Raw genomic sequence first — 72089 nt, 5'->3', positions numbered from 1 at the left:
GTTTTGTGAGAGTTCTGTTTGTTGTACTTAGAGAGAGTGAACTTTGTATTGTCAGATATGGTTTTGTTGTGCCTAGAACGAGTGAAAGTGAGAGCTGGATTGTTGTTAGAGTTGTTTATTTTTCTATGCTTGAGTAAGAACAGTAAAAAAATGTAAAATCACTTGATGCAATGAGTCTCTCTTGATTTTTTTTACTAGAATCAATTTCTTATCAGAAGGGAGAATCATTATTAAATTTTCAAATAAACAACAAAATCGATTCTTGTTTTAAAGAACCAGAATCGATTTTCCAATTTTTCGAAATGGTGCAAGTTGGTTTTAGAGAATCGATTCTATAGTTTTTAAAACTAAAACGAGAATCGAAATTGATTTTAGTTTTTTTCTAAAAGTACATACATAATCAATTTTGTGAACTTATAATATTTGTTGTTGTGTTTTTTTTCCACATTGGATCTTGGGTGTTGTGGTGGTTGGATAATCTGGTAATTCTTAGCTTGTGTTGATCATATTGTGATCTTCTTCTTCTCTAGTGTCCTTCACGTAATTTCATCATTTTTTCTTTTTTTTAATAAATGTATTACGTGTGTTTATTTTTTAATTTTTAAAAATATAATTTACAATTTTGTGTATATATTTACTGTTTTTATTTTTAATAAATGTATTTATATTTTTTTTACATGTGTTTACTGTTTATTCTATTTTTTTTATATGTTTATTGTTTTTTATTTTTATAAATGTATTTACATTTTTTTATTATTATGTTTTTTTTTATTTTTTACGGTTTAGTTTTCTATTTTATGACTTTGCTGTTTTATATATATTTTTTGTTTGTTATTACGTGTTTAATATTTTTATTTTTATTATTATTATGTATTTATTTTTTGTAATTTTTTTATGTGTTATGTGTTAATGACTTCTCAGCAATACAATCAATCACATATTCCATCCAACCATAACTAAGTGATATAGTAAAAATAAGAAATAAAAATAAAAATATCCGTCTATACAATTGAACAGGTAAATAAATTAAATGTCTAAATCATTTAAACATTATTATTGAACAAAATTTTAATCTTAAAAAGACTAAAATGTCAACTTATAAAAATAATAAACAATTTAAAAGTAATATCAAAATTGTTAATGCAATCCTTTTTACTCTATCATTTATAATTTGAATGACTAAAATATTGGTTGATTGATAAAAAACATTAATGAAATATTTTGTTGAAATCAAAAAATGCAAGCACGAAATTGAAGCAAAGTAGAGGAAACCCATCACTCCCCGCCAACCAAAAGAATGATGTTACAACAGGTTAGGGCGTTTCTAAAACCCCGTCAGAGTTCCGTCCTTTCTCCGCCGTTCCTCCACCGCTTCTGTTCAGCTCCACCGCCACTAAGTGAATCAAACGACGCCGAATTGGTGTCGAATCTCCTCCTGCAGCACCACAACCCCTTCCACGCCGCCGAATCGAGCCTCCAGCTCCACGGCATCACCCTCACCCCCGACCTCCTCTTCCAAACCCTCCTCCGCCTCAAGAACCACTCCAAGATAGCCCTCTCACTCTTCCACTACGCCAAAACCCTACCCAATCCCCCTCTCACCCACGCCTCCTACACGCTCCTCATCGATTCCTTGGCCAAGGTTCGCCAATTCGACGTCGCATGGCAACTCATCGTCGAAATGGCCCAGTGCAACCTCCACCCAACCCCTGCCACCTTCCTAACCCTAATTCGCCGCCTTGTAGCCGCCGGCCTCACGCGCCAGGCGGTACGCGCCTTCCACGACATTGACGCCTTTGCCAAAACCACTCCCGACGACTTCTGCTTCCTGCTCGACACGCTCTGCAAGTACGGCTACGTCAGACTCGCCGTCGAGGTTTTCAACAGAAACAGAACCACCTTCCCTCCCAACGTGAAAATATACACTGTTTTGATCTACGGGTGGTGCAAGCTGGGGAAGGTTAAAATGGCGCAAACGTTTTTGAACGAAATGATTGAGCGAGGGATTGAGCCGAATGTTGTTACTTATAACGTTTTGTTGAATGGGGTTTGTAGGAAGGTGAGTTTGCACCCTGAGGAGAGGTTTGAGAGGACGATAAGGAATGCAGAGGAGGTGTTTGATCAAATGCGTAACAACAAGATTGAGCCGGATGTGACTAGCTTCTCGATTTTGCTTCATGTTTATAGCCGCGCGCATAAGCCGGAGCTGGTGCTTGATAAGCTGAGGTTGATGAAGGAGAAAGGGATATTTCCCAATGTGGTGATGTATACCTCGGTTATTAAGTGCCTTGCTTCGTGTGGGAGGCTTGAGGATGCAGAGAGGTTGCTTGAGGAGATGGTGAAGGATGGAGTGAGTCCGTGTGCCGCAACGTATAATTGCTTCTTTAAGGAGTATAGAGGGAGGAAGGATGCTGAGAGTGCTTTGAGGATGTTTAAGAGGATGAAGGAGGATGGGTTGTGTGCGCCGAGCTCGCACACCTATGTGATTTTGATTAGGATGTTTTTGAGGTTGGACATGATCAGATTTGTGAAGGAAATATGGGAAGATATGAAGGTCACTGGAGCGGGGCCGGATTTGGATTTGTACACGGTTTTGATACATGGGTTGTGTGAGAGGCAGAACTGGAGGGAGGCTTGCCATTATTTTGTTGAGATGATAGAGAAAGGGTTTCTTCCTCTGAAAAGTACCTTTGAGACCCTTTATAGGGGGCTAATTCAGGCTGATATGTTAAGGACTTGGAGGAGATTGAAGAAGAAGCTTGATGAAGAATCAATAACTTTTGGTTCAGAGTTTCAGAATTATCATTTGAAACCTTATAGGAGATAACTTATTACACACTTGAGACTTTTATAGCTTCTTTGGCCCAATTTAACTTTATGCCTCTACAAGATTTCCGCAAGAATCAGATTACACGAGATATAGTTATGCACCTCATCATAGAGGTAAGGCTAGTGAAAAGGAAAATTCTCTCATGGAAGAGAGAGGCATTGCAAATTACAATTCTAGAGAAAACCAAACATGGTGGCTGGATGATAGAGCATCCTTGAGTTCTCTCCTTCAATGCCCAAAAGGAACACAGTTGGATCCTTGGAGGTGTTGGGTAACACCATCTACTGAAATTGGAAGTACTAAACCCATTCTTTTACTTGTGAAAAAACGTAAGTTGTCCAAAAGGAATAGTTGGAGTGTTAGGTCTTCGGTAACATCTTCTATTGAAATTTGAAATTGCTTAGTTCATTCTTTTACGGGTGGATGTCATAAAGCTCCAAGGCAATGAAGGTTCATAATTAAACCCATAATTCAGGAGGATTACCCAAGGCTTTTCCATCAGTAGGTTCACGGCTTCCAGATTTGACGACTCTGGTAGGAAGGAATGGACTGAGGGAAGTTACAACTGGAGGTAGCTTTCTTGATTATACACTATTTGTAACCAATAAAATCACCTTCATTTTGAAGTTTTTAAATTTGTATTCATTTCTTTTCTTTTCTTTTCTTTTGTTCTTTTCTCACATTGTAGTGACAATTTTGTGGGCCCGTTCTTTGAATTTGCTGAAGTGGGTAGGCAACTCCACCCTGAATTTCTTTTCTTGTTCGTCTTTCTTTTCTGCAATTTATTAAAAATTAAATAAGCCAATAGTTAAAATCTTTCTTGGTAAAACAAAGTAACAACTTTAGGTTGTAAAGTTATTTCAATGATTAAAATCAACAAAGTTGCATTTCAAAGTATTCTTTACATGAATTCTTAACAATGTAATAGATAACATTCTTTTGTAGTTAACTACATGAGTTTTGTCCTTTAAGAAGAAAAGTAACCAACACTAATCTAACCAACTACAACATGGATTAATAGATTACAATGTCATTTCTTAACTTTTGTAAGAGAAAACTCTTTTATATAACCAATTACATAAGTTGTAACAAACTACATAAAACCACTTTAATCAAATTGGTTCACATGCATTATGAATTAACTAGTTACAAAATATTGTACAATGTTACAGTCGAAATGTTGGCATGTTAATCAATTACATAAGTTTCCTTAATCAATTACAAAAGGTTGTATAGCTAAGTCATTCTGTTAACCTTAGGAATTAATAAATTATGTAAGTTTCATATCAATTACATAAAGTTGTAATACGTAACTTATATCATTAGGCTTGCAAAATAATCAATTACAATGGAACGTAATCAATAACATAATATTAAAGTAAGTTATAAAAAATCCATTATGAACACGGAGAACAAAATTGTTAGATCTAAGTGATCTAATTGCTAGACGATTTGATCATTACACAATTTTAACTAAATAGTTTGATTAACAAGTCTAGTTTTCACTACCAGAATAATTAAGATGTTGATGATTTTGATCATAATAAATAATATCAAGTTTTAATGAACTAACACTATAAAAAAATCAATATTATCTATGAATTTTTACCTACAAATATGAATCCATAGGTAAATTCAACATTTTCTACGGATACTACTCATGGACAACATTACTTACGGATATTATCCACAGATTCTAAATCAGTAGGTAAATTCAGAATTACCAATTATCACTCACGGGTTTTATTATCTATCAACTTTTACCTACGGATCTCTATTACCTACCAATTATACCACGAATATCTATCACCCACGGATCTTTATTACCTACCAACTATTATTGTAATAATTATATACATAATATTAAAAATATTTAATAATATTAAAATATTTAATAATATTATTAATAATATTTAAGAATATTAATAATATTTAATAATATTTGATAATATTTAATAATATTTAATAATATTAATAATATTAATAATATTTAATAATATTAATGGTATTTAATAATATTTAATAATATTAATAGTATTTAATAATATTTAATAATATTAAATACAAGAACAAAGTAAGATAACAGTAAAAAATATTAATAACAAGAACTCAATTAAAAAATATTAAAATTTTAAATATTCAATAGATCATCAATAAAAAAAAAGTTAAATAGATAATACTGACAATACTCAAATTATGAGAGATTTAAAACTTATCTAAATCTTTCTATTAAAAAATATTATCAATTATCATCTTTAATACAATAAATAAAAATATATTTTCATATATTTAATAATTTAATTTTTTAATTAATTTTGAAGGGTGTCAAGATATAGCATCCTATATATTATTCGATTATTAATCTTATATAATATATGAGTAAGTAAAAATATTATAATTAAGTAAATATGATACTTTCATTATGTAGACGCGTGTATTTTAAATTATAATAAAATTTACTACCTTATATACATTTGGTAAAGTACTATTAGGAAAGTAAAAAAATAAATAAATGTAGAGAGTTAAAAACTTACACTTGTGGTGTAGTGTTAAAAAAAAATGCTATAAACTATTATATTTACAATTTACAAGGTGAAAGAAACTTTCCATGTATTAAGATGTGAGACATTTGGCATTAAAAATAAATAAATAGATATATATATTATTTGATTTCTTAACGCTGAGGGAAATAAATGAAATGGTGTTTGATTGGTTGGAACACGTAAAAACAAACCCACAGCGTCCACGGTGTCCGAATTTGACACTGGAATTTTCTTACGAACACTGTTTTGCAGCAAAAATCGAAACCAACAACCGCCCATTTATTTCCCTCCGACGACCTTGACTGCTACCAAGAACAAAAACTGCCCCCAACCCCAACTCACTACCTTCCTCAACGCCTCCATTTTCCCCCTTCAAATCTACGCTACTGGGATCCGTTCACCAACGCCAAAAATCTCGGTGCTTTGTTTCGGAAGCACCGGCATTGGGAACTGTGATGGTGAAAACCGAGGCTAAGAAGAAGGGTTCCGGAGCACCGTGGCTTTGGGTTCTCATGGCTCTCGTGGCTGTCTTCGTTGCTATGGCTGTGTCCTCTAAAACTTCTCCCACAATTTCTCTGTCTGGAGCCATTGATAGAGCTTGCCAGTGTGCCCGGGTAATTTCTATCAACTCTTTTCGTCGATAAACCACATTCGAAGTTTCTTTTCTTGTTTTTAGGTTGTGGGGTTTTGAATCTTGGACAAAGTGTGTGTCTTTTTGTGATTTTCGTTTTTGTTTTTTTTTCTCCCTTTGTCTTGTTTGTGCAATTCTCTCTTTGTCGGTTGCAGGGTACACCGAAGTACAGTGGCATGGTTGAGGACTGTTGTTGTGATTATGAAACTGTGGACCATCTCAATGAGGAAGTTTTGAACCCTTCCCTCCAAGAACTCGTGAAGACCCCTTTCTTTCGATACTTTAAGGTTTTCTTCGTTGACTAAGATCATCTTGTTTTCTGTTGATACTTATGGTTAGGTTACCTTGAGTTTGATGAGAGCCTGATAAGTGTTTTTGTGTTCCACTTTTTATCCCTTGTATTGTAAAGATTACTGGCATCCTGTTCACACCAGCAGCGCAATTTAGGATTGAGAGGCCTATCTAAAGGAACTTTGTGATGGATCCAAATTTGTTTTTTTATTGATGATTTTAAAAGGCTTTCTTAATCAATGAAATGTTTGAATTTTGATGTGATCAACGGTGTGAGAAATTAGAGAAAACCACTTATGTTGTTGATATGCATTAGGGCTTTAGAATGAATCAAGTCTATGAATGCTCATTTGCATTGTCTACTGAACTTAGTGGCCTTCATCTTCATAATATTAAATTTTTTTATAGGTGAAGTTGTGGTGTGACTGTCCTTTCTGGCCTGATGATGGCATGTGCCGGTTGCGGGACTGTAGTGTATGTGAATGCCCAGAAAGTGAGTTCCCCGAATCATTTAAGAAGCCTCATCGCTTCTCAATGAATGATCTTGTTTGTCAAGAAGGTAAACCTCAGGCAGCTGTTGACCGTACTTTAGACAGTAAAGTTTTCAGAGGATGGTCAGAAACAGACAATCCATGGACGATTGACGATGAGACTGACAATGGTGTGTTATTACTCTATATTGTAATTCATATCTAAATTATTTGTGTTAATAGTTGTTGTTTATCCAATTAGTTTTGTGAAAGTGAAATAGTAGATATTAACAGTGAAGTATAAAATTTAGGATTCTTAAATATATAGAGTGACATCAGATTTATACTCCTCAAATGAGTATATCTTTGTGGAATAGTTTTGGTTGATATCTTGATCTGCTAAGATATTTTTATGATTAAATTTCAATTTGACCAGCCCTTGGTTTTCAGTATCAGAAAGCAAACAGTGTAGTTAGCATTCACTTCTAGTAAAAGTTCCTTTAGCTTTTTAATAGGTGACAGCATGTGATTCAAATTATTAAATCTTTTTATGATATACTCAACCTTTTTCCAAGAAAAATAAGCATGTCAATTAAAACCTGTGTTTGTATTTGCAGATGAGATGACATACGTGAATCTTCAACTGAATCCTGAAAGGTATACTGGTTACACTGGTTCATCTGCAAGAAGGATATGGGATGCTGTCTACTCTGAGAACTGCCCCAAATGTAAGTTTTCTCTGAAAAGCTTATTCACTTAAATAATTTGAATAAACTTTAATATTTTGTAAAGGCCTTGGATTTTAGGTTGTTTGATGGTACCTTTCATGTTGTAAAACATTGACAGACCAGTAACCTTGAATATAAATAATTACCCTCTATTTTTCTGTCTTTATGCATTATATAATATCTTGCTTTCCATAGGGTGGATATTAGTCGTGTTCTTATCACTTTTTTTACTGAAAAGATGTATTTGAAATGTTGTTTGATGGTACCTTTCATGTTGTAAAACATTGACAGACCAGTAACCTTGAATATAAATAATTACCCTTTATTTTTCTGTCTTTATGCATTATATAATGTCTTGCTTTCCATAGGGTTGATATTAGTCGTGTTCTTATCTCTTTTTTTACTGAAAAGATGTATTTGAAATGTTGTTTGATGGTACCTTTCATGTTGTAAAACATTGACAGACCAGTAACCTTGAATATAAATAATTACCCTCTATTTTTCTGTCTTTATGCATTATATAATGTCTTGCTTTCCATAGGGTGGATATTAGTCGTGTTCTTATCACTTTTTTTACTGAAAAGATGTATTTGAAATGTTAGTAAAAGGGGACTTTTTTTTTTCTCTGGTTTCTATGGTTCATTAATTTGATTTTTTTTTGTCTTTTGTAGATCCGTCTCAAGAATTATGTCAAGAGAAAAAGATTTTGTATAAATTGATATCCGGTCTTCACTCCTCCATATCAATACATATAGCTGCTGAGTATCTACTTGATGAAACTACAAATTTGGTAAATTCTCTGTTTGAAAAGAATATTTGCATCGCTTTTGAGGAATTAATACAACTATTGCATATTCGAGCCTAAAAGTTATGGATCTTTCTATGCTCTAAAGTAATTTGGATGTAGCTCATTTTGAAGCCTCCTGCATTTTTTGAGTGGCATACCCATGTTATTCTAATATTTTTCACTGTGAACATAAGAAAAATATATTTCAATATCTAACTTCTTTCTTTCTTTTTTATCATTCCAGTGGGGCCAAAATCTTACTTTGATTTATGATCGAGTCCTAAAATACCCTGATCGTGTCAGCAATTTGTATTTCACTTTTCTCTTTGTGCTGCGAGCAGTAACCAAGGTGAGTATAAAATGTGTTGGTTTAACGTCAGAAACTGTGCATCTATTAATGGATCAATCTTGCTATTTTATTCTTCATTTAAAAATACTTGTTAATTATATTCTTGATGCTATCTACATTCTTCTTTAGGCTGCAAATTATCTGGAACAGGCAGAGTATGATACAGGCAACCATAATGAGGACCTTAAGACACATTCCTTGATAAAACAGCTACTTTCTGACCCCAAGCTTCAAACTGCTTGTCCAATTCCATTTGATGAAGCGAATTTGTGGAAAGGCCAAAGTGGACCTGAGCTAAAACAGAAAATTCAACAACAGTTTAGAAACATCAGGTATTACTAGAAACCAGTGGGCTTGGCTCCAGCCTAGCTAAATATTATTAATGTATAACTTGCAGGGCTTAGTCTCTTGTAAGCATGCTTCATACTACTAACAAATATGCAGAAAAGACAATTGATTCTTATGATTCATAGTAATGCTCACAAAACCATAGTTGTGGAAGGAACAAAATTGCATAAGTTTGATTTTATCCAAAATCCTGTAATTGATGAGTATGATTTTTCTTTTCATCTTCCATGCTTTGGAATTTTAGTCTCTTTTGAGTTTCCACATACTGATGCGTGTTAAGTGGGTTTATCTGGACATTTTTAGTGCTGATCACATCTGATTATGAACTTTTTGACTGTATGAACCCAACTAAGTGACATCCTTTTACTTGTTATACTAATTCATTTTACACTCTTCTTTTGATTTATTTGTCTCATTGGAATACTTTTTGTATGGAAACAGTGCATTGATGGATTGTATAGGATGTGAGAAGTGTCGATTATGGGGTAAGCTGCAGGTTCTCGGTCTTGGAACTGCATTAAAGATTCTCTTCTCTGTTGATGGTCAAGAAAACTCAGTAAGTACATTTTACCTCAGAATTTTTTTTCCTCCTCTCTTTAAACTAAGGTTCAGTGACCAAGACCTTATAATTTGCACTTGACGATCTTGCAGCTGCAGCTGCAAAGGAATGAGGTAATTGCACTGATGAACCTTCTGAATCGACTTTCGGAATCTGTCAAATTTGTCCATGAAGTGGGACCTGCAGCTGATAGTGTGATGGAAGGACATGTTTCTGCTCATACAACATTTATTAACGCATGGAAAAAAATTTGGTCCTTTGTATCTAAAACTTAGGTAACATGCTACCTTCTTTGTATTTGTTGTATCATTCTTTGATGTACCAAACTGAGTATTAGATGTTTGCATCATCTGCAGGGCGAGTGAGTGGTGACAGTTATGTTCTCTATGATTCAAATTACTCCAGAGGTTACACATAGAACAACACTGTTATTGTTTGGAAACTAATGTACTTAGAGAGTCTCAAAATTGAAAATAAATGGTTAAACATATATAGGGGGAAAAAATTAACTGAAAGGAATAGAAAATATATTACTTGGGAATATGGGATTTAATCCCCTTCTCCCCACCGATTTTGTAATTCAATATTTCTTACAATATCTCTCTACCATTTCTCCTTGTGTCTTGGGAAAAGGAAACCACAAACACACACCTTCACACTTTTCGGAGTTCTAGAAGAGAAAGGTTGTTAAAATTATGAATAAAATACATTGGACACTGTCTATAAATAATATAATAATAATTTTAAATTAAAAAATAAAATGAAATGAATAAAATATTAATTTATTAAGATGTGAAGTGTATGTTTTCTTGTTGAGGGTGTTAAGATATCAGCTTCCTTCAAAGGTAGGTTATCAGTTGAGTGAATCATAAATAAGTAACGCTAAAAAATCTGCAATTTTTATAACTGCAAAAACAGTTTTTAAAGGTGGATAAGTTATGTAACCCTGATATGATGAATTAAAATGTAGGATTTGAGTATATTATATAATTATGAATTATATAAATTAATAATAAAAATTTATATGTTTTGGAGTAAAAAAATGTTTTTTTATGATAAGTTCAAAATATTTGTTTCTTATTTTTATAATTATAATAAATTTTTATATAAGTTTGAGTTTTTAAAAAATTAATATATTTTTTATTTTTAAAATTGTGTTAGAATATGTTAGAATTAATAGAAATTCAACAGATATTTTTTTGAATCGGAAACTTCACCGATATGTATCGTGTCAGTGTCTAATATATGTGTTTGACACAGACACGTCATTTAAGAGGAGTGTTCGAGCCAAAGTGGATAAGCTTAAATCCAACTTTTAATTTTATGTAGTTAACTTATATTAATAATTGTATATTAAAAAATTAAAGGTGACACTATTTTATTAAAATATGTTTTAATTTGTATATCAAATTATTATATTGATTTTATTAATGGGAAATATTTTTTAATATGTTTATGTGTATATTTTTAATTTTTTTATTCAAGTTATCTTTTCTAAGAGAGGAAAAAATAGTTTATTAATCCAGCAAAAGACCTTGTGTCAACCTAAATATTACAATCTATTTAATATATAAATTAGATAATCAATTACTTTTTACTCTTTAATCCATTGATCAAGCCGAATTGTCAAAATTTGATACCCAATCTCTTTAGTTCTCAAGTTAATTAATTGGACCTACTAATTCAATTTAATTTTTCTCAGTACAATATTTATTTTAAATATAATTTTAAAGCCATTATTCATTTAATTTTAAATTTAGTATATATATATGCAGTTTTTAAATTTTCTTAGATCATATTCATATTTTTTTAATTTAAAAAAAATACTTGTTTTCCAAATGTAGGGAGGGCCATGAAAAATAGGTTTAGGGTTATTAGCCCGTCCTATAAGATTTGGTCCACTTTTGCGGTTCAGCCTGTATTTTTTTTAAATTAATAATATATATATATATATATATATATAATATCAAATCTAAAATTTATTATAAAAATATTAAGTCTCACTATTGCATTGATGAGGATTGAAATTTAACAATTTACACATTTAAGAAAGAAAAACTATTAAATATTAAAAAATTATTATCCATTTTTGTAAAGGTATTTCAAATTAGTAACCGAGAGAAGATGCTTTTTTACCTTCATGTATTTCTTATTCCACTTCATACTTAAAAAAAATACTCAAATTACTTTTTTATATTTTATATTTTATATTTTTTTAGAAACTTATTGAGTTATAGAATCTGGAAGTTAAAATTTGTGTTATTGATTGTACAATATTCCTAATTGCTTAATTAAAAATACAAATTTATATTTCATATTGTATAATCTGGAATGAATAATTTTTAAAAAATTAGAATATGAGACTGCAAGAAGAAATTAAGGAAATACTGGAATTTTTTTCTAAATTTTTAAGATATGCGAGTTATGCAAGTCAGTCTGCCTCATCCCGCATTATCCTGTGTTGGTTGCGGGTTAAGTAGGATGTGCATAAGCAATCCAATGAGTTGAAATAGACGACCCATCCTGTGATTTTCTTAGCAGGCCACGGGCAAACTCACATGACCCTCCTTGCATTAACATCCCTATCTAACGACAAATTCTCCATACATTCCATTCCCTTGCACCTCCATATAAATTATGAAAATTTAGTTTTAAACTTTTTAAGAAATTTAAATACCGTTGAACGAAGCATAACCTCACATTTTTAAATAACTTCAGTTGCACCTTTTACTCCATACCTCCTTTCTAGCCGCATATCCCCTTCTAGCGTAACACTTCCATTTTTTTTTTCAACCGCAACATTTGAGATATCAGTTTCATCATTTGACATCTTTTAATTTACTTCATATTAAATTCACACTTAAATAAGAGTTTGAGTCTCTTATATAAGTTTTTTCTCACATCGTAAAAATTCTATGAAGAAAATAATTATTGCATTTGCAATGGTTCCATGAAGTGGATTATTATTGCAATTTGTGAACTTTCAGAACCAAAAGTTTTTTTACCATGTGAAGATAATTTTTTTTTGAGTTTTGTACTCCATTTTTTGCACCTTGTTGATTTTTTTTTTTTGTGGCTTCAAGATTTTACAATAAGTGACTAAAAATACAACCATCACTAGTAAAAATACCATAAAACTTATTCAACCACCAAGTTCACCACAAACAATCACCACCACTTAATAAAAAAAAAAGAATACATCACATTTTTCACTATAGTTAGAAGTATATTGTTAAAATTAAAAAACAATATGGAGGTGGAGAGAGAATTAACTCTATCTAAATGTAATTTGCTTCTATTTTAAATATAATGTAAGTTTTTTGTACATTATATAATAAATATAAGAAAATTTCCTGTTTTACGTAAATATTCAATTTACTCTGCAATAAAATGCAAATTAGTTGCTTTATGAAAATAGATTAGTTATTTAATATTTTATTTAATTAATAAAAAAATATTATTTTAAATTTTAAAGGCGGTAATTTTGGTCCTTATATTTTATAGAAGTCATTATCCATAATTTTGAGTACCTTAGTTTTTAATTATTATTTTAAAAGTATTGATTGTTATGTTTAATGTTTACTAATAATGTGTGGTTAATAACTTGAAAATTAAAATTAGAAGGTAAAATATTGGACGACGTATTTTGTTTGTGGTGACAATAATTTTAGAAAATTATTGAATTTTAATTTTTATGATTTCTTGACATCTTTTTTGTTTTATACTCATCTTACAATTATATCAATTATTATTTTACTGTAATATAATATTTTATTAAGAAAAGTAGTTGTAAATAGGTGTTTTTAAAAAAGTAGTGGTGTGAAGATATATTTTTGGTACAATAAACCTTAAAATTAAGGAAATTTTGTCCTGCGGTTTATTTATGAGTGTATTAAACTACCAACTGAAAGAAGGTTCATGCCATTTTTTTTTACTTTATTAAATTATAAATGATCTTTGTAAATGTTTTAACATATGAATTTGAGATTAATTACTTTCCTTTGAATTTTAAGTATAATTGTATTCAAATTGAATAAAAAGGTAAAAATTACGGTTAAGTTGTTCAAGAGAAAAATATAAATTTCAAGTATAATTGTTTATATTTTAATGATATATATATATATATATATATATATATAAATTAAACAAAATTACAAATCCATTCTATATGTTTATGTTAAAAATTGCTAAAATATTTTTAATTTATATTATTTTTCATATTGATAAGATAATGACTTTTTTTTGTTGCTTGACAGAAAAAAAAAACTTATTATTTTAAAAATAAAATTTTATAATATTGTTTTTTTTGTTTTTTTTTAAGAAATAATAAATATTCCGCTATAATATCTGTCCGAAAGATGGTACAAATTTCTATTAAAAAAATATTATGAATTTTAATTTAAAAAATGAAAAGAAATATAATCCTATGTTTTTATGAAAATATACTATAATGCTAGTAATCGCCTTCTCCACTATTTAAGCTTCCAAATTCGAATAACATTCGGAGGTGAAACATGAACATTTACTTCAGGTCTCCATGAAGAACCTCAAAGTCATCATCAACTCCACCCAAGCCCAAGCCCAAGCCCTCAACCCGTCTCTGAAGCCCGTGTTCTATGCCTCCCTCCTCCAAGCCTGCATCAAAGCCCACTCCTTCCTCCAGGGCACCCTCATCCACGCCCACGTCCTCAAATCGGGCCTCCTTGCCGACCGCTTCCTCGCCAACAGTCTTCTCTCCCTATACTTCAAACTCTCCCCCCACTTCGCCCAGGCCCGCACGCTCTTCGATGGGCTTTCCTTCAAAGACGTCATCGCCTGGACCTCCATCATCTCCGGCTACGTCCGAAAAGCCCAGCCCACCCACGCCCTCCGCCTCTTCCTCCAAATGCTCCGCCTTGGCCTCCGCCCCAACGCCTTCACCCTCTCCTCCCTCCTCAAAGCCTCATCCCAGCTCCCAAACCTTCCCCTTGGCAAGACCCTCCATGCCATCGTCGCCACGCGTGGCTTCAACTCCAACTGTGTCGTCTCCTGCGCGCTCATTGACATGTACGGGAGGACCAGCTTGGTCGACGACGCGCGCAGGGTGTTCGACGAATTGCCCCACCCGGACCCCGTCTGCTGGACGGCCTTTATCTCCACGTTGGCGCGTAACGACAGGTTTAGGGAGGCCGTACGGTTGTTTTCCGTCATGCACGACGGGGGTTTGGGGTTGGAGGTTGATGGTTTCACTTTCGGGACACTGTTGAACGCGTGTGGGCACTTGGGGTGGCTGAGGATGGGGAAAGAGGTGCATGGGAAGGTTGTGACTTTGGGGATGCGTGGGAATGTGGTTGTGGAGAGTAGTTTGTTGGATATGTATGGGAAGTGCGGCGATGTTGGGTGTGCGAGGGTAGTGTTTGATGGGTTGGAGGGGAGGAATTGGGTGTCTTGGACTGCTATGCTTGGAGTTTATTGTCACAATGGAGAATCTGAGAGTGTGCTTGGGCTTGTTAGGGAGTGGGCTGTGGTGGATGTTTATAGTTTTGGGACGATTATTCGTGCGTGTTCGGCGCTGGCTGCGGTGAGGCAAGGGAAGGAGGTGCATTGTCAGTATGTGAGGAAGGGAGGGTGGAGGGATGTGGTGGTGGAGTCTGCTTTGGTTGATATGTATGCGAAATGTGGGAGTGTGGATTTTGCATATAGGTTGTTTTTGAGGATGGAGGTGAGGAATTTGATCACGTGGAACTCCATGATTGGGGGGTTTGCGCAGAATGGGAGAGGGCAAGAGGGGTTGGAGTTGTTTGAGGAGATGGTGAAGGAGGGGGTGAGACCGGATGGGATCAGTTTTGTGAATGTTCTGTTTGCGTGTAGTCATAACGGTTTGGTTGATCGTGGGAGGAGGTATTTTGATTTGATGAAGAGGGAGTATGGGATTAGGCCTGGAGTGGTGCATTACACTTGCATGATTGATCTTCTTGGAAGGGCTGAGTTGATAGAGGAGGCTGAGCGTTTGTTGGAGGGTGCTGATTGCAGGTTTGATCATTCGGTTTGGTCGGTTCTGCTTGGAGCTTGCACTAAGTGTTCTGATTATATCACAGCTGAACGTGTTGCGAAAAAGATGATTCAGCTGGAGCCTGACTTCCATCTGAGTTATGTTCTGCTTAGTAATGTTTATAGAGCAGTTGGCCGTTGGAATGAGGCCCTGGAGATCAGGAGGTTGATGGAGGAAAGAGGTGTTAAGAAGATGCCTGGCACGAGCTGGATTGAAAGTGAGAAGCAAAAGGGTTCTCCTAGTTTTGATCTGAGCATTGTTCGGAAGAGCATGGGAGAGGCTGCGTGATGATAGATTAGATATAAATTGGCAGGCTGAGTGCTGCTGATATAGTTTGTAGATCTAGCTAATGTTAACCTTTTTGACTGAGCTAACTCCTTAACTAGTGCAAGCATCAGCTTTGTCCAGAGATTCTACGGTGGTGCTGTACATGAAGAGATTTCTTTTGTCATCTGACTTGCATAGTATTAAACAGTCAAAAAACTTTTACTAGGTAACTGACTAGAAAGCATCAAATAAATTTTCTTGTCTGGTTGGAGGGATCAACATGAAATGCTTGCAGACATCATCCGCTGTTGCAGTCAAATGAATAAAGAGTAACACCTTGAGCTATTGTTGGGGTATGGTCTCATTACTAGGATGGCCTCGCTCGCTATTGAAGGGCTGGTTAATAATAATTTCCCTGACTGCATGCATTGGGTGCAAATTTTTTATAATGCAAGCAAACTGATCTTAATTCCTGTTTGCTATGAGGGGTGATCTTTGGACTGCATGATTGATGCAAAAACCCTACATCCAAAACTCGCAGGATCCATCAATCAAAGATAGAGACGGCACATGTAAAGATACTTCTACAGTCTAAGTGAGAGTTTAAGGAGGAAGGAGAGACCCAGGGACTTGAAAGGACCAATCAAGTGCATGCTCTAAAAAAACTGATAAGAAAAAGCTACTGTTAGTTTATTCTACCTATTTTTTATGCAAATCTGAGGCCAGTAGTACATCTATGAAAACTTGGAACTTTCTTTTGTCTAATAACTCCACCTTGTGGATTCTCTTTCAATCATGGTATATTACTTTGGCAAATTGTTCTTGCTTTCCCAATCAAATGAAAACTGAAAGCTTTCTTTCATCAAATACTAATAATAATATGTTGCAGAATTTTAAATTGGATGAGAATTCTAGACAAAAAAGCTATGAGGCTTTGACACATTTTTTAAATGGTATATTTGTGTCGGACTCATGTATCGGACATTGATACTCCTACAACACTTGTAGGACACGTATCAGTGAAGTGTACAATTCAAAAAATATTTGTTAGATTTCTGATAATTTTAACATGGTTCTAATATAGTTTTAAGAAGGAGAAATACATTAATTTTCTAAAAATTCAAACTTATTATATAAAATTTTATTATGAATATAAAAATAAGCAATAAATCATTTTAAATTAACAATGACAAACATCTTTCTGCGATAAGTCATTTTGAACTAACCATGAGAAACATGAAGGATTATGGGCAATAAAGTAAAGGTTCCAATGGAAGCTGTCAGGATTTATCGTTTAATCCTTGACACTAAATTTTATTTAAACTTAATGGATACTTTTTATGTACCTAGTATCTCTATAGGTAATTGAAATAAAATTCATCAGTAATTTAGAATTAAATACAACATAAAGATTATATCACTTTAGTGATTAACAAATCTATCATACAAATAATTTCAAAAATAATATCATTAATTGAAATAAAATTCATCAGTAATTTGGAATTAAATAAAACATAACGATTTGATCACTTTGGTGATTACAAATCTATCATACAAATAATTTCAAAAATAATATCATTAATTGAAATAAAATTCATCACTAATTTGAAATTAAATAAAACATAAAGATTTGATCACTTTGGTGATTACAAATCTATCATACAAATAATTATTTCAAAAATAATATCATTAATTGAAATAAAATTTATCACTAATTTGAAATTAAATAAAACATAAAGATTGATCACTTTGGTGATTACAAATCTATCATACAAATAATTCCATAAATAATATCATTAACTGAAATAAAATTCATCACTAATATGGAATTAAATAAAATACCAAGATTTGATCACGTTGGTGATTACAAATCTATCATACAAATAATTCCAAAAATAAGATCATTCATAAAAAAAAATACTCATATATATATGTATATATTTATGCCCTTACTTTTATTTATCATAATATTTTCATCTTGCATTTAAATAAAACAAAAAAAAATCATGATTTATGATGTAGCGGAAGACTTGAGATTTCATTATTTTAATTCGAAATCAATTTATAATGCAACATAAATAAAGGGATAAATTAAACCTTAAAATTTATCCTCAAAAGATATTATTTTCTTAACAATATTCATAATTTTAAAATTAGGGTTCATAAAATTGGAAAAAACATCATTCACGGAGAATCATAAATTTGAGCAACCATGCTTTGATACCACATGTAAAATCAGAAGGGTGTAAAGTAATAAACAATGTATATATATAACTTCTCACATTAACCAACCAATGGACCTTTTATTTTATTAAATCATTTTCCGGCCAAAAGTCTAACACCTATTCATATGAGTCACATTATAAAATTAATTTACATAATTTTCTAACATATGTATATGACACCTTCTACTTGTTTGATTTGTGGACTCAAGAAGAATCTTAGTTCTCCCATCATACTTATTTTAAATTTATTTTGCATTAACTTAAAGAAGTCCTCACAAAGAGGTTTGTTAGTAGCATCAAATATGATGTCATCAATAAAAAAATTACAATAATAAATTCAGAAAAGTAATCTCTGTGGAACAATGTAATGTTTACTTTCACTCTTGTAAAATCATTTTCAAATAAAAAAGGGAGCTTAAATGCTTATACCAAGATCGAAGAGTTTGTTTAAAAGGTAGCAATCTCAAACCAAGGGGTTATTTTGCATATACTTATTTTTTTATTAGACAATTGATGAATGTACTTTTAACATCCATTTGATACAACTCCATTTTACTGAATATAGCAAATAAAAGTAGAATGTAAATTGCCTCTAGCCTAACAACTAGAGCATAAGTTTTAGATAATTATCTAACTTTGTTTCTTACAAACCTTATGTTGTTCGTCAAACTTGTTCTTGAACAATTATTTTTATCCTACGATATACTTGTTTTGAGGTGACCTTGTTAGTTGAGATATGTTATTTTTCTGAAATAATTTTTCTTGCATGGCTTCCATCTACCTTTCATAATCTAATGCTTTATTAATGTTCTTAGGTTAGATATTTAATGTCAAGGCTAACCGATATTTGAGAGATAATTTAATCCTTACTTCTTCATTTAGATTGCTTATGATAACATTAGTTGGATGGTTCTTTGCCATGAGTTAATTTCCTCCACTATGTTCATGTTTCTCAATCAGACCTTCTATTGTGTCTTCAAAATCGTTTTAAATACTAAAGTAAGACCCCTTCATCACTCCTAGAGTAAAACTTTTGAACACTCTCATTGGAGTTGAGAATAAAACATGGAACTACAAAATAATGGAGATAAAAATTTGTTGGGCTTTCAATCATTCTATAATTCACGATGAATCTTTTTTATCAACTGTAAATTATATTATATAAGTAACATGTTATATTAACTGCTTCTGCCTAAACTTGTTTAGAAGATGAGTTTGCATTAAACATTGTTCTAACCATTTCTTTTAAATATTTATTTCACAACATCATTCTGTTGTTGAAGTGTTCGTGAAGTTAAAAAGTTAATACTAAAAGGCTTGAAATTTTTCATTTTTTAATTTACCTTCATTGTAACTTTTGATGGTGAAAAAAAGATAGACCATTTTCATTTGGAACATTTTTATAAAATTTAAAGAAGACTTTGAAAGAATCAACTTTGTGGGTTAAGAATTTCACCAATATCTATCTAAATTAGTTGTCTAGTGTGATTATATCATATTGTTTTCCACCATTGAGAGACACAATTATGGTACAATAGAATAAATCCAAGTCTAAAGAGACATATAATTAGAAACTTCGTTAATACTTTTGAAAGACATTTTGACTTGCTTTTATTTTATACATTTTCACAAATAAAATTATCTTTGAATGATATTGCTTGCAAACTCCTTACTAGATTATATTTTTCTTTTTCATTTTTGAGATAAACCTAAAGGTCGCATAATCACACCTTTTTGTCTAGATCCTATGATCTTCCTTTATAATCATGAGCATGAGACATGAGACCTTCTAAGTTGACAACTCATTCATATCAATCTTGTACAAATTTCTTTGTCTATTAGCTATAAATAATTTGATCTCACCATAATTTCTTACCATATATTGGTCTTTGTTGAGTACAACATCATATCCATTATCACATAATTTACTTATGATAAGTATATTGTGTTTTATATTGTTAACTAAAATGACATTATTAATAAAAGGTAAAATATTCGTATCTATTTATCCAACTTCAATTATTTTTTTTTATTGTCTTTTAAACGTTATTATTATCATTTCTTTCTTTTTGAGGTCCTAAATTATATACTTTTTCTTATATTATGTGTTATGAATAACCATTATTCATGTGTTTTCTTCTTATTATTAAAAACGTTTCTAAAAATAATTATTTTTTATTTAAGTACTTATACATTATTGGATTCTTTGACATTAGTATTTTTTTTATAGGATATCACTAATTGACATATACTAAATCGTTCGAATCTTAACATGATTAACTTAATTAATAATTAAAAAAATATAATTCTTTAATGAAAGTGAACCAATGTAAATTTTAATTTTTTTAATCTTACACGTTACATATAAATAAAACATCTAATTGTATGTTATACAATTTAAAAAATATTATTTTACATAAAAAAAATTTAGTCAATTAAGTATTTTTGGAATTATACAACTTTTTTTAATTATATTTTTTAGGATTTCAATGATTTTCTTGTAACTTTTTTCCGTAAATATACGAATGCCTACCGTGATACTCAAACAATAAAAAGATCTAGGTTTTCTTTCTTTTTGTGTGTTATGCATAGTTTCTTTTCTCTTACTTTCTTTCCGAAAATTATGTTATGATATTTTTATAAATTAACCAATAGTGAGATAATCTTCTATATACTTGAAAATAAAGATTATAATTTTGAACTTATTGAAACTAAGAAAAATAACCAAATCTTAATAAATAAAAATAAAAATATAGAAAAAATACCAATAACTTGCTTATAAATTAGATATTTGTTTTTAAAGCCCATTAAAAAAAATGATTTTATGAGGTATATTTGAAGGAAGAAGAATGTTAAAAACCCTAGGGTTTAAGGAAGGAGAGCGAAGAGTGTGTGCGTGAACTGCAGAGGAAAAGAATGAGTTTGGTGGCAGGTTCGTACGAGAAATTCATCTGGGGTCTCACCCTAAAGCCCCAATCCCAAACCCTAACCCCTCTCTTCTCCTACCCTTCCCACCTCTCCTCCATCAAAACCGTCGCCGTCTCCGGCTCCGTCGTCGCCTCCGGTGGCGCCGACGACACCATTCAGCTCTACGATCTCTCCACCGCCTCCTCCCTCGGTTCCCTCCACCAACACTCCGCCTCCGTCACCGCCATCTCTTTCTACGCTCCTCCCAACCTCCCCTTCCCCCGCAACCTCATCTCCGCCGACGCCTCTGGCTCCCTCTCCATATTCGATGCCGACGGCTTCGTCCACCTCACCACGCTCTCCGTCCACCGCAACTCCGCCATCAACGACCTCGCCCTGCACCCCTCCGGCGAGCGCGCCCTAACCGTCGCCCGCGACAACTGCCTCGCCGTCGTCAACCTCGTCCGCGGCCGCCGCAACTGCTGCTTGCGCCTCGACAAGGAGGCTACTCTGGTCAAGTTCAATGCCTCCGGCGACCACTTTTTCATGGCCACGAAGGAGAAAGTTTCTGTCCACCAGACCGAAGATGCACGGATATTGTTCGAAATGGAATGCTCCAAGCCCGTTCTCTGCGCTGCTCCTGCTAGGGTTTGTGCATCTTCAAATTCTTTCTGTTTTCTCGAATTATCATCGAACATCAAGTTTGCTTCATTGGTTTTTTTTATTCCCTCTGTTTCTTCTTTGGGTGCTGCTGACTTGTCTTAACTGTTAATGATGCACTGTCTTATATTGTAAGAAGAGGAAGAAATTTTCTCCCTGATAAGGAATTCATCATAACCATTGATTTTGATGAAAAAAGGAGAAAGGAAAATATTGGTACTGGCTTTGCTGATTGATGTTAGTTCTTGTCTTTCGGAGGAGTTCTGGCTACATAGTAATCTATAATAACATGCTTTGTTGTATGTTTTAATGATGAATTAATGGTCTATGTGCTATGTGTATGCGGGAAGTTCTGGATTTTTAATGATGTGCTATGTGTATGTAATTCCTATATAATTTTCTCTCTTACTGCCAATCGAGAGTGGGAAGGTCAGTGTTGTGTAATACATGTGAATGTAATATAAATCTTCTATTAAGAAAATATTTGTATGAAGTTTATGATATTGGTAGTGGGGCTGGTCAAGGTATGTATGGTATGGTATATAACTATCTTTTTTTCCACTGGTATACCACCCTTTTCCCATGTAGCCGGTTTCACTGGTGGAGTGAACTATCTTTGATATTGATGATCAAGTTTAGGGCACTGTAATTTGTGTGGTGTTATCAAGTAACTAACTCTGATATTATTTTAATATTTAAATTTTTTTATTCCTTTTTGCAGAATGGACTTCTTTACACTGGTGGTGAGGACAAAAGTATCACAGCATGGGATATCAAGACTGGAAAAGTTGCATATTGCTTGGAAGATGCACATACTTCCCGTGTCAAAGGTATTGTTGTACTCACGGATACTGATGGTGCTACAGGGGATGATGACCCTTACCTAGTGGCATCTGCATCATCTGATGGCAATATACGTGTTTGGGATGTTCGAATGGCGGTCAGAGAGAAACCACTAGCTGAATATAACACTCGGTCAAGACTGACATGCCTTGCTGGAACAAGTCTGAGATGTAAGTTGTAAATACTAAATCCTCACACATGCTTTTTGTTAGAATAGATTAACTTGTCTTCTGATCAACTCTGGGAAAGCTAAAATTCTTGGTGTATTTTTTTTATATCTTCCATTGCATCTTTATTGTAAGAACTCTCTCTCTCTCACACACACACACACACACATATATATATATATATATATATATATATATTTGAATCAGCTGAAAGATTTACCATCAAGTTGGTATATGAGTAGGCCGATCCTGCTTTGTCTGTCATTGTAGTGAGGAAATCATCACCTGCCACCATCTATTGTTGTTAGCCATCATCCTTATCCTTCGCAAGCACTGGATCTGGTGCAGCTTGTTGAGTGGCAGAGAACCAATCTTGTTTTTCATGAGAGAATCAAAACATTGTTTCCAATCCTGTAATTCATGGTAGTCAAACACTTGGAAATTAATTATTATTTTGTTCAAGAGAAGTTGTTATCCAAGGAAATTCGCTTTGAATTTGTCAGCTTCAATGATTAGCTTGTAGATATTTTGGTCAAATTCTTTAAGAGGTTCTCTTGAATTCAATTCTTTAAGAGGTTCTCTTGGTAATACCATATGAATGCTCTAACTCAAAGGGGAGTGTTAGAATAGTTTAATTTATCTTTTGACCAACTCTAGGAAAGCCCAATAAACTGTATTTTGTTGTATCTATTTGTCATCTAGAGTCTTTGGTGCAGCCTTTTTATATTTTGCCTTTGTATATCTGATGTAAGAACTTATATGTATATATGTATGTAGATATATGTGTGTGTATATATCTATATACATGAATCAGCTAAGAGATTATCATCTTCGAAGCATCGTCTTTTTAAGCTGCTATAGCATCTGTCCTTATTTCTTCTTTATTTACTATTTCCCATCAAAGTGCACTGAACTGCATATTTTGTCTTGAGCTATTGATGAGTTACCATTTTTCAATATTTATGTTAATCTGTTTGTTTCTTATTGTCTGTCACTTGGGTATTTTAGTTTGTATTAGTATTTGCCACTTTAGAAAACCAGGAAAGCATTGATTATTTTTTCAAGTAATACCTTTTTTATTGGTTTCTCACCTAAATTAAATGAATCACAATTATAGCCATTTTATCACAATAATTCATGCAGTTCATAATGTTCTTAACCTTACAAGGAAAATAATGCTCAGTTGGAAAAGAATCTGGTGTTGTCAATCAAATTAGTTTATTACTGTCTAGCAAAAATTTAGGATTACTGGCACGTGTGTATGTATATCGAATATGAATTTGAACATTGTATGAACTCTGAGGTTCCCTTGATCATCCTAAGCTATGAACTTTACTGTTATTATTTATAGTCTTAACCAGTGCTTTTGAATGTCTTCACTCAAGAGCTGCGCTTCCTCAGCTTTGTGGAAGAATGGTTTTGTAACTACCTACGTAGAGTTGGCAAAAGACGATGCCTTTTGAGAGTATCATTCCATCTTACATAAATTAGAAGAATAATGGGAACAGAAGGGAATGCTCTCTAAAGGAAGATACAAACCTTTGAATTCTTTGGGCTATTTTATATATAAAATAGCTTTTATAAGTATAATGTTATATTTAATGAAAATGAAGCATTGTTTAATTTTGGAGTTTGTGTTCAATTTCACAGCATCATCCCAAATCCGATGATGAGATTTTAGTTTCTGTAATAATTTGACCTAGTGGCTCGTTGTAGTTCAAGGTTTACTTGGATCTTATATATATATTTTGAATTTTTGTTTGTGCAGTCCGACGACAAAGAGTGAAACGACAAAGAGTGGAGGATGAAAAGGAAGGAAAGGTGGATGATGAAACGATAGAAGGTTAATTAATAGCTTTGTGGATGGCATAGTTGGGAAAAGGTTTTTGGTTATTGACACCACCCTTTGGAAATTGCATTCAGAAATATATTGCTGCTTGCACCAAGGCGATTCTATCTCAGTTGCAGGATTATGATCCCTTGTTACACCCAAATGCTGATTTAGCTGTGAATGCCTACTCATGTATTCTGAAATTTTATATTATTCTGAATTTTGAAACAGGAAAAAAATCATGTACGTATATTTTTTCTTCGATATAAAATTTATTCTCAGCAAGTCCATTATTATATATACATATGTATGTATGTGTCTATGTTGAAGGATGTACATGTAAATTTTTCCTAGTATAGAAAGGTCCTAAAGTAAAGGAGAGTTTGTCCTTATTTTAGTAGGCCTTTTGACCCACATATAGAGGTGAAGTAAAAATGCACAATTTTCATCAACTACTTTACATTCAATATAGCTTCCTTTTTTGTTGTAAGCGTATAAAAATGGGTAATTTTTTTTATCCAAATCCTAAAAGTTTGGTAATCATACACTGTTAAATTAAGTTTAATAACATTCCTAGTTAATATCAACAGTTAACTTATCATAAAATAATCTCTAATTTTTAAGATAATTATTGCAAAATATAACAACAAATTTATTATTAGTTATATAATAATTTATAATTAAATGATATTATAATTTTTTAACTGTTAGTATAATATTATTTATCTTTCGAATAGTTGAACATATGAGAAATTACTATTAACTGAATATTATTAATGTATTTTAACTAAATCATTATCAAAATAAATACAAATTAATAATAAACTTTTCACTGAATAATCTACTTAATAAAAAATTTCATTAAATATCACTCATAGATATTTATTAACTCACTTATTATTTACAGTGGATGGATGTAAGCAAATGCGTAAGAGATTTGCTATCATACACATTACTCTTAGAATGAGCACGTTAGCAACAAGCAATTATTACAAATTTACAATATTTTAGAATGAAATACTAGGTGTATCGCTAACAGCTTTTAAAAACGAGTGTAAATTGGAAATTTTCCCACATTACAAAATTCTCATTTCACTCATTAATTTTCTTATAATATAATAATTCTAAGAAGTAACTTATATTAATTTAACAGTTTTAATCAATGATTCATATTTAATAACTAAATTATAACAAAAACAAAGGTAAGCACAATTGCAAAAATATGCATTTAACAACACTTTTTTTTTCTTATAGTCTAATAGTTCTCATGTCTAACCCATTTAACAATACTTGTTTTTCATCAATTATTTGAAAATCAATTAAAAACATCACATTTATGTAATTAGTATGCAATATGATACTTTTATATTTTAATTATAGTTACTACAAAAATATTATATTGTAGTCTTTCTCTTACCTTTATTCTATATTTTTATTTAAACGCTCTTTTTTTCAAACTCGATTTATATTAAAATTTGGCCACACTTTGAAGTAGATGGAAAGTGTACTTGGTCAGTAACCGACCAATCATGTCACTTGGTCTTGATGACTGACTGACTGCATTAATATACATTAAAGACGCTCAATAAATGACAATAATGATAATTATGGAAATTTCCTACAAGTTATGATTATGTCTTACCAAATTCAGGGACACCAATATACCTTTCTATAAATGAGGGATTATGCTATAAATCAATTAGCAACTGATATTTGATTGATTCAACCCATCACAATAAGGACTCATGACTAAACATTATAAACAAACCCTTTACAGAGGTGTAAGTTACTCTTTAATCAACTTTACAATATACACTATTTACATAAAGTACTTACTTGAACGTCAGAGTACTTTTTTCAGGTCAACCTCGACCGACCGAGCATCGATAACAGAAGGAGGAGACTTGAAGAAAGAAGCAAGAAGACTACCGCCACATCAACAATTGTATAACCAATTCCAGGTACTATCTAGGTCCCTCTTTGTCCATACAAGTACAATTTTGTTGCACAATGTTAAGATGTGATAGCATTGTCACCTAATAAAATCTTGAATTGCATTTCCTTGAAAGTCGCTAACTAGAAGTTTAATATGGAAAGTCTTGATCTCAATGAGCTTTTGTTCTCTCTTTGAAAGGGAAACAATTAAAACATATAATATATATAAAAATAATCACATTTAAATGTTAATAAACACATATCGCTTTTCAAATAGTTTCTTTTTTGAGATTATAATAAAATCGTTGACAATATATATACTTTTGATATAGAAACTTTTTCAATTTTGTTTTTTCATATACAAGAGTTTATGATTTCCAAATATAATTTTTATTTGATCTTTCAAAACGATTTATAATTACATATGCTTAATGAAAATGAAGTCCGCCAATAAGCACATATGAAAAAAAATGAAAGCATATTTATATGAGCATTGTGCCAAAACATGCTAACATTTTTTAATTTTAAGTAGGCTCCACCACTACCACCATTTACTATTTTACATATATAGATAACAAAAATATGGTTGTGATTGTAATGGTTAACTTATGATGTTAATTGTGTTAGAAAAGAATGTGAGGTTAAACAAACCAAGAGGTAGGTGAATTGGTTTTGAATTTTTTTAAAAAGATTTACCTTTTTTTTAAGTGCTTTGAAAAAATGTTTTTATTTAAAAATGAAACGCAATTAATTTAGAAATCAGGATCGAGAAATATTAGTGATCAATAAAATAAAATGATAAATAAAGAGAAAAATCAGACACAAATTTATATTGATTCAGATCACCACTAATCCTACATTTACTCTCTGTTATTTAAATCTTGAATAACTAGAATTCATTATCTTTATATATTTATACAAACTCTCATCACAAGAAAACATATGTTAGATAACAAATACAACAAGATCAACTATTGAATACAATAAAGTGGATATATCTCCTACCCTTGGATCACTCCAAGATGAAATTAACCAAATCAATTCTTGAACACTTAAGAGGATATAAACTAGAAATGCTACAACAACTCAATAAAAGAAAGAGTTACCAGAAATTAATCATAGTAGAAGCAAACACAAGATTAATTCAACAACACAATCACAAGATTAATTCAACAACACAACACAACTTTTTTAGAGAATTCTTTGACACTCTTGGAAACACTCTTTAACAATTCAGGATAGTTAGGAAAGATTTCAATTGAACCTTGTAAAATTGCTTTATAAAATTATATCAGATGTGTGAATCGAATGTTCTGATTATAGAGTTTAGAAAATGGTTATTAAAAATGGTTTCAAACACATCTAATTGATTGTCTTAAGCTGGTAATCAATTATTCTCAGTAAAATATAAAAAAGAATTATAACAGTATCTAATTTGATCAATTATTATTCTTGTTAAATGATTATTTTAACTTTATTTAATTTTAAAAAATAAAAAATTGAATTTAATTAATTATTAAATAAACTAATTAATTATTTTTTGTGACTAGTTAAAAATCCATTTTTCTATTATCTGTTTTAATCAGTCCGTAAAATAGATAATCGATTATCCTATACTAAAATATAGCAAGAACAATTTAATCAATTATCACAATCATAAATTTTTTTCACATGCTTTTAATTTAAAGCAATTTCCAATTAGTTAATTTTACCAATGTGTTTTAAATTAGAACTCAATCCTTGATTTTTAAAAGTAAAATAATATTATTTATGTTATCCGAATATTGAAAAGTATTACTAGATATCTATCTTAATTAACGTAAAGAAATAATGTGGTTCAGAACTGATTATTAGATTTTAGTAAAAAAATAACAAATAGTATTATATATTTAATATATATATATATATATATATATTTATTCATATATTAATATTGTTACAAGATTGATTGAATTTTTGTATTGATTTGTTAAAAAAAAAAACCAAATGTTATATATAAAAAAATAAAAAATATTGTTATCATATCAGAAAATAACAAATTATTATAATATTAGAAAAAAAATATTGTTATCACATATCTACTGTAATTTTATTCTAATCAAAATTGAGAAACTGAATTTGTGTTTATCCTTGTTCTTTGTTTAATATTCACCAATCACGGTTGTGTGGTGTTGGTGTAGTGATATAAATTGGTAAAATCTTAATCTGTATTGGTTGTAATTGTGTTGGAAGTTAATGCACTAAAACTGTTTGATTAAATGTCCAAAATGAATTATTATAATGTATAGAATTGTGCATTGTTGAAGTTGAAGGTATCTAGAATTGTGCATTGTTGAAGCAATAGCTAGAATTAGTTGCTATTGTTTAAGTGTCTGCAATGGTTACTTGTTATTCATAATTAGTATTAAATGCATTGCATTTTTTATAATTCAAAGTTGATTGATAGGTACTTGTTGTTGAAAGCCATGTATGTTATATGATATATATATGTATATATATATGTATATATATATGTATATATATATATATGTATTAAATAGTATGTTTATTTCTAACAAACCTTTTAAATTCAATTTTTTTAAGAAACTTTATTAGAATATATCCATATAATATAATGAAAATGATAAATTTAAGATAGGAGTGTAGTTGTATAAGATTTTAAATGTCAACAATAAAAATACTTAAATATAATAATTAGACTTTTTAAGTAATAAAATATTGAAAAAGTATAAAAATAAAACCTTATTATAAAAAAATGTGATATTATTAAAATAACTTAAATTAAAATAATAAGATATGATGATAAAATATAAGCATCATTGGAGTAAGTATTAGAAAGTAGTGTCCACAATTATTTACTCAAGATATACTTTTATAATTATAAGTCTATTGTTTCCACTCTTCATAATTTATTAAAATAAGTGATTTTGATATAAATTTATAAAAGTGGGTAAATTTTTTAAAAAACTATGAATACTGAAAAATCTTTCCGTGGTGTTGACTATTTTTAAGTGTTCACATATATTATAGCTTATAATTAATTTTTATTTTTTTATTAGAAAACTTATTTTTTTAAAAAGAGAGGGAAAATATCTAATATCTATGTGAATAAATACTGTTTTTCAATAATATCACCGTTAGACAGTTAACTGTTAGGTATTCTGTTATTTTAACTGTTATATTAACTCTGTTATTTAAACCTAGTCATTGCTTCAATTCAAAGAAAGAAACTTCTCTGTATTCAAAGAAAGAAATTTCTCTGTATTCTCATGGCGGAAAAACCAGTCCAAGAGCATGAAGGCGAAGGCATTCCAGCCTCGTCTTCCACCTCTGCTTCTGTTTCTGTTTCTGTTTCGGTATCTGCATCGTCTTCCATCTCTGCTTCTGTTCCCGTATCTGCATCGACTTCCACCTTTGTTTCTGTTCCGGAAACTGCATCTCCTTCAACCTCTGTTTCTGTTCCGGTAACTGCATCTCCTTCCACCTCTGTTTCTGTTCCGGTAACTGCATCTCCTTCCACCTCTGTTTCTGTTCCGGTAACTGCATCTCCTTCCACCTCTGTTTCTGTTCCGGTAACTGCATCTTCTTCCACCTCGGTTTCTGTTTCGGAAACTGCATCTCCTTCCACCTCTCTTTCTATTCCGGTATCTGCATTGCTTTCCATCTCTCGTTCTGTTCCGGTATCTGCATCCCCTTCCACCTCTGCTGTTTCTGTTCACGTATCTGCTTCGTCTTCCACTCCAGAATCTGCATCGTCTTCCAACTCTGCTTCTGTTGCGGTAGCTTCATCAGCCTCGGCTTATGCTTCAGCTTTGGCATCAGCATCTGCATGCACATCACCATCGTCTTTGGCGGCGCTATCGGAATTAGCTGCAGCAGCATGGGCAACGGAATCAGCATCCGCAACATGCACAACACGGGCAACAGGATCAACATCCACATCCTCTTTGGTGGCATGGACACTCACAGACGAGTTACCCATAAAACTAGAAGGAGTGATCAATTTGGTTGCATGGAAACAGCAAGTTATGCGTGTGTTGATCAACGAAAATTTGCTAGAAATGGTTATAAGCCCTGTGACCCCTATAAAATATGCAAACCAACTTGGTGATGTGGTAAGGGAGGAGTATGAAGAATGGGTTATGCAAGATGAAAAGGTGCGCATTTGGCTGTTATCATCTTTATCTGAATTCATGTGTTCTTTTGTGACGGGATGGGAACATGCCTGGGAGGTTTGGAGTGCAGTGCACGAAATATGCCGCACTGAGTTGATAGACAAGATCAAGATAGCCCTAAGGGCAGAGATCAAGAAGACAAAGAAAGAGAATCAAAGTGTGACAGAATACGTTAGCAGGATCACTTCTCTCATCAGTGCATTAGTTGGTTTGGGAGATGAGGTCTCTGAACATGAACATGTTGAGGCCATCTTGGAAGGCTTGCCCGAGGAGTATGAATCTTTGCGAGCAATCATTCGTGCACGCAGTGAACACGCCACGGTTTCTCATCTTGAATCGTTGATGTTAATTCAAGAAACGTTAGTTAACAATCTTAATAGTAGACTTCCCCTTCATTCTGTACTTCCCCTCGGAAATCTTCATCTTGATGATGGAGCAGGAAGAGGCCGTGGCAGTGGCAGTGCTCAAGGTGGTGGCAGAGGTCGCCGTCAAGGCGGTGGTCGACGTCGCGATGGTGGTCATGGAGGTAGCAACTAGGTCTTGCTTCTTTTTTCTCTGCATAGTTTGACTCATTGTTACTGAATTAGGTTGACTCATGAACTCAGTTATGGAGTTTGCTACTGGAACACTTTGTTGAATGACAAATTATGCAATGATGAATAATGTTCAATGCTTATTTCTTCTGTTACAAACTTGGTGATTGTTAAATTTAACTGTCAATGTTTTTGTTGATCTGAGATAATCATAATCTTCCTTACCCATTCAGAGATCTGAGAAGAACTCAAGTACTTTCATTCACTCTAACACATTTTTCAAATTTAATCAAGTTTTGATAACAGCTCAATTTTCATGTATTTAGTATCAAAATTCTTCATTATCAACTTAATAATACATATATTTTTATTAATACATTCATTCTATTGGGTTTAAGTGAATTTTAATCATAAGTTCCATTTTCATGAATTTAGATTCCTTATTTTAGGATATTTTTGGCAAGTTTGTTTACAAATATTTTAAACAAAACAAAAATAAGACAAAAAAATATTTTCTTCATCAATTATTTATAATTTAACGAAAAATTCTAGTTAAAAAACCATACGAGTACTTTTATAATTATAGTGATTCTATATAAATTAATTTTAGTCAATAAAAAAACTCGTTTTTTCCTCCTATTAGTGATTATTAGAAAGTCTGTCTAAACTTAAAATGATCAATAATATACTTTTGAATTAATAATTTTTTAGAAGAAATTTTACTTTTATCCATTCATTCACTCTAACAAAACTGAAAAAAAGAAATTACTGTAAGGTAAGATTTTAACAGGAAATATAGTGTGAAAAGTTGAATGTCATGGAAATTGTAAAATGCAGTGGGAAAATATTAGAGTGAGGTTACTATAATAGGATGAATGAGAAATAAGGTGGAGAAGTATTTCAATGGAAGAAGAATCTATCATTCCATTTAATTACAGATGTCAAAGGGCGTGGAGAGAAAGTGTAACTTAAATTGAATCATAAAATGAATCACTGGAAAATTATGGCAATGAATTTCTACTTGATTAACTAAGAGGAGTCATAGAAAGGTTCAAAATGAAAAAAATCCTAAGAAGATAATTGACTGCATTATCTCTGTAGCTAATAATTCACCAGTATAGCTAATAGTGAGAGCAATACATGAATTTCATTAGCAGGGTAAATGGTCAAAGGGTTGGAATGTCTCATTCATTAAATTATTCTAAAAGTGAACAATTCATTGGGTTTGAAGGAATATAGGCCTATTTCATGCAGGACTCTATACAAAATTGTCTGTTGGAAATAGAACTTTGGAAATAGAACTTAGAAAGTTCTCCCAAAAATCATTAGTAAAAGTTCAGTCATCATTCTTGGTAGAGAGAAATATAAGAAAAACCGACTCTAAAAGGGTCGGGAGTTGAATGAAACTTGAACTTAATTTGCAAATGAAGACATTACACAAAATGTAGCATCTAACAAGCTTAAGAAATAAAAGAAAAATCGACTCTAAAAGGGTCGGGAGTTGAATGAAACTTGAACTTAATTTGCAAATGAAGACATTACACAAAATGTAGCATCTAACAAGCTTAAGAGAAAAGCAAGACAAAGTTTTATACTAGTTCACCCAAATTCTTGGACTCGTCTAGTTCTTCCTTAAGCAAACTGCTTAAGAGGTTCCACTAATCACAAAAGATTGCAAACAAGTACACCAACCTCTTCAGGATATCCGAGTACACAAACCTCTCCAGGTACAACGAGTACACATACCTCTCCAAGTACAACGAGTACAAATATCTCTTCAGGTACACCATTCTTAATCTTCCCTAAGACTAAGACCTCTTAAGATACAAAGAAAAATCATTCTCAAATAAAGTATCAAGTAAGCTCAGTAGGTATGTGATGAGCATAATTTCATTCACACTTTAAAGATTTATTTACAAATTCTTGGACTATAATCATAAATACATTTATTATTTTAATTGAGATTCATCTAATTGTATTTATTTTGGCCTTAATTGTTATTTATGTAAATCTCATGTTTTAGTCGTAGTGGACAATCTAATATTTCTCTGAGCATACGGTCTGAGTCTGACTAGATGGTCTTTATGCAACGTCTACCATTGTGAGTGGGCCAAATCACGTGAATGTGCAAGTTGTTTCTTTGAAACAAAATAGAAAACAAAATTTGCAATTAGAGAATTAAATCTACAATATCTCATATATTTGGAAGCAAATCTTCTACAGGGATACTCTCTCAAATTTTTTAAATTAAAAATCTTTTGTTAAATGCACCAAAAATAAAGCAAATATTCTTCAAAGATATTTTTTGAGTAAGTCTTCTTCAAATATCTCTCGCAGCAGTGTAGGTTGAGAAACATTTTCTTTGAATATAAAAAAATCGATTAGTTATGTGTTTTCTTCATTAAATAAGTAATTCATATTTTGGTTTCTTGCCTTCAAGGTTGGAGATTATTTAATCATGGTTTATGTTTGATGTTTCATGTTTCATGTTTTTGGAACAAAATTTTCTTCTCTTTGCTATAATACCTTTAATTTTATGCATTTATAATTCTGTTTTTACATTTCAATTTCAACCATGTTTTGTTTTCAATATTTATAGTTATATTGTTTCACGCTTTCAAAAATTCTTTTGCTCTTTTCCAATTTCTCTTACATATTGTTTTATCTACATTTATGCACTTTTACATTCCTATATTTTATATTTTCATTAGACGATTAGTTTTTCACCAGTACAACTATTAGATGATCTAGTAAACGATTATCTATTAGACAGTCTGATGGTTGCATTTAGTCTTTTTAATTCTCATTTCACTAATTATTTTTCTTATATTATAATATTCTAAGAAGTAGCTCATTAATAACTAAATTATAAGAAAAACAAAGGTAAGCATAATTGCAAAAATATGCATTTAACAACACTTTTTTTTCTTCTTAAAGTCTAGTATTTTAATGAATTGGTGTGAATAATGGACTTTCAATCAGGTGATATTGAAATTGTTTATCTATGTTGTTTCTTTTTTCATTGGTAGGAAAGGTAAAGAATGGCTCAAATCACTGGAAGGATGTAAAGGATAAAATATTACAAATATTTTTTCCATCATCTTGTTACATCCAAGCAAAGTCTAATATTTCTATGTTCAGACAAATGATGCTGATAAAGCCTTATATGAGACATGGGAGAGATTCAAAGTGATGCTGATAAAATTCTCAAATCATGGCTTTGAAGACATTGCCCAATTGAATATCTTTTAGAATGGTCTCAGATCTAATACCAAGATGTTTTTAGACGTTGTAGTTAGTGGTACAATGATGACAATTGATGTAGAGAAAACAACAAATATTACTGATGCATTGGCATCAACAAATGATCAAGCTCAAAATGATAGACAAATTGAGCCAAAGAAGGGGATAATGGATCATAATATTCAAATGCACTTTTGGCTCAAAACAAGATTTTGACACAGCAGTTGGAAGCATTGACGAAACAGATATCTAATTTACCACAACAATCCATGAAGTATGATTTTTGTGGAGTTGATCATCCAAATGGTCACTGCTCTTTTCAAAATAATTAATCTAAAAAAGAGGTTCATTATATGGAAAATCAAGGAAGGGGAGGTGGGTTCTCCAATAGTAATAATTCACCTCAAGGTTGGAGAAGAAATCAAAATCAAAGTTTTAAGCAAGACCTCTTTCAACAACAATAACCACTACATCCTTCATCTCAGGAGAGAACAAGCAAATTGGAGGATACCTTGGAGAAATTTACGCAAGCATTAGTGTCCAACCAAAAGAATATTGACACTTTTATTAGAAGTTTTGAGACACAAGTGGGACAAATTTCACAACAGTTAGAGAACCCCCAGAATGAGCAATTTACATCCAATGCGAAAATAAATCACAAGGAGCAATGTAAGTCAATTACCACTAGAAGTGGAATAGTTATAGGAGAGGGGATTGGAAAATATTTGATTGTTTTTTAGAAGAAAAAAGATGAAGAAAGACAAATTGAGTGTGAAGGATAATAAAAAGAGAAAAAGGGAAAAGAGAGTGTACATATAGAAAATAAAAGATAGAGAATGTAAAGAAGAGTGCTTCAATTCTAGACTTACCTTACCCACATGCTCCCTCAAGGAAGAATATAAAGCGATAGTTTATTAGATTTTGTGAAATTGTTAAGCAATTAGATATCAATATCCCTTTTACTGAAGCTTTGGAATAGATGCCCACTTATGCCAGATATATGAAGAATCTGTTGACAAAGAAAAGAAGATTGAAATTAGATTGTGTAATTAGAAGTAGGTGGCGGTGCAATAATTTAGAAATCTTTTCCAGATAAATCAAGAGATCCAGGGAGTTTTACTTTGCCAATCATAATAGGAAATTCTATAGTGGAAAAAGCATTATTAGATCTTAGAGCAAGTATTAACCCCATGCCTTTATCTATGTTGAAGAAAATTGGAGATGTTGAAATACTACCTACAAGGATGACATTGTAGTTAGCTGACAGATCAATAAAATATCCATATGGCATAGTGGAAGATCTTTTGGTAAAGGCAAATAAATTTTAACTTCCAGTTGACTTTGTAATCATGGATATAGAGGAAGATGTTGAAGTGTCTCTCATTCTTGGACATTCATTCATGAAGACTGTTAGAATTATCATTGATGTTGATGAAAGAATGTTGAAAGTGAGAGCTCTAGATGATGAGGTGACTTTCAATATTTTTGAGATTTGGCAACATTATGATAAAGAGAAAGATTGTCTAAAAATAGATGCACCAAAGAAAGTCTTTCCTGAAACCAAAAAGCAGTTGCACCCTTCCAATATGTGAAAAGAAAGTTCTACAGTGTTGTACTCCACAAGCAGTTGAAGAGAAGAAAGAGTTTGTACCTGAATCTATGAAAAAGAAATTCACTACTAATAAGTTATCTGCACCATGCATAAAGGAGGAAGACAAGGTTCATCAGGATGCGAATATAAAACCTCGTCAACCAATTATGCGTAGAAGTGCTAAGTTAAAATTTCAACCTAGATGGTTGAAGACAAAATGGTCAAGATTATGCATTGTCAAAGAAATCAGGATTGATGAAACTATTGAACTTGAAAACCCAAACTCAAGAAGAACTAAAGTTGTAACCATAAAATTGTTACAAAGGGGTCATCCACCTTGAAAGAAACAGACGTCAAGCTATATGACATTAAACAAGCGCTTTCTGAGAGGCAACTCAGTATAACTATTATTCATTTAGAGTTGATTTGCTTTTTTTTTAATTTTTGATTTTAGATAGTTGATAAAAATCCTTGATTTTGCATAAATGTATAACATTTTAGTACAGGGAAACTCGCCTGAGCAGTTATAACTCGCCTAAGCGAGTTAATAAGGGATGCTCTCTGGAGTACTCTCACCTGAGCGAGAAAGCAAGATTCCACATATACAATCTCGCCTGGGCGATATAAAGCTCGCTTAAGTGGTTTTGACGGTTTAAAAGTACAAAAATCAGGACAACTCAACCCCTATATGCCTGCAGATTAATGTTGAGCTTATGTAGCTTAACCTAGGGACATGTTCTATTTTTCAAGGGGAGCAGATCCAACAAATGAAGTAGGGCCATCTACAACTGTAGATGAAGACTTTAACATAGAGCTGATGAATTCCTAGGAAGAGAAGATTGAGCAAAAACATGGTTATATCTTTCTAGTTTTATTTTCTTCTCATTTATTTAAATTTTTTTTATCTTTCTAGTTATTGTATTTCCAGTTGTTTATTTTTTGTTATTTATTTTCTTATTTTGTTACTTTTTTTTTGCTTTCAGTTGTTAATTTGGTTGTATTGTTATTCTTGAATTATTTTCACTTTTAATTTAATGGTTGAGTGGTTTTTTGTTTTTTTTTTAAATAAATAAGAACTACAATATTAAATTTCAATTGTGGAAAAAAGGACTTTGTGTTTAATTATTAAATAGTGAAATGAATTAGACACGTGTTGGAAAAGAAAATATGATTGAATCCATATTCAAATGTGGTTGAAATTAGGATATATGAAAATTTAACAGAATGATTGATTAGAATATAGAATGACAAAACACTAAGAAATAAGACTAATTAAACCAAGTGAGTGTGTGAATATTAAACAGTTTTGAAAAGTTTTACTGATGAATTGACAGTAGTTGTGGTTGCTTAATTTTTATCTTTAGTTTACATAATAAAAGAGCATGAAGATGATTAAGGCATTTGTGTTAATTAAGAACCTAAGGCCAAATAGCCAACCTTTATGTAAATAGAATTCATATTTTTTTATAACCCTTTTGAGCCAAGAATTTTTGTTATTATTGCACCCTAAACCTTTAATGATATATTTTCCTACCCATTGACATGTTTAAGGAAGGAGAACATAGATGCAAAATATATATATATATATATATATAATTATATATATATATATATATATAATGGAATGGTTGGTTCTAGTTGTTTTAGAGCTTAAATAATTCAGTTTTTGGAAATAGAAATAATGTATTCCTATTATTTGGAAAAAAAATCATGTTGAAATCATGAATAAAGTGATTAAGTTTTGTTATTGTTTTTTTTTCTCGTGCATTTCTATTTAGTCATAAATCATTAATAAAGTAGAAAGAAAATGAGGAAAGATGTTGAAGTCAAATAAAATGGTGATTAGATAAGACATATGTGTTGCAATTGGATTGTAGGTATGTTCTTTAAAATGTGTATTTTGTTATCTAAAAAACAATACTTTTTGGAAGCCTAGTCTCATTATAACCTTGTAAAAGACCTTAAGATTCTTGTTTTGATATGATTGTGAAATGAAGATTAAATGAAAAGGAATTGTGATTTGTTAGGATTTAGTGAAAATAGAGAGAAACATTTACTTGTGAGCATATGAGAATAAATTTCTTGATAAATTGTCATTTTATTGTTTTAGTTTGATCTTGGAAGTTGATTGTATGCTCAGGTTCGTTGTGCAAAATACTGAACTGTTCGGGCTCGTTTATGCAGATTACCGAACTGCTCAGGTTCGTTGTGCAAAATACCGAACTGCTCGGGTTTGTTTATGCAGATTACCGAACTACTCAGGTTCGTTTTGTGGGCTACCGAACTGCTCGGGTTCGTTATGCAGATTACCGAACTGCTCAGGTTCGTTGTGCAAAATACCGAACTGCTCGGGTTCGTTTATGCAGATTACCGAACTGCTCAGGTTCGTTGTGCAAAATACCGAACTGCTCGGGTTCGTTATGTGGGCTGCCGAACTGCTCGGGTTCGCTATGCAGATTACCGAACTACTCAGGTTCGTTGTGCAAAATACCGAACTGCTCGGGTTCGTTATTGTAGTGACCAGATTAAAAAATCTGGTTAGTGGCGATCGAACTACTCAGGTTCGTTATTGTAGCGACCAGATTAAAAACTCTGGTTAGTGGCGACCGAACTACTCAGGTTCGTTATTGTAGTGACCAAATTAAAAACTCGTTATTTTTCGATCTGACTACTCAGGTCCGAAGTGACGACAACCAAATTTAAATGATCATAATCATAATAGATCTAAATAACAACAATTATATTTTCTATTTTCAGGATAAAATCCCAATAGACTTAAATAACGATAATTATAATAGATCTAAATAACAACAATTATATTGGGACAACAATAATTTTGATCGCACGGGGTGATAATAATATTCTCTGGTCGTGCAAGGCGATAATGAGTCGGTAGGATTCCTGTTGAACAATATAAATAAGCAAGAATATATAATTGTAAAGTACCCTCCTTAGATTCCACGTGTTGTCAATACTCCAACGTTCAAGTGGGTAAGAGCAAACAATATGTCACTGAAATATATATTACATAAAACAATACTTACCTTGTTTTTGGGATTCATGTTCTATTTATAGAGATTTGTCTAATCTCTTCCAATTCGTCTTTTTTTCTTACAAGAATAATCTCTCAATAGATTTAAATGTTGAAATAAGATTTGCATAATCAATATCAAAATCATGTGTATATCTCACAGTAACTTTCTATAAAATCTGGATATAAAGTATATAAATCGAAAATAGTTAAACAATGTAATCAGGGATACTGGGGATAATATTTATTACGTTATCGGAGATATATAACATTTATATTTATTACGCTATCAAGAATATGATATTTATATTTATTACGCTATTGGGAATATGTGTGTGTAGGAAAAACGTTATACTTTCCTTTAGTGGAATTTGCCCCTTGTTGGCGTTGCGCAATACTGAGCCAAGACCAAAACAGGTTGTGTTTTCGGGCCTGTTAGGTCGGTTCGCAACCCATGCCAAGTTCTCACATCGTCACTTCCCCTAGATGGGCCCTTAGTGAGCTCGGCCAAATACCTACCCGATTCGGGACAGGACAGGAAGCTTTAGGAACAATTCACAAGTAGCTTTACTTATTCATATTCGTAGCAGTATTTACAATACTTTTACATGCAAAAAACAAATGAAAAAAAGAAAGAAAAAAGAACACCTAATCGAAATCAATTGAGTACAATCACATAAATCTTCCAAACACCATAATGTATTTTTGTCAATGAGGTGTTGTTCTAGCCAACTTAAGGTCGGTCGGAATCTCGATGAGCAAGGCCTTCTGGAAATGAGAGGGGCTCCTCCTACGATGACACTCCGACGCTCAAGTCAGTAAGACCATAAATATAATGACCATGATATGAAATAGGAGTTGAGAGTACTCCCTGTGTTATTTATTAGATGATGTCTTTCTGTAGAGCATAATCAGGCTCTTCACCTGATTAAGGATTTTTTGGCACCTTATCAGGCTCTTACCTGATTAAGGATTTTTATTTGGACCAAGCATCTAGCTTGGCACCATGATCACCATGGATTTTATTTGGACCAAGCATATAGCTTGGCACCATGATCAACATGAATTTTATTTGGACAAGCATCTAGCTTGGCACCATGATCAACATGGATTTTCTTTGGACCGATCCTGCTCCTACAAACTTCAAACTTGTCCACCATATAATATATTGAACAAAAACTTATTTTCAATCAACATAAATTTCAAATGAATCAAATTGTACAACATATAAATTAGATAAATTAACAATCGAATTTTACTTATATTTAATTAGTTGTAATTAAAAGAAGTAAACTTGACAAAATTTGTACCTCCATCATTATTTTTCTCTCTTCCACTTACTTTTATACTCTTTCTTTAATAAGAACAGGATTACAATAATGTAATTATATATATATATATATATTCAATACTGTTATAAAATCAAATAATATTTAGAAACAAGTCATAATGTATAACTTTTCTAATGTGTATAATAGCCTAAAAGATAATTCTCTATTTATAGTAAAAGAAATTCACCTTAATAAAAATAAAAATATATTTAAACGTTGATAAACATCCTCTAGAATTCCAAGATACAATATTTTTTTTTTCTTTTCATAAATTGTAACACTCAAAAAAACTCGCAGTGTATGTAGATTATATTAATAGAAAACTATTCAATGAAATTATAAAATTTAGAAAAATTTATAAACACCATATATAATAACAACATAAAAATTATTCTAATTTTCTTTACCCAAATTTTACCAAATATATTATTAATTGTAGTCATAAGTTTCCGCTCATATTCTTAATTAGAAATATGTGATCATATTTCCTTTCCAATTTATAACATAATCTTACTTCTTTCTATATTAGATTACAAAATATTTTTTATTAACATGCAAAATAACATTTCCCTTTCTTTTAATTTCTTTAATTACCCAATTAATACTTAAATTGTTTCAATCAACAATCAAACAACAAATAAAAATGAGACGTTTATAAATCATTATTATAATATTTTATTAACTAATTGTTTTAAAATAGAAAATAAACAAAACATTAATATAATAGAGTCATAGCAATAAATTCGGATATCTTATTACAAAAACATGATTTCTCGTATAGAAATAGACATTCTTTAACATATTTCCATACTAATAAAACACAATATCTTAGAATCAAATAAAAGATAAGTTCTCCGGTATATTAACGTTTATAAGAAATTAACTTCATTACACACAAAAACACCTTATTACATTTTATGATGACACAAAAGACAATATTGCTAATTTATAAAAATAATAATAACTTATCATAGAGTGTTGTGAGTACATGCATCTATTTTAATTTATTTGATACATCCGAAACTATGCATATTACACATTTAATTCGATTTTACTTTCTTTATAATGATATCTCTTTAGAGGTTTGATTATATTTTTATCTATAAAATTTCGAATTATTTTATGTGACAAAGCATGAACACCAAATCAATTTATAGCATAACGATATGACCATTTTACTCCATTCATCTATTCACATGTTTTTCTATTACGATTTGATTGTTGTGTTCAAGGTGATCAATCATAAATTAAAATAACAATGAACAACGTCGGTGTACCTGGCATGGTGGCAGCGAACGAGCCCCAACTATGTTAGGATGACTCTTTCATGAGTAGTGTGTGCTACCTATGTCAATAAGGAAAATTATATATATTCTGGAGGTAGGAAAAGTTTTACCTAGCCCCACGGTGGGCGCCAAATGTTCTAACCAACTTTGGTCGGTCGGAATCTGGACGAGCAAGACCTTCTGGATACGAGAGGGGCTCCTCCTGCGATGACACTCCGATGCTCAAGTCAGTAAGACCATAAATATAATGACTATGATATGAAATAGGAGTTGAGAGTACTCCCTGTGTTATTTATTAGATGTTTTGATGATGTCTTTCTGTAGAGCATAATCAGGTATATATAGACCGAATTGTAACCTCTCCACCTTTAGTCATGATTCTGTCATTAAGGATTATTAAGTCGGATTGATTGAGATCCCTTGACTTGTGCTCCCTCTTAATGTTAGATACACAGGTCGGGAAACGACCCATAAATGACCAAATATCGGGCCATGACCCAACAGGTGTAATTTGGAGAAGGGGTGTTAAATTATCATTGTTATTTTTAAACCACAAGCACTATTCTGAGGCTACCAATAAATAATAATAATAATAATCAAATAAATTCATTAGCACTATTCTCTCTCTCTTTTATTCCTAAATAGAAGGAAAATGCTCCAATAATTTTAATATCATTGGTAGTAACCAGAAAGTTGCATATTATTTTGTAACAAAAACCGAGCAATTCTCTGCAGATAGTATGCGTCTTCACGGTGAGAATGCTTCGGTCGTGACGTCTCAATCTTATTTTCAGTGGAACAGTTTTTACGTGTTCCATGCTGTGCGCCAATTTGTTCTCATTCAAAGATTTTTTTTAATATTGTTCTTTTTACAAATCATTTAGGTCTGAATAAAATTTCAAAAATTTACATATCAATAAAACAATACTATAATTTGGGGGTTAGTTGGAGTTTTCGCTATAATGTTGGTATTAGTGGGTTTCGGTTCAAAGAAAAGAAACTCCACTGTATTCTCATGGCGGAAAAACCAGTCCAAGACCATGAAGGCACTTCAGCCTCGTCTTCCACCTCTGTTTCTGTTCCGGCATCTGCATCACCTTCCAATTCTGTTTCTCTTCCAGTATCGGCATCGTCTTCCACTCCGGTATCTTCATTGTCTTCCACCTCGGCTTCTGTTTCCGTAGCTTCATCAGCCTCGGCTTTTGTTACAGCTTTGGTATCAGCATCTGTAAGCACATCACCATCAGCTTTGTCGGCGCTATCGAAATTAGCATCAGCAGCATGGGCAACGGAATCAGCACCCGCAACATCCACAACACGGGCAACAGAATCAACATCCAGATCCTCTTTGGTGGCATGGACACTCACAGACGAGTTACCCATAAAACTAGAAGGAGTAATCAATTTGGTTGCTTGGAAACAGCAAGTTATGCGTGTGTTGATCAAAGAAAATTTGCTAGGGTTGGTTATAAACCCTGTGACCCCTATAAAATATGCAAACCAAGTCAGTGATGTGGTAAGGGAGGAGTATGAAGAATGGGTTATTCATGATGAAAAGGTGCGCACTTGGCTGTTATCATCTTTATCTGAATTCATGTGTTCTTTTGTGACGGGATGGGAACATGCCTGGGAGGTCTGGAGTGCAGTGCACGAAATATGCCGTACTGAGTTGATAAACAAGCTCAAGATAGCCCTAAGGGCAGAGATCAAGAACACAAAGAAAGAGAATCAAAGTGTGACAGAATATGTTAGCAGGGTCACTTCTCTCATCAGTGCATTAGTTGGTTTGGGAGATGAGGTCTCTGAACATGAACATGTTGAGGCCATCTTGGAAGGCTTGCCCGAGGAGTATGAATCTTTGCGAGCAATCATTCGTGCACGCAGTGAACACGCCACGGTTTCTCATCTTGAATCGTTGATGTTAATTCAAGAAACGTTAGTTAACAATCTTAATAATAGACTTCCCCTTCATTCTGTACTTCCCCTCGGAAATCTTCATCTTGATGATGGAGCAGGAAGAGGCCGTGGCAGTGGCAGTGCTCAAGGTGGTGGCAGAGGTCGCCGTCGAGGCGGTGGTCGACGTCGCGATGGTACCTAGCTAGGTCTTGCTTCTTTTTTCTTTGCATATTTTGACTCATTTTTATTGAATTTGGTTGACTCATGAACTCAGTTATGGAGTTTGCTACTGGAACAGTTTGTTGAATGACAAATTATGCAATGATAAGCTATGAATAATGTTCGATGGTTATTTCTTCTGTTACAAACTTGTTGATTGTTATCTTATCAGTGCCTATTTATTGCTTTCTCCATCAAGTATTTCAATGGAGGAAGAATCTATCATTCCATTTAATTACAGATGTGAAAGGGTGTGGAGAGAAAGTGTAACTGATATTGAATCTTAAAACGAATCAGTGGAAAATTATGGGTCTAATGGGTCATCGGACACAATTATGACAATGAATTTTACTTCATTGGATCTTATGTCCAAGTTGAAGAGTGGTAGAAAGAACAGGTTCAAAATATGCAGCTACGCGACATCTTCCCACGTGCTGGCCTACAAATACAAAGAATTGACTGAATTAATCTCTGTAGCTAATAATTCACCAGAGGGCCCTTAAAACTTCAGTTCAACGCGAAAGCAATGTAAATTAGGGAGAAAGTGAAGATGCCAAAGGGGTAAGAGGAGTTTAAGAGGGAGACTTGTGATACTATTCGCGACTTTGAAGGGAGAAAAGCTCAGAAGCTCAGGTTCTCATGAGGTAGAGCTTGAACTCAATTTGTGAATGGAGAATTACACACAATGTAACATCTAACAAGTTTAAGAGAAGAGAAAAGCAACAAAAAGTTTTATATCGACTCTAGTTCTTGGACAGCTTTAGTTTGGAAATTGCTTAAGAAATTCCACTAATCACAAAGGATTACAAACGAGTACACCAACCTCATAAGGTTTATCTGAATACACAGATATCTCCAAGTACAAAGAGTACACATACCTGAGTACTTCAGTCTTAATCTCCCCCTAAGGCTAAGACCTCTTAAGATACAAACAAAAACACTCTTAGAGAGAGTATCAAGTAAGCTAGTTGGGTATCTGATGAGCCTAATTTCATTCACACTTTAAAGTTGTAATTATATATTTTTGAACTGTAATCATAAATAAATTTATTGTTTTAATTCAGATTCATCTAATTATGTGTTTATTTTGGCCTTAAGTGTTATTTATGTAAATCTTGTATGTGTAATATTTTTTAGAGCAGACTGTCTGACTAGGTTGTCTTATAGATGATCTTAATGAATCTTAATGAAGCATCTACCACGTGAATAGTCGAATCACGTGAGTAGCCGAATCACGTGAGTTAAAGAAATCAAGATCAATTAAATCTGCATTATCTCAAAAACAAAATTAAAAGAAAATTTTTCGTAGGAATATTCTTTCAAATTTCTAAAATTAAAAACCTCATGTTAAACGCATAAAAAACATAGCAAATATCCTTCAAAGATATTGTTAGAGTAAGTCTTCTTCAAATTTTCACAAGAGCGTTGGATTGAGAATTGTTTTCTTTGAATATAAAAGTCGATTGGTTATGTGTTTTCTTTATTAAACAAGTAATCCATATTTGGGTTTCTTGCATTCAAAGTTGAAGATGACTTACTCTAATAATTTTTTCCTCCAATCTGAATTTGTTTAAGGAGAATATGAAGGGTGAAAATATACGAGATGCGTCTTATAGGTTTAACCTAGGTTTTCCTGTATTACATTAGGAAAAACTTATACGCCACGAAATGGTTATTAGTTACCTTAGATGGACTTGTATATAGCTTTTATGGTTATGCTTGGGTTTTAGATGTGTTAGGGTTTGAATGCTACACATTTAACACATGTTAAATGTGAGAAGTTTAAAACCATGTGCACTAGATCCACTTGTGGTGTAATGAATATAGGAGCAAATGAGGAAATTCAATTTTGAATCTCCCTTCATTCGCTCCTCATACAAACTGATCATGAAATCTATAAATAAGACTCATTATTCCATGTAAATTCACTTTTGCGTGAGTATTATATGACGAAAATTTCATGTCTTAACTTGTTCAAGAACTACTCTAGAATAGTCTCCTACTTTAGAGATTCTCACAAGGTAACTTCCTTGTGAGGTTAGCCTCCTTGCTTCTCCAATTGAAGTCTTAGTTTGCCACTCTTCCTCAATAATCTTCTTCCACATTCAAGCTTTTGTCATTCTCTTGCAATTCCACATATTATATTGTCATCTCTTTCAAGATAACTCATAAATGTGTCTACTCCACTATCTTGATGTCCAAGACACTTGAAGGGTCATGTAAAGTAGTTACAACCATCACATGCACTTGAAAGTGACATGTTGAATGAAGTTGCTCTTACACATGTGCCTCATGTCTCTATCCATTCATTATTGTAGTTTTAGGGTACTATAGAATGTGTTCTTAGAATATTCTATAAGCTCTAAAATTTACTAGTTATCTTGCTTCTTTATTTCTTCTTCAATTTCCTTTAGTCTCCCTCTAGTAAATTTCCCTTGAAACTTCTTATTATTCCTTTCTTTCCATGCTTCTTGCTTGTATTATTAATTCTTATTGTAGTTTCATTTTCTCCTTCTTCATTAGATTCTTCTTCAATCCTAATCATATAAAAAAAGCTTAGTTCGAAATTTTTCAAAAGAATTACATCAAATTAGAGTATATTTACAGAATGAGTAAGTTTCTACTCTTAAAAATTGTTATATAGAATACTTCTAAAGTATCAGTAAAGAAATTAATTTAGAATTTAAAATAGTTAGTAGTAAAACCTTGATAGTTAATGTTAGAAACTAGTTTATAAATTTTTATTAATAATAGAAAATATTTTATATATCAATGGTTAGTCAAATAGTAATTAATTATTTTTTGTCTTTAAAATTAATTATTATTTAATTATTTTCTTGTATTATATGTTATATGGTATTTTGTGTACCAAATTACTATCCACTAAAACTACCTTAGTTTCAAATTTAAAGTTAATTTTATAAGTGTTGTAGTAAATACTTTAGAATTTATCTTTAGAATTTATAAATTAGAGTCATTCCTACTAGAGAACAAAATATCATACAAACTATATAAACTATATGAGAAGAAACAATTGAAAGACAAAACCTTTTGTCTTTTAAAAAAAAAAAAACTCCACAAAAAGTGGAAACTTTTATTTGGTGAAATTGCATACGAACTAGAGACCTATCACCTTGGCAATGAGATTCCAATTTTCTTTTTTAGGAATTATTTCATAAATAAAATGAAATTTATTTTGCAATAATGACATATTTAAGACAAAGTAGTGAAATGATAGAAATTTTTTTGCTCTAGCTTTTTAGAATGGGACAAAACATACATACACACACAAAAAGAATTTTGGACTCTAATCAGAAAAAAAATAAATTAGAATGTATATTTTAAACATAAACAAAAGAGACTCGACAATTCTAAAAAAAATAACATTAAGTTCCCAATTAGAAAAGAACGGTGCAATTTGTTTAAAGAAAAATTAAACCTTCATAGATCAAAAGTTGAGTTATTTTTCATAAAAAAAAAATCAACTTTAATCTTTAATTAAAAAGAGATTTGGTTATTTTCTTTGAAAAAAAATTGAAATTTAAACCATAAAAAAATAACTGAACTTTAAGCCTTAAACAGAAAACAATGTAGTAATTTGTTTTAAAAAGGAAAAGTTTTAGCCCTAAAAAGATTAAAAGTCAAATTATTTTCTCCAACAAATAGGCAAACTTTAAGCCCTAAAGAGACTTAGGTAACTTTTTTAAAGAAGCTGAACTTTAATTCTTAAATAGAAAAGTATAACCCAAAACATAGTAAAACAATGCATCCACGTATTAGTCCTATTGTGTAGAATCACAAATATTTTTCATTTTGTTGATCTTAAAAGCCATAAAGAAACTCAATAAAGATGTAGTAGATGGATTTTGTGATTGTTTTGGATTGTTTGGTTTTGACAAAGTGTACACTAGTGGACATGTTTTGACACAAAGATAATCATAGATATAATAAGGGTCGTGATAGGGTGAGATCGTAAACAAGAGAAAACAATTACTTAATAACCCAATAAATTAATATTTTAATTATATTTAATTTATTTTTTATTTTTGAAATATTATTATAATAGATTGTCAAATATATGTTATTTACTTTTTTCAGTTTAAAAGTAATATTTTCCCCATAACAATGATAAGAAGAGGAGTCACTTTAAATACAACATGTCCCTTATGTGAAGTTCATGGGGAATATGTTCAGCATTTGTTCTTTGGATGTAACATTACATAAATGTTGGAACTGATTAGGTGTAAGGGTTGTTCAACATGCTAATCCCATGTGCTATAATGAACAATTTCATATATTTCATGTTAACTATAAGCAAAATCTAGTATGAAAGTATGAAAGGAGTTATAGGTTGTAGTAATTTGGGGTATATAGAATTATAAGAATATTCATTTTTAAACAAGGGAAGGAGGATGTGGAGAAAGTCTTTTATTTGACCCAAGTAAAGATATGAACTTGGTTGATGTACGGGTAGGATCCACACGATCGAGACCATGACTCGGCATCTGATCCAAGCTGACCGACACCTCAGAAACCATTATGCCTAAACAAGATTAATGAAACTAACTGTGATCAAGCACTAGGTAATGGACTCCTAAGCATGACCCAACTCCCTAATCCAGTCCAATTACGAAGGGTCAATCATACAAATAAGCACAAATTTCAAGAATCAAGTACGTCATTATACAGTATTAATAGCACCTAGTGCCGAATACCGAATTCTCACTTGAGCCTCGAAGTGCCCTTTTGCAGGTACCATCTGAGCTTGGAGTTTGCAGAGACCAAGAGGGAGACTAATGACAGAGGGGTGAAAGGTTTATTTTGAGAGGAAGAGAGGAAGTCTAGACCAACCAACCGATGCGTGATTCGAATTGTTCTCTTCCAATCTCGTTCAAGAACAGTTGAGATCTAAAATACTCTCATTTAATTCTTCATATTCTGAATGGATCTTGAATCCTTACATTTGCATGTCAACCTTTAAGTAATTTAGACTGGTTTTGTTGGTCAAGTTAATTGGGACAATTTTGAATGGGACAATTTTGAATGGGTGCTTATTGATATGTTATGTCTTTGACTTGTATTGGAACCACATTAGCATTATTTTCTGTCGTGTTGATGTATACAAAAGTTATTTGATGACTGATATGATTTTGTTAGGATTATGCATGTACATAAACCTTATTTCACTGTAATAGGATTGAAGTTCCTAAAATATCTTTTTTTTTTTTTATTTTATTCTTTCTTTCGCTTGATAGAAAATAGATAATTTTTGGGTTTTACAGTGGAGAATGGTAGGGATTTGGAGAGTAGGGAAAAGTTGGGAGATGATGTTTTGGGTACATGGGTGAGGTTTGGGCAACATTTCATAATCAACACTTTCCATTAAGAATGCCAATGCTAAAGTAACATAAGGGGATACTATCTATTCAAAAATTAAAATGTTCACCATTCTTTTTTTTATGGCAGTGAGTATTTGGATACTAGCTAAATACTTTTTATTTTATTATTTAATTTTATTTAAAATTAATTTTTTTAAATATAAACTCAGATAAAAATTAATTTAAAAATATAATTCAATTAAAATTACATAACAAAATATTAGTAAAAATAAATTTGATCTTTCTAAAAAATAATTTATATATTATTATTTAAAAAACAACTATACCTTCAAAAGTTGAATTAAAATAATATAAATATATAAAGTTAAACTCTAAACAATTATTCAATCATTAATATTTCATAACTTTATTTCGATGACTGCTTTTTTTAAAATATTTAAATTAAATTTGATAATAAATTATTAATGAATATCATGATATTTCTACCCTTCATCAAAATAGGGCTATTAGTGAAAAATTAAAATAAATAAGAATAGTGTATCTACCAAAATATTTTTGTTTTTACTATCCCTAATTGCCATATTTTTGTGTACTATCATTAGCAAAATAAAATTAGTTTAGATGGTATATTTATGATTTTTATTGTAAGATTTTTTAATTGTAATTGGGTATTAAAATTGTGATTCATGTTATTAAAATTTGGCGTAACAGTCCATGAGTTTGGAGGAATGAGATTGGTTTTGGTGGAGGCCATTGAGGAAGAACCTTGCATGGAATTCTTGAAGGTGCTGAGGTTTTGTGCAGAGAGGAAGTGCTAGAAAACCTTGTTTGGAAGATTTTGGGAATGTTAAATAGATGTAACAAATGGTGATGAGAGTCAGCATTTAGTTGAACCTAAAAACATCATAAGTTCGACACAAAACTCAGTGTAGGATTAATTCGTCTGAATACGCTTAGAAATCATAAATTTTGTTCTTACAATTTCTTATGTAACAAGATGATAGATAATTTTATAAGCTCTAAAGAAATCTTTTTTAGGTTATTGTTATGGAACTAGGCTCAAGGTAGTCATTCTCTCTTCCAAATCCAAGTTTAAGACAATGGGAAAGTTTGAAATAAATTCAATTAATGTAATAAAACAAATTTAATTATATATAAATAAATTTTAAAAAATTGATTGTAAAGAAAAAAAAATTGAAAATGTAAATTAAAGTCAAAATAAATTTTAAATTAAAATAAAAATTATTATGAAATTATAATTTAGAATAAAAAATAATCATCTAACACTACTAGAAAAATTAATTTTAATGGAAGTTATTTAACAAAGAAGGTTGAACCTATAAACATCATAAGTTCGGCACAATGATCAGTGTAGGAGTAATTCGTCTAAATACACTTAGAAATCATAAAATTTTATTCTTACAACTTCGTAACATTATTCTTACAACTTCGTAACAAGATGATAGATAATTTTATAAGCTCTAAAGAAATCTTTTTTAGGTTAGTGTTATGAAACTAACTCAAGGTAGTCATTCTCTCTTCCAGTCCAAGTTTAAAGGGAAAGTTTGAAATAAATTCAATTAATATAATAAAATTAAATTAATTATATATAAATAAATTTTAAAAAATTGAATGTAAAGAAAAAAAAATTGAAAATGTAAATTAAAGTCAAAATAAATTTTAAATTAAAATGAAAATTATTATAAAATTATAATTCAGAATAAAAATCACTACAAGAAATATTGAAATTACATACCGATTACATACAGATATTTACATACGAATTCTAATTCGTATATAAGATATTTGAAATTTAAATAAAAAAACAGAAATTATTATATGAATAAAATTTATATGTAATTTATTTTAAATTTAAATTAAAAAAATATTACATACAGATATATTTCGTATTTAATGTATTAAAAATTTAATTAAAAAACTCGTCCATAATTATCATTTCAAAGTTTACCTTATTTTTTAGTACTTTACCGAAATATAGACAGTTAGAAACTCATCCTCATCTTTAATTGTTTCTTTTACAGAAGCAAAATCTAAAAATCTGGGGCTCTTATCTTGACCTCCCTTCAAAAGAGGTCAAGGCACCAAAGCGACAGTGAGTATACAGTGTGGTGCATAACATAAACGGTTAAATCTACTCTATGCAATACGTCGAATAGGTTGATCAAAATAAAACCAACAAATACTCAAAAGAAAATGCAGCTACATGTGATGGCAACATCCATCACTTTACACAATACTAAGATACTTGAACAAGATGTAAGGAAAATATGGGGGGAAATTAATAATAACTTTTGAAGGAAATAGTTGATACATAAGACCAAAGGTTCGGTGAATCAGATCCATGAAAATACTGGTTCCAAGTCAGTACGTAAATGATCCTGTTTCAACCATATAATGCTTGCCATGGCTCTTTGCTTTGAACTGATTTCTTTTTTGGATTCCATACCACTCTGTCTTCTGAAAACTGCAGACCTGTAGTACTAGCCAAAATCTCTCCTATAGCATGAATTATCTAGCACAAACCATCGTAAATTAGCTGTTGAAGACGCAGCAGTTTATTGAAGGACAAAAAAAAGAAGGAAGACACAAATTCTTTTTAGGTTATTGCATGGTGAAAATAGTATAATTAAGCCGACAGTCCCCCTGTTTACAGGACGGTTGCCTCATGATATGCTATCCATTGACACCAACAACCAGTGTCAAAAGTAGAAGACAGTTTTTTTTAGAGATCAATAAACATGGTTTAAAAGTGATGAGTCAAATGAATACCTCATGTTGTTTGGTGGATTGATCGTCCAAATATTAACTAGTTTGTCCAATTAGAAAAAAGGTTGGTAACTGCATTACACGAACAAAGTGAAGAAAAGATGCAAAAATTTCATGTTGAATCCATGACGAAGATGGTAGCTCCTGGGTTTTGTTGAGTAAGGCCTGCATTATGTCTGTATTTTGACCAATCGGTATACCAAATATCAGAGGTTTGCTTTCATCTGATCCTAGGTGTTTAATTTTCCCTTTAACCTTGGAAGATTCCACCAAAAATGGTACCAAAAGTGTAGGCAGGGATGATTTATCTGCAGTAATTTTATTGAGGACTTCATTAAGAGCACAAGCTAGTACTGGTGGCTTATAATGCTCCATAGCCACAATTGAAACCTGGATATGAAGAGTTTAACAGAATCAGATGTATTTCTGAAGCATACGAATAACAAATCATCTCAGAAGATAAATTTGTATGCTTTAAGTTTACCATTTAAATCTAATTTCTCAGAGTATTAACTCCAATTTTACAGAATCAAGCAGCAGCTTGTGAATATTTTCAGAAAGTCAATCTCAGTAGAGAAATTGATCCAATTTAAAGAAAATACAAGAATTCACAGTTGTCTAACTTGAAGAAACATCACATGTAATCATAGAAACACCTTGAACAAAGATCTAAAAAATCATATCCTCTAGCAAAGGAGTACGAAATTAACCACGAGAATCTAGACTGGAGAATAAATCAGTTATGTTATGAGTGATAAATTCTATCTTTAGAAAGGAAAAATCAAAGATGTTGTTCGAGAGAATCCGCTCAATATCCTGTTCTAAGCATTGGAATCCATTCATTAATTTCATTTAACATGGGAATAAGAACAGTCTAGTCCACCCACCACAGAACTCAATTGCAACCTTCAACAGCCAGCAACCTCTATTCACACCCAAATTTCAGAACCAACATTTGAAAATAAAAAACTACCCCTCATTGAAAGAGGCTCAAATTGTTAACAGCCAGAATGACTTCAAGGTTTCAACTACCTTTTTCAGCTTGTATGTATGTATTCACTCTCTTCAATGCCACGCAACAAGAAAGCAAATTTAACGGATATCTCGCAACCACTCACTATCATTTCACAATTTCATCCAAAAGGGCATCTAAGTTTTGTGCTTATATGAATAAATTACCATCATATAACAATATCTGAGAAAACATGAGAAAAAGTGTAAAAGGGTGGCTGAGGAGGGTTACCATATAAGCGCCGTGCTCATCAACGAAGTGCGAAACGCTCCCAGATGCTTTGAGGTGTTTGATTCCATAAGGCTCCAGGGAGTGGTCGAATGTGTCCTCTCTACAACACAAATTCATTAATGAATAATGGTTATGACCTTGAGTTCAGGGAAGAAAAAGTGATGAGAAGAAAAAATTACCGGCGGGTGAAGGAGGATGACGTGTTGGGGTGGAGAGCTTGTAAGATAGCGGCGGCGAAACCCTCTGAGTCTCTGAACAAGAACACCACCACCGGAGCAACCTTCATTTCCACCTCTCTTCTCTGCTCTATGCAAAATCCAAGGGTAGATCACGATTTTCAAACTAGATTGGAAAAATCTCACATATTCAAACACCAAAATAAAACTGGAAATTGTGTTATTTGGTGTGAAAGAAAAAGGTTGTGCTATGGATTATTTCATGTTGTAATGAAATGAAATTATAAGTGATTAAATATCTAAAACTCTTTCTTTTGCTTTTTTTTCATTTATATTATTTTATTTGTTTTTAAACCCATTCCATTTATACATGTTAAATTTATACTTTGTTGTGTTATTTTAATTGTTGTATATTTAATTATTTAATGTAAAAGTTATTTTGATATTAATTTAGTGCCCTTATGGATAATTCGTATTGACTTGGGTTTCAGAAGTTTCTAAAGCTCTTGTTTTTTCTAATGTACATATTTGCTATATTTTGAAAAAGTACAAATTATTTGCTAATTTTGTTTTCCTTTCTCGTTTTCTGATTGAGTTATGGGTTTTTTTTTATATTATATTATATTAGTTCAGGATTTTAAGTTGTTTACATCAATATTTTATATTTATAAGTATTTTATGTTTAAAATTTCAATAAATAAATGGCAAAATGTGCACAACTATCTTCTCTTTTCATTTATGATACTATCAATACCACTTAAAAAATACGCAACGAAGCCATAAAACAAAGCCTAACAAGCCTAACAAGTGAACAGGAATAACCTATACACATTTAAAACAAAGCCTAACAAGCCTAACAAGTGAACAGGAATAACCTATACACATTTATGACCTTTTTGTCAGGTGAAGCATGACTATGATGAGTAAAATTTTGTAATTTATAATCTTCAACTCCAAGGTAAAAAGGGTGGAGCTTAAATGACAAATAAATTACCTTAACTTATAAGGTGTTATGTCTTAGGTTGGGTTGATTCATGGGCAATTCACACCCCTTAATGACAAAAGGGTCAAAGAGTTCAAGATCATCATCTTCCATATCCCCTGCTTCCAACTCCAGTACATTTAATATTGAGTATATATCTTCCCATCTTTGATGAGATTTATCCGCAACACGAAACTCGTGCACTTGTCCATTTAATTCAAGCCAGCTACAACCTGGTGTTTTCTTTAGTCCTCTATCTCTAAGAAAGCTCCTCATTTTAGCAACTTTGTCCCAATTTCCTGCTGCAGCATATATATTGGAGAGCAGTACATAGTTTCCAGCATTTTTAGGTTCCATATTTATAAGCTTCTGAGCAGCAAGTTCTGCTAAACGGGTCTCTGAGTGCATCTTACAGGCACTCAACAAAGGGCCATAAACCCTGGCATCTGACTCCAATGGAATAGTTTTTATTATTTCATTGGCTTCATGGATTTGGCCAGAACGTCCGAGTAGATCAACCATACAAGTATGATGTTCCTTACAAGGTTGGTATCCATATATTTCCACCATTTCCTTGAAAATCTCCTTGCCTTTGCTAACAAGGCCTGAATTAACACAAGCTGTGAGTAGCCCAAGAAATGTCACTTGGTCCGGTACAATGCTCGATAGTTTCATTTGGCTGTACAAATGAAAACATCTAAACCACTCCCCATGTTTAGAATACGCACTGATCATTGAGTTCCACGCAATTATATCTCTATGGATACTTTTCTCTTCATCAAAAAGCTTTCTGGCCATTTCTATGCAACCACATTTTGCATAGCTACTAAGAAAGGATGTCTTAAGGGATTTAAGGGAATCAAGGCTGGTTTTCAACGAGTAACCGTGTAAGTAACTTACATAATGCAATGCCCCTATCTTTGCAAAGGCTGGCAAGATGTTAATGACTATAATGAAGTCAAGTCTAGTACCACTCCGTTTCATTTCCAAGAAAAGAGACAGAGCCTCAAGAGGCCGATCATGCATTGTATATCCTTTGATCATTGCACTCCATGAAACCACAGTCTTGTTCATTATGAAGCCAAAAATCTTCTGTGCCAAATTTAAGTCATCACATGCAGAATACATGTCAATAAGAGAATTGTGAATGGATACCTGATAATCTGAACCATTTCTTATCACATGAGCATGCATTTGCTTTCCCCATTCATTATACTTTAACTGTGTGATAGAAGAAATAGCAGGAATTGCCGTGAACAAGTCAGGTCTAAAACCTGATCTAACCATACAATATACAAGTTCTAAGGATTCCTTGGGGAATCCATTCCCTGAATATGCTGAAATCATTATGTTCCAGACCACAAGGTCCTTGTCAGGCATTTTCTCAAACAGCATTTTTGCATCTTCTAGACTACCCAACTTTGCATACATTGACAACAGTGCAGTATTCACAGTTAGTTTTCCATACAGGCAGCTCACAACAACAAAAGAGTGTAGGGCCTGTCCTGTCTTCAGTGAGTTCAACTCAACAGTGGACCTTAACAATCCAATCACAGTAATTGAATTAGGTTGGATATTCTCCTTTCTCATCCTACAAAAATGTTTAAAGCTTTCCTCCATTTTTCCATTTTCAGATGCCTCTGAAATCAAGTTATTCCAATAATTCAATTCCATTACATATTTTCCTTCAACTGGTTCATCCACATTAAAAAAACCATTCATGTCATACAACTCTACCAAAGTTCTTCCCACCAAGTCAAATGCATCCAAACCCAGCCTCACTATCTGCCCATGAACCATCTTCCCTTGTTCATGAGACAAACAAAAGCAAGATCTCAAAACAAAAGAGCTACTTTCTTCATCTGGGTACATGGACTTCCCAACCATCGCTTTGTACAAAAAGAGGGTATTGTCATATTCACCAAACTGGTACAAGGTTCTTAAGATTGCTCTATAGAGAACGATATCTGGGTTTTGCGTGTAGTAAAAAAGCTTCTGCGACAAGTCCAGGAGTCCAAATTTGGCGTAGCAATCCATGAGTTTGGAGGAAAGAGATTGGTTTTGGTGAAGGCCATGGAGGAAGAACCTTGCATGGAGTTGTTGAAGGTGCTGGGGTTTGGTGCAGAGATCTAACATAGAAGAGGAAGTGCTGGAAAACCTTGTTTGGAAGATTCTGGGAATATGTAACAAACGGTGGTGAGAGTGGAACATTTGGTTGAACCTAAAATCATCATAAGTTCGGCAGAGTAGGATTAATTCATCTGAATACGCTTAGAAATCACAAAATTTTGTTCTTGCACTAAGAAGATGATAGATAACTTGCTCAAAGTAATCATTCTCTCATCCCATTCAAGTTTAAGATGATGGGAAAGTTTGAAATAAATTAATTAATGTAATAAAATAAATTTAGTTATATATATATATATGATATAGTTAGAAATAATTTAAAAAATAATATTTTAAAGAATTGAACGTAAAGAATAAATTTTTGAAAATGTAAATTAAAGTCAAAATAAAATTTAAATTAAAATAAAAGTTATTATAAAGCTTTAATTAAAAATTATAATTCAGAATTAAAATATATTAAATAAATCGTCATAATATATATTATTTTATTTTTTATTTCAATACTATTTGTTTTAATTATTTATTTTTTAATATAAAATATAACAAAATATTAAAATCATTTCATTTTATTTTATTAATTATTCAATATATTTATTTTAATTATTCATTTTATTATAGTATAATAAAATTTACTTATAATTATTTTAATTATTATTTACATTTATATATTTTAATTATTTAATATTTAGAATAAAAAATATTTTATTATATTATTTAACTTTAATCGATTAAATTTTTTTAATTGATTATCATTTATAGAAAAGAATTAATGAAATATTTACAATACGTGACTTTGTTTATAAAAATTATATATATATATATATATATAAATAAGATTTACAATATTGATCTCGTTAAGTATTCTTTATTATTACTCATAATTTAATTAAGTATTTTTTAAATAAGTTATTTTTTACTTAAGATAAATATAATGTCTATTTGAGCGATTAAAATATTATAATTGTGTTCATTAAAAAAGATAGCGTCTTATCAAGAACGTATATGATGATTGAGATTTTTCTACTAATTTGCTAGGATGAACACAACCGGTGTGACCTTTATTCAAAGAATTATGTTTGAATTTTAATTATAATTTTTTTGATCAGCCAAAAAATTTTTGTTACAAATTTTTTATTTGAATCCCAATACCATATATATAACTTTTAACCCATGGCATTTTTTAAATCTAATAGAAATTGTATATTTCCTTTTTGTCTAATTCACCTTAATTAGGGCATTACTATAATCACACTACGTTAAATGATTGAGAATTTGAACTTACCAGAATAGAACCTATTTCAGCTTCAATAGCAAGAATATCAGCACAAGAAACTGTCCCGGGACAAGTATTTTCCACCGCTGTCTTGATATTATTTGACCACATCCAAACCCCTTATTGAATTGTTATTTGGAATTGCATCTTGCTTGCTTTCTAGAATAGCAGTGTTGTTCAGTAAAATTGATGCCTCACAACCCTGTCAAAAATATAAGAATATAGCTTTAGTTGTTGTTAATGAGATTTCTCCTCCACTCCACTGGAACCATAACTCTTGTGTCATGCTACTAAAATACCATGTCTAGAACCATGTGCTGAAGTATTTGATTTCACTTAACCCAGATATCATTTTATTCATTTCCCAAACTAACCCAAACAACTCAGTTTCAATTTCAACAAATCAAAATTGCAACAGAAGCCAAAACTAGCCAATTACCAACATTGCACTTTTATCTCTCTTCTCCTTTTCTTCTCAACTCACATAGATTTTATATATATATATATATATATATATTAAGCCAAAAGATAATGTTAATTTATGAAAAACTTTAATATAATTAAGCCAAAAGATAATTTCTCTTGAAGCTCCATCTTGACGAAATCCTGCACCGTTCCGGGGCCTTCTATGATGCAGAATTTGTAGAAAGAGAAATAAAAAAGTAAATCTAGAAAATAAAAGGAATAAAAACATTCAATACTTTAGATACACTCTCTTGTAGTTTCAAACATAATTTACAATTTAAGAAAACAATTATATTTATTAACTTCTTAAAGCAATGTCCTGATAATAACACTTAAAGTTAACCAATGCATTCAATTCATCTCAAGAGCCTTAAGTTAACCACGCAAACTATAAAATCACACACAAATTTCCATTATCCTATATACCAGTGCCATGTCTTCATAATTATGATTTCGCAAGTTCTATAATGTTCAAATCACACCAAAACACCAAATTTCAAGAGATAAGAACTTCAGCTCCACATGAGAATAATTTATATTTGTTAAACAGATTTTACACTACACTCAACAACATTTATTTAACTGCAAATATTTTCAACACAAAATTTAATTGAATAACTAAATTATGCGATTGATAGAAAAAGGTACTGCTATTGCAACAAAGAAAAAACAATCTGTAATAACATACTCTGTACAACAAAACTGTAATTTATTATAGTTTACAGAGCCTAAAAGAATTAAAAAGTTGAAAGCAATGACCAATTGAAGAGAAAACAGAGAGTCATCCATTGGAAGGGAGAAAAGAAAAAGAAGGAATAGTGAGTTCCTTACCTCTCTTGGCCTGCAGTGTCCCATATTTGAGCTTTGATGAGTTATTCTCCAACCTTGATGTTCCGGTAAGCAAATTCTACCCGTATTGTGGGTTTGAAATCCTACCGGAATACATCTTTTGCAAGAGCAGATTTGATTTCCCAATTTCAGACTCTCCAATTAGAACAACTTTGGAAGAATCGCACACACTGGTGTTCTCGAGAATGGAGGTCCAATTGGAGGCGTACTTGTTAGCATTGTGGAATAGAGCGGCGCAGCGAGAGAGTGTAGTGACGTTGGAGCAGGAGACGGAGGGTGGCGTCTGAAGCGGGAGGCGGAGGATGGCGTTAAGGTTGGAGGAGCGAATGGTTACGACGTGGAAGGATTGGAGGGAGAGGGAAGTGAGGAGGGAAACGAGAGAATTAGGGTTTACATGAAAGAGAAGAGAAAGTGATAAACAAAGGAAAAATAAAATTTAAAATAAATATAAATTATTTTAGTGAGATTTAAAATAAATCTCTGGAATTTAAAAGAGGTTAAAATAACCTCCGGTAATTAAACCCACTTACGAGGTTATAATAACCTTAGTTAAAAAACCTCCACTAAAAATATAATTTTTTGTACTGAGAGTGAGAAAGATTTCAATTCAATCAATAACTTTTTATTTTGTTTTATTTAAAATTTTTGCAACCTTATAATCAACCTCCAACAAACTTTAATTATTATTTTCTATTTAGTGAATATTTTACTTAAAAATTCAATTTATCCTTGTGAATTCAATGTACACTTCCTATAAAATAGTCTGATCCTAACATTTTTTAGTCCATTCCACTACTCACTAGTCAACTGGAGATGAGTTATCTGGAATGTGTTTGAGTCATGCTCGATGGTAATCCCATAATTTTTTTGAAGTCATGCTCACTGATCAATTGGTGGTCTAGGATTTTCGAGTCAAAGAGCAATTAATGCACAAATTTAATCTTATTAGGAAGTATATATGAAAGATAATCAACCTAAATATCATCATAACACTTTATAAAAACAAATTTTAAAATAGATATTCACTAAGGAAAACAGGTTTCATAAATTTTTTAACCGCAACAATTTAGTATTTTAATAAAATATCTTGATACAATTCACAATTCTGATATATTTTGTGCTAAACAAGTAGAATGATATTGTGAAATTTATAATCTTTTACAATAATATAAAAGACACATATATATATATATATATATCTTAACTTTATGTTTGTAAAGTCTAATTTAAACTTATTTAAGTAATTGAATGTAATCTTAAACATAATTCTTTTATTTAATAAAATAAGGAAGCTTTATGAACAATTCACAAGTAGCTTTACTTATTCATATTCGTAGCAGTATTTACAATACTTTACAGCGAAAAACAATTAATGGGAAAAAAAAAATTCCTAATCGAAATCAATTGAATACAATCATATCAATCTTCCAAACACCAGAATGCATTTTTAAACCACTAGCACTATTCTTAGGCTACCAATAAAATAATAATAATAAAATAAATTCATTAGCATTATTCTCTCTTTTATTCCTAAATAGAAGGAAAATGCTCCAATAATTTTAATATCATGGTAGTAACCAGAAAGTTGCGTATTATTTTGTAACAAAAACCGAGCAAAATTCATAGTATGTATACCGGTCGGCACCGGACGATCAAATGGTTTGCGTTAAATGACTTAATTAAATAAAGAACGTGGTTACACGTGGAATGAGCAGTTATAATTGTCGCTGAGTAAGTCAAACACGTTAACACTCCCTGGATTTTTGGGAACACTCCCGGGATCTTAGGAAACCACCAAACACGATCCAGAGACCACTAAGCACGTCTCTAACCGTCAGCTGCTTGACCCACATGGCCAAGGCCCAAGTCAACCTATTAAAGGGACTTCTAAAAGGGAAAAAGGTATGTTTTCATAATATCAGAGAATTCTCACTTGAGCACCATCGCTGACTTGAACATCGGAGTGCAATCATAGGTACCCCCGCCGGCCGACCGAGGCACGCGAAGAAGAAAAAAGACTTCAAGAATAGGACAACCAAGAGTGAAGTAAACACTGTGTATCGACGTGGATCAACATTACTCAGTCCCCAATATCCATACAGGTACAATTGGCACCCACCGTGGGGCCGAGTAATCACTATTCCCAGGCATAAGGATTCCAACGAGTGCAGATGGCTTCAACAGCAAACAACACCAACAACGACAACACCGCTGAAGAGCATAGGATGATGCTCTAAACCCTCCAAGTTCAGATGCAGGATTTACTTCAGAGAGGAGTGACAAACCAGCTACGTCAAGAGGAGGAGAAGAAAAGACAGGAAGAAGAACGCCAACGACATGCAAAGGAAATGGCTCAGTTAAAAGAACAAAACAGAAGATTGATGGAAAGACTCGAGCAATCTGAGCGTGAGGGACATTCACGTGCACCTACTCCACCACCACACCAATCCGGGACGAAGACAATAGCCCAAACTGTACCTCACACATCACTCGTCCAGCAAACCCATCAGAGTGTGAGGCAGGAAATCCCAAACAGAGTAGCAAACCCGAGGGGCCATCCGTTCACTGATGACATAATAACCGCTCCTCTTCCCAGCAAATGGAGAGGTCTAACCATGAATCTCTATGATGGTTCCTTGGATCCGGACGAGCACCTGAATATCTTCAGGACACAGATGACCCTCTACACGATCGATCGAATGGTATGGTGTAAAGTCTTCCCCGCTCAGGGAAGGCCCTCTCTGATGGTTTTATGACCTTCCCCCTAATTCCATTGCAAACTTCGATGCTTTAGAATTGAAATTCACTACACAATATGCTACCAGTAGACCCCATCGAACGTCCTCCATGTCCCTTCTCAACGTCAAACAAGAAAGAGGAGAATCTTTGCGGGATTTCATGGACAGATTTTCTAAAGTTTGTATGAGCATACGCAATCTAAATCCAGAAATAGCTATGCACCACTTGGTTTCAACCATACTACCCGGAAGGTTCACAGAAAGTCTTATCAAACGTCCACCGTACAATATGGATGAATTAAGAACAAGAGCTACAAAATTCATGCAAATTGAGGAGCATGTTGATTATCATCGCAAAACATATGCTAAAAACACGGACAGAAGTAAAGGGAATCGTCCTCCCATAACACCAGCCGACCTACACCGGTATCGTCCAAATAGAGGTCCTCGCTTTCATAGTTATACGCCGCTGGTTGTACCAAGGGGTAAGATTTTGGATGAAGCATTGCAGATTGAATTGATTCCAGCACTGAAACAATCATAAACTCCTCCCAATGCCGACACGAGTAAACTCTGCCAATACCATTGCAACTACGGTCATACGACCGAAGGTTGCCAAGCATTAAAAGATAAAATAGAAGAACTTGTCCAGGCCGGTCATCTTCGTAAATTTGTGAAGACAACCATAACTACACCTAGATCGCCCCAGCGCGACCCCGATCCCCGAGAACGTTCGGGACAAAGAGACGACCGAATTCACGATGATTATTGTCGTTCAAATAGAAGGAAACGAAGTGAAAGTCCGGACGGACGAGGCCAAAAAGCGAAAGTCCCGAGCGTAGAAGTCGGACCAAGCAGAAAGTTCGAGCAATTATCAATACAATCGTCGGACTAGTGTCACTTGGTACACCTCCTCAAGAGATTAATTACATCGCAGGTGGGTTTGCAGGTGGTGGATGTTCCAACTCGGCAAGGAAGAAACATTTGAGGGCGATCCAATCCGTCCATTCGGCCTCCACACACCGCCGACCGATATACTGCCAATCACCTTTATCGATGACGACTTCACAGCAATCGACCTCGCTCAGGACGACCCCATGGTCATAACCGTGGAGATAGATAAATTTGCAATTGCCAAAGTCCTTGTGGACCAGGGTAGCTCGGTCGACATCCTTTATTGGGAAACATTCAAGAAAATGCAAATTTCAAAGGCAGAAATACAGCCATACAACGGACAGATGGTTGGATTTTCAGGAGAAAGAGTAGACACAAGAGGATTCATTGACCTATTTACTACGTTCAGCGATGACTACCTCAACAAGACTATTAACATACGATATCTGCTAGTCAATGCCAATACATCGTATAATATCTTGCTCGGTCGACCATCCATCAACAGGTTGAAAGCCATGAAATTTCCCTCGGTCAACGGGGATATAGCCACCGTGCACGTAGATCAGAAGATAGTGCGAGAGTGTTATGTAGCTAGCTTGAAGGTAGAACCAACTCGAAGGTTATATACCACGTAGGCCGACCGAACCACAGAGCGGAGAGGCTGATCGCTTGAAAGACGTTCTAAAGGAAGAGAATCTAGAAGACACTTAGTCGCTTTAGTTGACCTAGATCCCTGGCTGGATGATCCTCGGATGGAAGCAGGGGAAGATCTTCAACCCATATTCCTCCGCGACAAAGACCATAAAACGTACATAGGAACATCTCTCAAGCCAGACGACCAAGAAGTGATCGGTAAGACGTTAACGAAAAATGCTGACCTTTTTGCTTGGACAGCTGCAGACATGCCAGGGGTAAAGTCAAATGTTATCACCCATCGGTTATCTGTCTATAAAGAGGCTAGACCGATCGCTCACAAGAAAAGGAAACTAGGTGAAGAACGACGCAAAGCCGCACGGGAGGAAACAGACAAACTAGTTCAAGCTGGTTTTATTCAAAAGGCCCACTACACAACGTGGTTGGCCAATGTGGTGATGGTCAAAAAGGCGAATGGTAAATGGAGAATGTGTGTAGATTACTCAGATCTTAACAAAGCATGCCCAAAGGACTCGTATCCATTACCTACAATCGACCGACTTGTTGACGGTGCGGCCGACCATCAAATCCTAAGTTTCCTTGATGCTTATTCGGGATACAACCAAATACAGATGTACCACCGTGACCGGGAGAAGACCGCGTTTAGAACAGATTCCGATAATTTTTTCTATGAGGTAATGTCGTTCGGCCTCAAGAATGCCGGAGCCACATACCAGCGACTTATGTTAGTCGAGTCTTGCACGGTGCGGAGATCCGATACCAGATGGTAGAAAAAGTCGCACTGGCTTTGGTCATTACCGCACGGCGGATGCAGATGTATTTCCAGAATCATTGGGTCATAGTTAAAATTAACTATCCCATTATGAAGATCCTCACCAAGCCTGACCTAGCCGGGCGAATGATAGGTTAGGCAGTCGAACTGTCAGAATTCCATATCGAATACCAACCTAGGGGGGCCATTAAGTCCCAAGCCCTTGCTGACTTCACAGCAGAACTCACTCTTTATCCCACCGAAGAGAAAACACCCCGATGGACGCTATACGTAGACGGATCTTCGAACAGTCGTTCGTGCGGAGCGAAGTTGTACTCGAAGGACCGGGAGAAATTGTTATCGAGCAAGCCATGAAGTTTGAATTTAAAACTTCAAATAATCAAGCCGAGTATGAAGCAATAATCGCAGGTTTACACCTGGCAATCGAGTTAAAGATAACAAATATAACTTGTAAAAGCGACTCCCGTCTAGTCATCAGACAACTCACAGAGGAGTATGAGGTAAGAGAAACATTGCTTCAACAATATTTCCATTTTGTGAAAAATCTTGTAAGCAGGTTCAAAGAAATCTCGTTCCAACACGTACGGAGAGAAAATAACACTCGGGCGGACGCTCTGTCAAGATTGGCCACAATAAAAAAGAAAGGAGTCCATCGGTTGGCCATACATGTAACCCTTGTTAAACCAAGTGTTGGTACCGAAGAATGCATGGCGACCGACACTCAACCTAACTGGATGACTCTCATCAAGCAATACTTGACCGAAGGAGTATGTGACCTGCACTTGGAGAAAACGATGAAACTACAGGCCGCCCGATACATACTCATTGACCAAGACCTCTATAGGAGAGGATACTCCCGTCCTCTCCTAAAGTGTCTTAGTCCAGAGCAAGTCACTTATGTGATGACCGAACTACACGAAGGGATATGTGGAACCCATTCAGGAGCACAGACTATGTCCGCCAAAATATAAAGAGCTGGATACTACTGGCCGACCATACAAGGAGATTGCACCGAATATGTTAAAAAATGTGTAAAGTGTCAGGAGTTCGACACCCTATCGCACCAAAAACCATAACATCTACACTACATCCTATCTCTCTGGCCCTTTGTGAAATGGGGGATGGATATTATTGGACCCTTCGCACCTGGCAAAGGGCAATGCAAATTCCTGTTGGTTGGCATCGATTACTTTACCAAGTGGATCGAAGCCGAACCATTGACGGCCATCACCGCCCGCAACGTTCAGAATTTTGTATGGAAAAACATTGTCTGCAGGTTTGGCCTACCTCAGGTCATTATCACAGATAACGGTCGCCAATTTACCAACCGAGGGCTAGCTGAATTCTATGAAAAACTCCACATCAAACATATCACGAGCTCGGTCGAGCATCCACAGACCAACGGTCAGGCCGAAGCCGCCAACAAAGTCATTCTCAACGAGTTGAAGAAAAGGCTCGGTCCAGCTAAAGGAAATTGGACTGAAGAACTGTTAGAAGTTCTCTGGGCCTACCGTTGTACCCCTCAGTCAATAACTCAGGAGACACCTTACAGTCTGACATACGACACTGAAGCCATGATTCCGGTCGAAATCGACGAACCTTCATTGCGCCGACAAATGTTAGACTTGGACTTGAACAAAGAAAGTCTATTGGTCGGCCTAGACCTCATCAATGAATTAAGGGACAAATGCAGGATAAGAGAAGAAGCATGCAAGATACGGGCAGCAAGAAGATATAACTCGAAGGTAAAGCCACGAAGCTATCAAAAGGGAGAGTTAGTTTGGTGCATGCGTAGTGACGCTCGGAAAGAAGGCGGGAAGTTTTCAAGCAACTGGGAAGGGCCATTCCGTATTGCCGATACAGCAGCAGGAGGAGCATATTACTTGGAATATTTATTAGGAAAATCTATACCGAGAACGTGGAATGTCACGCATCTCAAGTTCTATTACAGTTGATAAATAAACTCAGTGCACTCTTTCTTCGCTCGATTGTTTTATCCCTAAGGAAGATTTTCGACCGAGAAGGTTTTAACGAGGCACTTTAAATCATTTTACATGAAGCATTACAATTCTGGTCAGAAATTAGCATACCATTATTAAACCGAACAGTCGGTCCGAATTATAACTTAGACGTTATTTACCAATTTTTGGTCAGAAATTAATAATTTATTATTAATTAACCGGTCGTTCGGTCAAAATATATAACTAAGGTTATCTGAATTATAACTTAAACGTTATTTACCAATTTTTGGTCAGAAATTAATAATTTATTATTAATTAACTGGTCGTTCGGTCAGAATATATAACTAAGGTTATCCGAATTATAACTTAAACGTTATTTACCAATTTTTGGTCAAAAATTAATAATTTATTATTAATTAACCGGTCGTTCGGTCAGAATATATAACTAAGGTTATCCGAATTATAACTTAAACGTTATTTACCAATTTTTGGTCAGAAATTAATAATTTATTATTAATTAACCAGTCATTCGGTCAGAATATATAACTAAGGTTATCCGAATTATAACTTAAACGTTATTTACCAATTTTTGGTCAGAAATTAATAATTTATTATTAATTAACCGGTCGTTCGGTCAGAATATATAACTAAGGTTATCTGAATTATAACTTAAACATTATTTACCAATTTTTGGTCAGAAATTAAATAATTTATTATTAATAAATCGGTCGTTTGGTAAGAATATATAACTAAGGTTATCTGAATTATAACTTAAACGTTATTTACCAATTTTTGGTCAAAAATTAATAAAAATATATAACTAAGGTTATCCTAATTATAACTTAAACATTATTTACCAATGTTTGATCAACACAGTATTTATCCCATTATTAATTAAGTTAACCGAACGGTCGACCAAGAATTATAATGTAAACGTTATCAGGATTCCCAAAGTTGGTTAAAAACCAATAATTTTCGTTAATTATAAACAGTTTGTTCGGTCAGAACTAAAATCCTACATTCGTTTAACCTCTTGTTCGGCCAGAATCAACGCATATTGCTCAAGTTATAACACAACTATCGATACAAGTCATTCGTTTCGATCAGTCGGCAAAGAACACTTGGTAGAAATTCATACTAGCATTAACAACGCAAGATAAAAGACAATTGTTCACGGCAGTTAAAATAAAAAGCAATAAATTTGTCCTTTGCCCACATCCCAGGTTCAGATAGTAATAATAATATCAAATAATGTCGATCGTATCGTCCGGTTGGGCAGCTTCATCCGGTTGTACCACATCATCTTGTGTTGTCTCCACTATTAGATCACACGTAGGTTGATCATTATCTTCGGCTTCCTCACCTCCTAGCGGCATCAATCGGCCATCCACCACGTCCATATTAGAGTCATACCGTTCATCATCAGTCGGCATTCCGTGAAAGAAAGCAACCTGTTGGACGCCTTGCTTGAAAGACTCCTCGTTGATGCTTAACATAAACCCTTGAAGTTGCTCAACCTGAGCATTAAGGGAGTCCTTATTAGCAGCTAATCTTTCTTGCTCTTTGACAGCGTCAGCTCGTTCGGCCATTACTTGGGTCAAAGTGACCTTCAAAGCCTCCTTTTCCTCCTTGGCTAACCGTGCCTCGTTCCGAGTCTCATCAACATCCTTCAGGGAGACGATCGATTCACTCAGTTGGGATTTCAATTTCGGGATCGACACCGTTTTCACCCTCTTCAACTCAACTCCGATAGACCTGCTGACCACAGCCGCACGACATTGCAGCTCGACCATCTCTTCAATCAGATCCAGCATAGGAATATCGGATAAGACACCTTCGTCATCCGGATGCAAGTCAAACTGCATGGTAGGGGCCACCCTTACGGACGACCCCAACATGCTGACAGGACTGCCGAATGAGGACCGGGCGTCAGTACGGGGCGTTTTAGATGGTTGTCCCCTCTTTTTACCCTGGACTGGGGTGGCGGCAGTTTCGACCGGAATAACCTCCCGTTCAGTCGTTATGGGCACCGTCTCGGCAAGAACAGGTATTTTTCTCTTGTTAGCTTGTCTCTTCAAGGTGTTCATGTATTTCTTCAAACTGGGATCCATTGTCAAAACAATATCTGCAAAACACATGCACAAGTGAGAAACATGAAGTTATTAATTAACCGACCGAGAAGAAAAAGGTGCTCACCATTCAGGTCCGCCCATTGCTTGGACGACTCATAAAGGGCTACCAGTTCCCGAGTGGAAAGTCTACATGGTAGTTGGTTTACAATCATCAGAACTTCTTTATCAAAGGGAGATAAAGATTCCCAAAACGAATGGTCAAGGGAAGTGGGCTTCTCTATCCAATGGAACGGAAATTTGGTGGTCCCATCGGCATTATAAAATAGGTCACGGCCGTCCGGTTCGACAAACACTTTAAAGTAATAGTCTTTGAAATTCTTATAGGAAGTGGTAAATGCAGCAAAACGCACATTCCCCGGACGACTGGACAGGGATAACCAACCGACGGGAGTACTTGGATAAGTATTGTAGTAATATAAAAAAGACCCGAGGGTAGGCGTAAGGCCAAATATTTGACAAATGATTCGAAAGGCTTGTAAAACGGCCCACGAATTTGGGTGCAATTGGGTCGGTGCAACATTGAGAATCCGAAGGACACTCATAGTGAAGTCATCGAAGGGAAAAGATATGTGCAAGTGAGAAAAGAAAGTACTATATACAAAGAAAAAATCATGCGGGGCATTTTCCTGACCGTGGCACACACGGTCGGTCATACCACAAATATCAAAAGCCAGCGCATCAGTAGAGCAGCCGGCTGCTAGAGAATCTTGATGAGCAGAAATAAATTAATCTAATTCATCAGAAGACCTAATCTTGCTAGGGATTCGGAGGACGGACGGATCAACCCAATCATAACTAGGGTCAACCGACAATTGCCTCGCACTACTGGATGTAGTGCGAGTCAGAGACGAATCTACAGCATTCGAAGACTCTATAGAAGAAGGCATGACTAACCTTGAACGAAGAAAATGACATTGGCAACAGACTCAGCGCTCGGCGATCGGAGCAAACGGTGCAAGACTCAAAGAACAAAAGAAGTTGGAAAACCCTCAAATGTTCAAATAAAGTGGTATTTATAGGCTGGGAAGTGAAAGAAGAAAACCCCAGCGCTCGTCCAGTACCGTTAGATCAAAACCAATCCAACGATCAAACACGCTCGGCATACGAAACGACGCAAAATCCTCATCGTTAATTCCATCTGGATGGGACAGCGCCTCCAAACGGCAACTCTGCCATGCGTCACATCTCTGCCACGCATTTAATGGTGCCAGCTATCAAGCACTACCTCGAAAATCCCATGCGTCTCATACGACTCTTCGGCCACCCATACCCTCGAGCCTGGGGGCAAGTGTACCGGTCGGTACCGGATGACCGAATGGTATGCGTTAAATGACTTAATTAAATAAAGAGCCTGAGTGAGGCGTCGCCCAAGAAAGGCATCGCCAAGTATCGGCCTCGCCAGGTTAAGGCATCGCCAAGTATCGGCGTCGCTAGGTTAAGGCGGCGCCAAGACAAAGCACCAAGCTAAGACATCGCAAGGAGGCTTCGGACCTCGACAGTCCGGAACAAGTAAACAAGGAAAAGAAAAAGGTGGCTTCAAGGCCATAAGTTCTAGCACCAATAGGGGGTATCCTGACTCGTGAAGTACCCACGCCACTGCTGGGAGACCCTGAAATAGATACGACCCATGAGAAGGCCATGACCAGGGGAGAACCACGTGTGTGGTACGAGAGAAAAGTAGATACACCCCCAGGGCGAGTGACTAGTGATTGCAACGCATGAGTTAACGCCCAGAAAGTCACCCCACGCGCCAGATGCACTTCAAGGAAGGAGGACTCACACAATGGATTAACCCTAAGTTGGGTTACGGCACTGTGAGGCCCTCTGCACAGAATAATGATCAAGACAGAAGAGCACGTGGCAATGCACACGTGCTCATTAAAGGTTACAGTGGAAGTTTGCCAAGGTACGCGTTAATTCAGTTAAGATTCAAATGTTCTAGGGAATGTTTTTGTACGCTTTCAATGCGCTTTAACGCGCTTTAAAGATGAGAGATGTATAAAAAGGGACCTTGGGGGCGTTTGAAAGGGATCCGAGTTTTGACCTAATTCTCGTAGCCTTACACAGAGCACTAACCCTAGTTGTTTTCGCTGCGCACCCACGGTGAGCACAAGGCAATTAGGGCAACACAGTTTTAGTATTCCAGCACAGTTATTTCTGACCACCTTCAGAGGGTGTGTCCCCTTTGATGTTTCTCGCTAGCTGACTTGATCGTCGGAGTGCAAACGGCCGTGAGGGCACCCCTTTGTTCACTTCTTTTCAGGTACAGACGGAGCAAAACGAAGGTGCCCTAGCTCGCGAGGACAAGCTACGCGCAAAGACGATCCCGGTCAACCGCTTGAACATTTGGCGCCCACCGTGGGGCCCGAAATAAAACATCAGTCCCACTACTCAAGTTTCTCAGTTCCAGTTCTCAAAACCCAGATAAGTTAAGAAGGTTTCCAGAAAATGCATGAGCACGAGGCCTGCACGCTCTAGGAGTGAGGAGATGACCATGCAACAACTGGTGGACATGATGCAAGGGCTGCAAGAGGCAATGGCAGCATCGAGAGCGGAGCAATAGCGTATGCAGGCGGATCTCACGGCATCTCAGGCAAGAAACGATGAGCTCCACCGTGCCAATGAGGAGTTACGTCGTGGCTGGCGCGACGTAGACGAACCTAAAACTCCCACACCACCCAGGGAATTCTCAACACCATTCTCACAGGCAATCCTAGAGGCAGCAATCCCCAACACGTTCACGGGACCCAAAGTAACCTTCACAGGGATGAAGGATCCCGAGGTGCACCTCACTGCATTCCACACACAGATGATGCTGGTAAGCGGATCTGATGCCGTAAGATGCAAGCTGTTTATGAGCACCTTGACTGGGATGGCTATGGACTGGTTCATCAGCCTCCCAGAGGGTCACATCACGTCTTTCGCACAAATTTTGCGGCTGTTCAGAGAGCAGTATTTAGCCAACAGGGCCCCGACCCCAGTCTCATACGATCTCTTTGACGTGAAGCAGTATCAAGGGGAGACCCTGAAAGAATACATAAGCCGCTTTAGGGCGCAAGTGGTGAAGGTGGGTACCACTGACGAGCCCATGATTGTGTACGCATTCAGGAAAGGAGTGCGCCCTGGGTCTTTATCAAGTCACTCAATCGCACTCGACCTAGGACTTTTGCTGAAATAAGGCGTCGGGCGGTGGAACACATCGCCTCGACGGGCGAAGCATACGAGAAGTGCACAAAAGCTGCACCTACACGCCCCAGAGCACAGATGCGTGCGCAACCTGCCAGAGTCCACGTAGCTACTACAGAAAGGAAGGATCAAGATAGAAGGCGCACCTTCGAGACAAGGAGAACCCAACCTAAGGGCCGATCAAAAGGAAGGAGAGAGAGCAACTGACCTCTAAGGCACAACTTTGTGATAGAACTTAAAGACCTTATTGTTGTGCCCAATATAGCTGATAAGTGTCTAATTTCAGTAATATTTCATATTAAAATATAGGCACTTATGAGGATTTATTGCTAACTTACATATAAAATAATTCCTAATTTATGAATTTATACCTTTTTACATTTTTTATGATCTTTATTTGAATAAGAGTATTTTATTCTCAAATTTGGTGTTAATTGCAGATTTCTAAGGAAGATTGGAGATTTGGATTAAAGATGAATGATTTGAGCTAAAAAGATAAAGATAGAAGGTTCTAGAATGGAAAAGATGCAAAGAAAGATTGGGCCTTTTTTATGTTTTATCATTTAGCCCATTAGCGCGACACAATAAACAACCTAACCCTTATTTTTCCAATTGAAACAACTAATTCTTTGTTTGTTTTCTTATTGATCAGTGCCAACACAATTAATTCAAAACTCTTTTAATTGTTTTGTTTTTATATTTAGCGATTATTGTACTCGATAATTCACTGTTCCTTGTGGGATCGATATCCGTCCTTAGGGACAATTATTACTTTTGACAAACGCGGTGCACTTGCCGTAAAAA

At 33.6% G+C, this 72089-nt stretch overlaps 8 protein-coding genes and 1 pseudogene across 11 annotated transcripts; 6 read left to right on the top strand and 3 right to left on the bottom strand.

Moving 5' to 3' along the window:
* Positions 1-1232: 1232 nt before the first annotated feature.
* LOC137820682 (pentatricopeptide repeat-containing protein At2g13420, mitochondrial-like) lies at positions 1233-3587 on the top strand. The gene is made up of 2 exons (XM_068624866.1): positions 1233-3401; positions 3519-3587. The coding sequence occupies exon 1, from the start codon at positions 1298-1300 to the stop codon at positions 2825-2827; it is 1530 nt and encodes a 509-aa protein (XP_068480967.1). The 5' UTR covers positions 1233-1297; the 3' UTR covers positions 2828-3401; positions 3519-3587.
* A 1925-nt stretch (positions 3588-5512) lies between these two features.
* Positions 5513-10134, top strand: LOC137820681 (endoplasmic reticulum oxidoreductin-2-like). Its single transcript, XM_068624865.1, has 10 exons — positions 5513-5987; positions 6160-6291; positions 6704-6956; positions 7383-7493; positions 8165-8283; positions 8525-8629; positions 8759-8961; positions 9419-9533; positions 9629-9811; positions 9893-10134. The coding sequence occupies exons 1-9, from the start codon at positions 5829-5831 to the stop codon at positions 9809-9811; spliced, it is 1380 nt and encodes a 459-aa protein (XP_068480966.1). The 5' UTR covers positions 5513-5828; the 3' UTR covers positions 9893-10134.
* Positions 10135-13842: 3708 nt separating this feature from the next.
* Positions 13843-16644, top strand: LOC137822572 (pentatricopeptide repeat-containing protein At1g03540). Its single transcript, XM_068627483.1, has one exon. The coding sequence runs from the start codon at positions 14074-14076 to the stop codon at positions 15853-15855; it is 1782 nt and encodes a 593-aa protein (XP_068483584.1). The 5' UTR covers positions 13843-14073; the 3' UTR covers positions 15856-16644.
* Positions 16645-20904: 4260 nt separating this feature from the next.
* LOC137821100 (uncharacterized) lies at positions 20905-24752 on the top strand. The gene is made up of 3 exons (XM_068625526.1): positions 20905-21614; positions 22348-22639; positions 24405-24752. The coding sequence occupies exons 1-3, from the start codon at positions 20976-20978 to the stop codon at positions 24482-24484; spliced, it is 1011 nt and encodes a 336-aa protein (XP_068481627.1). The 5' UTR covers positions 20905-20975; the 3' UTR covers positions 24485-24752.
* A 9471-nt stretch (positions 24753-34223) lies between these two features.
* On the bottom strand, positions 34224-34331 carry LOC137823234 (small nucleolar RNA R71; annotated as a pseudogene).
* A 16893-nt stretch (positions 34332-51224) lies between these two features.
* On the bottom strand, positions 51225-59459 carry LOC137821084 (pentatricopeptide repeat-containing protein At1g11290, chloroplastic-like). 4 transcript variants are annotated; one of them, XM_068625510.1, is made up of 7 exons: positions 58931-59459; positions 57644-57836; positions 54247-56407; positions 53256-53382; positions 53077-53176; positions 51837-52223; positions 51225-51579 (listed from the first exon to the last, which is right to left on the bottom strand). In XM_068625510.1, the coding sequence occupies exon 3, from the start codon at positions 56368-56370 to the stop codon at positions 54253-54255; it is 2118 nt and encodes a 705-aa protein (XP_068481611.1). In that variant the 5' UTR covers positions 56371-56407; positions 57644-57836; positions 58931-59459; the 3' UTR covers positions 51225-51579; positions 51837-52223; positions 53077-53176; positions 53256-53382; positions 54247-54252. The 4 variants fall into 4 exon arrangements, with proteins under 4 accessions (XP_068481611.1, XP_068481610.1, XP_068481609.1 ...); XM_068625509.1 differs by having other exon boundaries at positions 53256-53377; positions 58931-59379; XM_068625508.1 differs by having other exon boundaries at positions 53256-53377; positions 54247-56455; positions 58931-59368.
* LOC137822407 (uncharacterized) lies at positions 51451-53362 on the bottom strand. The gene is made up of 4 exons (XM_068627293.1): positions 53256-53362; positions 53077-53176; positions 51915-52223; positions 51451-51579 (listed from the first exon to the last, which is right to left on the bottom strand). The coding sequence occupies exons 1-4, from the start codon at positions 53360-53362 to the stop codon at positions 51451-51453; spliced, it is 645 nt and encodes a 214-aa protein (XP_068483394.1).
* A 2336-nt stretch (positions 59460-61795) lies between the features above and the next one.
* Positions 61796-62230, top strand: LOC137822405 (uncharacterized). The gene has a single exon (XM_068627292.1). The coding sequence runs from the start codon at positions 61796-61798 to the stop codon at positions 62228-62230; it is 435 nt and encodes a 144-aa protein (XP_068483393.1).
* Positions 62231-62783: 553 nt separating this feature from the next.
* On the top strand, positions 62784-63215 carry LOC137822404 (uncharacterized). Its single transcript, XM_068627291.1, has one exon. It carries the CDS (start codon positions 62784-62786, stop codon positions 63213-63215), a length of 432 nt encoding a protein of 143 aa, XP_068483392.1.
* The last annotated feature ends 8874 nt before the right edge of the window (positions 63216-72089 follow it).

Source organism: Phaseolus vulgaris, chromosome 9 (assembly GCF_000499845.2).
Source record: "Phaseolus vulgaris cultivar G19833 chromosome 9, P. vulgaris v2.0, whole genome shotgun sequence".
NCBI classification, from domain to species: domain Eukaryota; kingdom Viridiplantae; phylum Streptophyta; class Magnoliopsida; order Fabales; family Fabaceae; genus Phaseolus; species Phaseolus vulgaris.
This window is presented reverse-complemented; position numbering and strand designations above follow the sequence as displayed.

Coding starts and splice junctions, on each gene's coding strand:
- LOC137821100 (XM_068625526.1), top strand. CDS start 20,976: ATGAGTTTGGTGGCAGGTTCGTACGAGAAATTCATCTGGGGTCTCACC. Junction 21,615..22,347: donor TCTGCGCTGCTCCTGCTAGG/GTTTGTGCATCT, acceptor TCCTTTTTGCAG/AATGGACTTCTTTACACTGG. Junction 22,640..24,404: donor TGCTGGAACAAGTCTGAGAT/GTAAGTTGTAAA, acceptor TTGTTTGTGCAG/TCCGACGACAAAGAGTGAAA.
- LOC137822407 (XM_068627293.1), bottom strand. CDS start 53,362: ATGAAGGTTGCTCCGGTGGTGGTGTTCTTGTTCAGAGACTCAGAGGGT. Junction 53,177..53,255: donor TCATCCTCCTTCACCCGCCG/GTAATTTTTTCT, acceptor TTTGTGTTGTAG/AGAGGACACATTCGACCACT. Junction 52,224..53,076: donor ATGAGCACGGCGCTTATATG/GTAACCCTCCTC, acceptor CTTCATATCCAG/GTTTCAATTGTGGCTATGGA.
- LOC137822405 (XM_068627292.1), top strand. CDS start 61,796: ATGTCCCTTCTCAACGTCAAACAAGAAAGAGGAGAATCTTTGCGGGAT.
- LOC137821084 (XM_068625508.1), bottom strand. CDS start 56,445: ATGTTCCACTCTCACCACCGTTTGTTACATATTCCCAGAATCTTCCAA.
- LOC137820681 (XM_068624865.1), top strand. CDS start 5,829: ATGGTGAAAACCGAGGCTAAGAAGAAGGGTTCCGGAGCACCGTGGCTT. Junction 6,292..6,703: donor CTTTCTTTCGATACTTTAAG/GTTTTCTTCGTT, acceptor ATTTTTTTATAG/GTGAAGTTGTGGTGTGACTG. Junction 8,630..8,758: donor TGCTGCGAGCAGTAACCAAG/GTGAGTATAAAA, acceptor ATTCTTCTTTAG/GCTGCAAATTATCTGGAACA.
- LOC137820682 (XM_068624866.1), top strand. CDS start 1,298: ATGATGTTACAACAGGTTAGGGCGTTTCTAAAACCCCGTCAGAGTTCC.
- LOC137822404 (XM_068627291.1), top strand. CDS start 62,784: ATGGTCATAACCGTGGAGATAGATAAATTTGCAATTGCCAAAGTCCTT.
- LOC137822572 (XM_068627483.1), top strand. CDS start 14,074: ATGAAGAACCTCAAAGTCATCATCAACTCCACCCAAGCCCAAGCCCAA.